The following is a 71,502-nucleotide window of genomic DNA, read 5'->3' as shown; positions in this document are numbered from 1 at the left end:
ACACCACCTTATTCTCCATCCCCCTCCACCTTTTTATCCATCCATTTCAACAGCCTTATTGCTCAGTTCATCTTGACCTCCTTTCTCTCTCTCTCTCTCTCTCTCTCTCTCTCTCTCTCTCTCTCTCTCGCTCCATGTCTCTTCACTGCTCCCTCCCTCTTTGTTTCGACTGCCTGCTCAATCACTTCAGCTCTCCTCAATTCCTCCATCCATTTACCTCTTTGCCCTCCCTGTCATTTCTATGTCTCAACTTTATTGCTGTTCCCCTCTGTTGAATGCTGTTGATAGTGTCTGTCTCTCTCTCTCACTGTCTCTTTCCCTCTCTCACACTGTCTCTCTCTCTGTTTCTATGTGTTTCAATCTGGGATCGGTCTATATTATGAGCAGCATTTGTAGGTTGATTCTATTACACGTCTCCTAACTGGTGGATAATTCAATAAGCCACACTGAGATGACACACAGTTATAATCCACTTAATGAACTCAGTGCACTGATGAATTGTGTTTTTTTTCTCTTCCTTCTCTTCTTCCCTCGTTCGCTCCTTCTTTCCTCTTTCTACTGCCTATCTGCTCCTGTTTTCTCTGCCTCCACTGCTACTACTCTTTTCCATTCTCCCTCTCTCTCTCTCTCTCTCTCTCTCTCCCTCTCTCGCTGTCTGCAGGGTGTTGATGGAGAGGCATTCGAATGACAGCCGGGACAGTGGTCATCACAGGTGGAATTCTTGCTACAGTTATCTTACTCTGTATCATCGCAGTACTGTGCTACTGCAGGCTGCAGGTAAGGCCACGCCTGCTTTTCAGTCTGTTACATTCTGCTATTTCTAGTGAAAGTTTCCATATTTACTGTAAAACTGCAGATAAGGACTGTCACCGACTAAAGGAATTAGTCGATAGTCATAGGATTATCAGATTAATCAAATATTGTTGCTTTAATCACAAACCTGTAAAATTGTGTTACCCACTTTTCGCTCTAGATCAGGTGTTCATTGAGGCCTCAAATTCATATTTGTGAAAAAAAAAGTTGTATAACAACTCTAGCAACTCAAAAACAGGCAGTGCTTTTCCAAAGTAGGATTCAAGAAGCCTGTTTTTGTTTTTAGAAAAACACACATTAACACAGGGAGTTCAAGTATTTTTCGTTATGAATTCACATCGAACTACTTTGTCTTCCAGCTGTGCATCATGTTTGCACTGTGTAGGTCAGTGGTGGCCCAGCCATCTAAGCAGGAACTGATTTACACCTGGGACACCAGGTGATTAATGGTAGAATAGAAAACCAGCAGCGCTCTGGGTCCCAAGGAGCAGGATTGAGATCCACTGGTGCAGCTTCAGGTACGGTCATGGCTGCTACAGCACTGTGAGGAATAAAAGCAATGTCTGCACTCACAAAAATAAGTTTCAATACTTTTTAATTCACAGCAGTAAGCAAAAAAATGAACATGTGTTAGCACTTGGCTTTCATCAGCATTTCCTCCTGAGTATGTCTCGACTCCGCACCCAGTCTCCTCTAAAAAGTCTCAAAGTTGAGAGAACCGTTCCTTTGATCCTTTTTGCTGAACACTGTTACATTAGTTGTGTTACAGATTTCTATATCATCCCCTACCAAGGGTCAGGTCACGTTATGGAAATTACTTGGTGAAAAAGTTATCCTACTGTCCGTCTTGGCTGAATGCAGGCTGCTGACGGGGCTGTGCTGTGACAGACGGATTAGAAGGATCTGTGCACGTCTTGGCCAGGTGCTGCATACTGTCATACTAATAAAACCACAGGGGAGCATTATTTATTCCAGTGTGTTGTTATCTACTCCAGTGTGTGAGTTTGTTTCTATTTTATACCAGTTCTGTTGCAACAAACTGATCCCCTGGGCATTTTGGTTTAGCAACAGGGGCGCATTAAAAATGTATACGGTCCATGGAATATGGTAATATGGAACCATTTGGGTGAGGATTCTGCTTTATTTTATTTTCAGTCCAGTTCAAGAGAGGGTTGTGTCGTTTTTTTTTTTAATTGATGGGATTCCAATAGTTTTCATTTTCTGAATTCTGTGCCTCTTTGCTCAGCAGAGTTAAACTCTCCCCTAAAGCCACTCCATGTTGTGCAGCTGTACCATCTACTTAACACTATTAATCAACACCTATATACAAAAATATATAATATAACCAGACACCATGGATTTCAGCTGAAAAAAAAATGATATTACATTTTTGTCGATGACAAACATGACCAATCTACATTTGTTAGATGGCTAAAAGGCATACAATTTGATAAAAGAGCATAAAAACATATTCATCACGTTTTATTATGTCCTTTGCCTCCCTTCAGCCCATCTTCCATAGAAGCATTTTGATAACTGTTTGGAAACTTTTAGCAGGTTTATTGCAGCCAATATAGATGTCATAGGAGAGAAATAGAATTCAATTTTGACTGAAATCTATGTGACAAGAAGCAGACTAAAATGTAAAAATACTATTCTGACTTCAAATAAACAGAGTCAGAGTTACTAATGCTGCCTCACTCATGACATGTAATAAATATGATGAAATTAATCTTCAGCATTCATACAGTACAGATGCATAATTTCCTGACATTTTTGACTCAGTAGCTGAATCAGTAGTTTCTCAAGGCAAACTATTTCCAACCCACAACCACGCACTTGCATGGAGGCAGAGCATTTCTGTGCAAAGAGACAAGTGCAATGCTTTTAGGACAAAATTGTGTAATCATTTTTTCATCAAAAATGAACCTACTTGTAGCTTGTAGCTATCACACAGATTTCAATTGCTGAATGGCATTTCCACACCTATAGGGATTGAGCTGGATGTGGTTTGTAGAAAGAAGAGAAATGGATTTCTGCATGGAAACTCGTCCTTGGTATCAAGGTTCAGAAAATAGATCCGACTGCAACTTTATCTTGTCCTTAGCATGTGCTTTCTCATTTGAACATTTGGGAAATATTGAGCACGCTTTATTTGCTTTGCTGAAATGTTTACCAATACACAGGATGTAACGTACCATAATCCAGGTGAGCATCCATACAGAAGCCCAATTCAGATGTTAAAAAATGATGCACTAACCCACAAGTGGTGACTAGAGGACATCAGGCTACGGCATCATGAATCTACAGGACCATCTGCACCTTTCACTAGCTACCTCATCAAAATGTTACAGGGTTGAGTGTGTGAGTGTGGGCATGTTACTGGGGTTATCAAGTGGGCTCCTCCCATCACAGATGTTTTGTTGAATTTGGGCCCTGACACCACCAGAGGTCCCAGAAACACCCCCCTCCACACACACTCTTAACAATAAATATACTCACCTACATTACCATGTACTTTTATGCAGACTTAAACCTAATAATTTCCTAACACGCTATTGGTCTCAACGACTAGCCAATTGTTTGTCACAGATAAAATCATATCAATTTCTGTTAGTCCAGGGCTATGAAAAATATATTTTTTCCTTGAGGGAGCATAATAAATTGATCATAGAGGTTCCTTCTGATACCACTCGCAATGAAAAAAAAAAATCCTTTCAGTATTGGTTTTTAAACTTTTGTTCCAGATACCCAGATACTGATTTTATAAGACATCAAACAAAACCTTCCATATTTTTTAAATGGTTAATCTATCTTCCAAGAATATTTAAATATTTTATCTAAATTACAGGGACCTAATGCTGTAGCAGCTGGCAGTTTCATGTAAAATTTCCAGTTTTAGTCAAAAACCAGTCAGTTGTTTCTTTTTTCTCTTGATTTTCAGATTACCCAATTTAAGGTACCAGTTACTTAAAAAATTGTTCCCTAAGTGATAATCTGCAACATTCTTGTTTTTTTGATTTTGGCGACATCTTTGGGCTGTGAGAGATCACCTGTCAATCAAAGTGTTTCCAGTAGTGTGATATATATAAGTCTGATGTTTCTATAGGTCTTTTTTGTTTTTTTCAGTTCAGCCATGTTGGTTATCGCTGCTCATGCTAACTACCAAGTTCTTCTCCTATTTGTTCCAAACAAACCGCTGCTGTGCACCAGAGGATTTTTCCTGCCCAACCTACCCAATACCCGGTGTTTAGAACAGCAGTGTGAAAGCTTTCATCAACTGGATATAGGTTGAAGCACTATTGTGTTATATCAGTCGCCCATAAGAGAGTATCAAGACGGGAATTAAAACTTTTAAAAGATGTTGTTATCAGTACTGACTGTGAATCATCACAACATGATGCAGGCTGCAGGGACAGTAAGAAACAAACCAACCATGTCAACGCTTAAGTCCTTTTCCTAAGACATAAACCAAACAGGCTGCCCACTGATTTGGGTAATAGGTCCTATACCTCCAGAACATGTAGAAAATCAACAACATCTTTTCAAATATTTGATTGTGACTGATGAACTAACAGCCTTCTTAGAAAGGTAGATGTAGCTGTATGAAATAGTTATTGAGGCTGAACAGACAGGTTTTGATAAATATAAGAAACATTACAAGCAAGGCATTCTCCTTGCCTGACAGGGAATTTTCCCTTATTATTTCCCCTAACACTTCTGCAGTTATATGAGCACAAGCAGAAGATTTCTGTGTATTCGTATTTGCTTGAGTTTGCTTTGAAAGGTACCATGGCAGCCGTCTTCAAGCCAGTATGGAGCTGTGGAGAGTGTAGGATGAATTAAAGTAGGTTACACAGTTCTGACATTTAGCTAATTACCCGCCATCTAGTCTCTTGAGAACCTGTGTGCCTCTAGACAGATTCTTAATAGCTTAATAATTACAGCACATTCATAATAACTGTCTTTGTATAGCACTTTTACAAAGTTACCAAATGCAATAAAATAAAAAAGAACAAAACATTAACATTAAAAATCAGCTATGATAAAGGGAAGACTTGGACTGACAATCTAATATACAATATTTAACATATATGATAACACAAAAAGGCTTGAAAGTCTGCTCACCAGTTCAGCAACCAATAGATACACCATCAAACTGAAGACAAAAGGACAGCTGATACTTCAGGCTCTTTAAGGCCCACTTAACAAAATCCAGAAACCATGTGGACACTCCTCACTAACAAATTAACAATACCACTATACGATAATGGGAGCAAAGGCACATGCAAGTTAAACATAGTCAGTTAAATGCAAGTTCATAACAATGAGTTTTCGGATACAGAGCCTGCTACACATATTTCGTCAGGCTGGTTAGCCACATAAAAAACAATGGGGAAGGCTCTTCCAAGGTAGCCCATGTATAAATAAAAAAATAAACAGAATGGAAGTTCCTTGAATGCAAAATGTTAGTTTATAAAAGTTTATAAATGCTCTATATAAGCACACAAATAATTAAGCAAGGGAGGTGGACCTCCCTTGTGGAGGAGGACCCGAGAAATAGGAAAAGGGGAGATCACGTGAGATTACCTGAGACAGCACATTACCAATAGCCACAGTATAAAAATAGTTAGAGGTAAGAACAGGACATCAAGAAGCTTTATCTGTAGATCTAAAACTGAACTTGTGCAAACAGAGATTCAAAAGCTCCAACTAAGCTGGGTCCAAGCCATTTACCACCTTAAAAATAATAACATAATAATAAAAAACATCTCAAAATTGACTCCAAAATCAGCTGGAAGCTGGAAGCGAAGGTAACATAGCTATAATTGAAGTTATATGATCTCTCCTCTCAGTTCTAGTTAGAAGCCTTGCTGCTATATTCTGAACTTGCAGACAGGAGTTACAGTAGTCAGTACAAGAGGTATTAAAGGCCTGAATAACTTTCTCCAAGTCAGATAAGGATAGAAATGACCTAATTCTAGAGATATTTCTCAATTGGTAGAAACAAAACCCAACAGCTCCTGGGACTTGATTCTCATACAGTATTTCAGTGCAGAATCAAATGTGAGGCCCAAAGATGGTTTGATATTAGCTGGCAGGATGCCAAGATTTTCAAGAATTTGAAAGTTACATTTTGTGGGCCAAATATAGCTTTCATAGATTCACATCCTTGTTAAATTGGAAAACGCTTTGCGAAATGCAGAATCTACTTTTGCCTTAAAAAATATCAAGTTTATTTGCTGTGATAGTTGGTCTGTATTTACTGTAATGAGATTAAGATTCATACAGAGAAAAGCAAGGAATGATAAAAAACAACACAAAAATAATCACAGACAAACCGTTTTATATCTTCAGAGTACAACACTCATTTGCCTTCAACTTCTGCAGTCTCACTGAGAGGAGTCACATGGACCTCTATAGGGACAGGTGGGTTGGAGAACACCTCCATTTGATGAAATATTGTTGAGTCCACATCTAGGATATACAGCCAAGTGAGCCTCAGGAACATGGGGAAATGGAGTAAAGTGGGGTTAGGTACAGGGAGATGTCCTCTCTAAAGAGAGTGTGTTGAGTGAGCGAGTGAGTGCTTACACAAAATAGAGAGGTCGTGTAAGGGACCTGGCATCTTTTTAAGCTCTGAATAAGAAAGGAAGTTGTTGATGGATGTTGTTGTTGGAAGATGTTGGGCAACTCTGGATCTGGAATGGAGGGACTTGGAAACTTTGGAAACCGGTCTGAGGGAGACACATGAAGTTTCTGTATCCGGAGGCAGTGGAGGAGGGACCCGATATCTCTGGAATTTGGATGATGTGGGGAGGAGGGATGTGGCATTTCTGCAGAAAATTAAGAGGGGATCCCTGACGTCCCCCTGAGGGATGTGAAAAATGCTGCTGATTTCCCTTGGAGAGGTCTGTCAAGGGGTCCTGGCTTGTCTGTTCTGGCATTACTAAAATAGAGGGATCAATGCTTCTCATGGTTGTGGGTGGAAAAGCCTTCTGATCTCTATGAGAGGACATTAGTGATTTGTGACTTTCTTGACCAGCACAATTCCTAATGTTGTGTTATATAGCAGACTTACTTTTAAGCTTTGGGTCTCTCAGTACCTTGACAAAGGGTTTAGCACCCTCCTCATTCATATTTAAGATAATTGCAAGATGCAAGATAATTTTAAATTCACTCTGATTGTGAGACACATTATTTTCTTGATTTGCACATAAGCAATCCTAAGCAGTTCAGGCAAACTCGTCATGTCTGTTGATGGCATTCATTAGAGGTTAATGAGATTCGTAAGAGCGGCTGTTTGAAATAGGAGTGAGACTGAGAGCATCTCAACAAGTGGACCTGATGGACAGGGCTTATCAAGGGTAAGAAGAGGAGTGGAAGGACATTGTCACTGCTGGGAAGAAAATTGGCAAGAAAAGAGTGAGGCTCTGTGACTTTCAAAAGGAGGGAGAGGGTCAGTTAATGCTTGTCACGCAACTGTTCAAAATTCACAGACTAACTCTGGCTATCTGGCTGCAAACATTGTAAAATAGTCCTACTACATGCTGTTATTGTTGTGATAATAATATGGAAGCTGACCTAGAGTGTACTGACTAGATAGCACAGGTAAACCAATTTGCCAAATGGTTTCTTTTGCTTTTCTTTTGCTTTATTATTACTGAGACCATGACCATGCAGATTTTGACATTTCAATATAATGAATGTCCTTCCCTCTCTCTTATCTCTCCCCTTCCTCTTTGTCTTTATTGCTCTTTCTCTTTCTCTTGTGCTTCCTTTTAACTCCCTGTCTCCCTCCCTCATCCTCTTTCCCTCATCTCATCTCTCTTACATTTCCCCCACTCTCCCTCCCTCCTGCACCTTCCATTCCTTCTCCCTCCTATCCTCCCTGCCTCTCTCTACCCTCTCCTCTTCCTCTCTCATCTCTGCTCCCCATCATCTTTCAACATCCCCCCCCCGCACTCCCCCTTCCCTTCCATCCAGTATTATTGCTGTAAGAAGGAAGAGTCCGAGTCGGAGGAGGAGGAGCCAGACTTTGCCGTTACATCCCGCCTCCCGCCGGTCCACTCCAATCACAACATTGTGGCGGCCACGGCCGCCGCCTCGTCCGTCCCAAATGGCCCGGCCCTTTTCTCCACCCCTCCGCTGGCCAGGAAACTGACACGTTCACAGACCTTCTGCCCATCCTGTACACACTATGAGCTGCCGTTCTACCTCCAGCCCCCTCAGCCTCAGCTCCACCACCAGCCAGATGGGTTGAGGAACGGAGGCGACCGGATCAGCTACCGCAGCGTCCAGCAGCAGGATCTGGACCTGCCAGTGCCTGTAAACATATCGAACTACCGCAAACACAACCTCTCCCGGTCGGTCACCATGAGGGACATGTTCACACGCAGCTGTAGCATCAGCACTGACGTTTAGCTGGGGGAGGTTGGAACTTGGGGCAGGTTTGTGCTGAAGTGGACTGGGATGGGCTAGGCTGGGCTGGGATAGAGTCGGCCAGTGCTTTTGCCAACTTCACCAGTTTAGTCCAGTCTAGTATGGTCTGGTCTAGTCTGGCCTGGTTCTGCCGGTCACCTCTTGCAGGAATAGAAGACTCAGATGGCACTCAGGAAAGGCTTCTCAAAAGGTACTATGCTGTTCTTAAAATAATTTAGGTCCGGCCAGGACCTTACAGTTGGGCCAAAATACAGTACAAAGTAGAAAACAAAAAAAAACTGTTAAATTACTAACAACATGAACTTCTCAATTTGTTTTATGTTGAATAGTTGTTTTTTTTACCAATAGGAAATGAATTTGTTTTAAAAATTTGATTAAAAATTTCTGTATCCCTCTGGTTTCTACCTATGGCCTGAAAGATAGATTCCCACCATGTCAAAATTACATAATCGGCAAGGATTTTCTCTCTGCCATAGCTGCTAAAAACAAAATATGTGGAGAACAAGGAGAAGCCCATTGGTTCTCTCTCCTGTGATTGGAGGATCTGTCTGTTCCTCTATCCACAGATTATACAGATTATGGAATATCGTTCAACAAGAATGGGAAAACGAGAGGAGGATGGGGCTCAGAATGGGGGACTTCACATTGTAGCTGCCACCCAGAGACATTTTAGACAAACTTAACTTAATATCCATAATATCTTAAAACACAAAGGGCTCACCGAAGATGGAAATCCCTGATCCTTTTCCACATCCTTTTATAGAGATGCCCAAATTTGCCACGAGGCTGCTTTCTCTAAGGTGAAAAGACAAAGTGTATACTACTGTACAACAGAGAAAGACCTCTCTGTTCTTACAGGTAGGGTGGACTAGGTGCCAAAGGGGACTGAATTATTGCATTTGCATGTGTGTGTGTGTGTGTGTGTGTGTGTGTGTGTGTGCGTGTGTGTGCGTGCGTGCGTGTGTAACTGGAATAATTGTTATACCAGAGTTCTGACTCCGTACAAAGAAAAACATTCTGTTACCCCTATATATACTGAACCCAATCCTGGGTTGCAATAACATTTTAAATATATATTGTAAAGGGTGGGGGGATTTTATTGTTACAAATGTGCCAATTTACCCTAAATGAGTTAATGCAAAGAGCTGGCCTAACCAGATGGTATGAAAAAGCCTAAGTGGGTTTGCAGTTGTTTTGTAAATGTTTATTTTACTCCTCTGAGATATTAGTATTACTGATTATTGCTAAAACACAGGCTCATGTAGAACAGGCATCGACACAGGTGTAGGTGGCAGACAGAACAGCAAAAAGTTTCTACAGAAACACTTTATCTTTACTATGTGATCTTCATTATAGTTCTTCACTGAAGTTTCAGTTTGTGGACTCTTCACCCCATTCCTTGTGTTGTCTCTGATTTATTGAAATATGGATTCATGGGCTAAAGATTAATTCACTTTTAAAGGCACATCTATAAATATTTAACAGGCCATAGCATACACTGCTCTCTCTCTTCTCTCAACTCGCTGGACTGGGAAATATTTGCTCTTGCTCTGTGGTACTCAGACAGTTCCTTCTTGGGATTGTTTGTATCTTCTGCGCTTGGCTAACATGCCTGGAGGGATGTTATTCTGACAGGAGGAGCAGTGGCTGAATTTTATAGCCACAGGACACACATTTAATGAGTGAAATTATTTATTGCTTAGATTTCAACAGAGGGAAGGTTGGTGGTTGGGTGAGGGCCTTGAAGCTGATTGGATCTCTTGTGGGTTATTGTCCTTCTTGGATCCCCCTCCTCCCCCCATACGGGTGGTGAAAGCTGCCCCCCCCCCCCCCCCTCTCTCACTCTCTCTCTCTCTGTTGATTTGATCAACAATCGTGCTCATTTATTTTCCCAGAGGATGAAACAGTGAGTGATTTTTTTTCAATAGTTTTTCCTCTTGTGACATGTGCTGTCATGCAAACACACTATGACACACACACACACACACACACACACACACACACACACACACACACATACAGACACACACACACACACACACAGAGTTCTCAATGCTATGTTTTCTTTCTTTTTGAAAATCAAACTATATGACAGTTGCACAGGAAATTTAGTGCCATAAATAATTATGAGAGAAATATATTAAATACTATATTATTATTATTATTATGATTATTATGATTATTATTATTACTGGTGTATTCAAATGCAGTGTTGCTTTTATCTTGAAGTATTTGAATTATTTGCATTGTTTTATGATCCAGCTGGTTTTCCAGACTCAGTACAGTACAGCAGAAATGTTTCTGTCCTTGTTTCTAATGTATAACTAACAAACACATTGTTGCTAATAAAATGGTGTGGAAAATCCTTCCGGTCTGGATACTTGATGCCATTCATGTCATCCATCATTAGAAATCCTAACAAATGCTGGGAGGACCTTTCTCGTAGTTCAAATTTATATTAAATTGTGACTTGTGATGAACTGGGGAAGTGAAACAATTGATCCAAGTGTTTTATACATTTAAATAGATTTTTGGATAAATGTGATCTCATGTTTGGATATTGCTCAGTGAGGCCTCTTGATATAAAAGTTCACCAGTGGACATCCAGGACAGGACACTAGCCCTCTCTCTGCTTTAATATTGTACAGTGGATTCAACTAAAAGCATGGTACATCATCCTGGATTATGTTATTCAGTGAGCTGATAAACACAGGGTAAATATCATTTAGCTGATATTTCTGTGCTTGGCTGCATAAATAGATGTGCACAGGGCAGCCAGCACCAGGGCACAAAGAGCAAAGCCATAGACAGACAGAGTCTGGCCATTTGTCGCCAGCTGTCTTTTAGAAAATAACTTAAATGAACACTTTCTGTTTTGTCTAGACAACAGGATAAGGATGAGGAAGAAGGCATTTACCAATATCAGGTTGTAAAAAAAAGATGAATTTGTCTCCAGATAGATTGAAAACCACACTCTACTTCTGCTTTGTTTGGTGCATATGTCCATTTGTTGCTGAGGAAGCTAATAGGCTCAGAGGATGAAATTTGATATGGCCAGCAGTGGCCAAAAGTAGAAGCAGCTTCTACTGGAGAGCTCACAGGTGTGTCTGAGACAGAGATAATAATTTAAGTGAAACTACTCTGGGAAGACAAAATAGGTCTTTTCTTTTTTTCAAAGTCAAAGATCAGAATTTTCAGACAAAACTGTAACATCAGAGTACTGTAAAGCCTGTAACCACGACGACAGCTATAAAATCTATTTGCCCACAGTTCCAGTCAGCCCTTAGGCAAGGAGGTGATAGTCGTGACAGCAAACATGTTTGGACGGGAAGGGTAAGAAACAAGAATGGGAAGCTTAAGCGTGACGATAAACCAACCTGACAGTTAGAGGCGAGGAGGTGATAGTCACAATGAAAAGGCGTCTGAACAGGAAGGCTAAGAGATGAGAATGGGAAGCTTTAGTCTGACGATAAACACAGCGAGTGAGTCAGCGAAGCAAGCAGACTATTCATACAATAAAAACAACTGAAAACTATTTCAGAGAGGAAATAGAGGCCGTTATTAACAGGATGAGTCAGACCTAATGAATGAGAAATAGCACATACCACAGCATACGGGGAGAGATGGAGGCGTAGTGGAGCCGATATAAAACCAAGGCCTCCCTGGCAGAGACATGAATAGCCATTTTGTGATGGCATTAATACAATAGCACTGCTTGAGACATGAAAAACCTTTGAGATTATGATGGATTCCCTTTGATGTCGCTATCTTCAAACTCAGATTTATTTCTACGTGGATTGCAAATAGCAGCGAATCACTGTTACGCTATTGTTCCACCCCCAGGAAGAATTGTTTGGGAATTTATTTTCAACTATTCTCTTTACAGTCATTAGAATTTGCATGTAATGATCCCCAGAACGAGCTCATTGAACAACACAAGCTTTTTCTACTGCTATTTTCAAATTCAGTTCTACTTAACAAAAAGCATAGGTTTATTAGTGGAGTATTAGTGGAAGATAGATGCAACACAGCTAAATAACGAGGGGCTTCTGCATTGGCTGCTGGAATTGCTTGATGATAGCTTTTTTAGACTGAGGTTCAAACCCTGTCTGGCAGGTTCGCTGTGGACTAGCAGAGTAGTTGTATCTACTTCCTCTCAAGTTCAAATCCCAACCTCTCATGGCCTTTCTCTGTCCATTGTCTACTGTATAATATCTCCCACTTCATCATCACCAGACAACATACCTAAATTGAATGAAGAATAGAAAAGATTACAGTGTCATAGAAATTACAAGTGGTAGAGAAATAGACAATAGAATTGATTATCACTAAAACACTGCAAGTGATACAGCCTATTACACAGAACAAAGAACAATCAGGACACTGCTCACAACTATAGACAAGCACAACACACCGGTATCTGAGGCAGTCAATGACGACCAGTACCTTCGCTCCTGGGAAACAGCACTAAAAGAATGGGTCAGGTACAACTCAATTATGTTGATCCCAAAACTTCAACGCGTTAGGAACAGTAAAGTGACTTTATTTCCACAGTGGCTATTTTGAACACCTGCAGTAGGAAACTGTGTCCGGCAGATTGGCATATAAATAAAACTAGTCTTACTTCACATAAATGAGGACTTCAGATAAATAATATTTATCAAATTAGCTAGCAGTCTCAGGAAGATCAACTAGGCTACAATGACAGTTTCAGTCTAGTAGAGAAGTTAGCTAACTTACTAGCTAGTTAGCTACTAGCTAGTAAGCTACTAGCTAGCTACTTAGGCTAGATTCCAGTAGCTAGCAATAGTGGGTCGTATTACCTTAAAATGTGAATCTACATCCCTCCAGATTCTTGAGATCCATTCATTTTCAATACATTTGTCAGTGGGAAATCCAAGAAATTATAAATGTTTGTCCGATTCTTGACGTTTGTATGATGTGCACTTGGTACACAACAGTAGGACACTGTGGACTGTAGCCTAGGCTACTTGCTCTGTAGAGTGACGTAAAAATGGCCACCGTGGGAGTAAGGTCCACACAACACAATAGCCTACATTACAATACAATACAATATAAGATAATGAGTTGGGATACTGTAACAATATGATGGGTGAGGTTGATTTTTTTTAGGTGGTGTCCAACGGAATTGGACAGGGATGTTTGTCAGTTAGCAAGATAAGTTTGGTCATGACCATGGGGCAAGGGATTCACTTTTCACATCGATTGGCAGAAGGGGGGTGTGGCCAGTGGCCGTGGCTTCTCATAAAAAGGCATATTACTTCTGAACAGATTCATGTAACTCCATCAAACAACATGGGCACTGGAGAGCTCATTTCCAGTTTAGACATAACCGCCCTGCACATTTTACCAAAACGTGGTCCAGTGGTAGAAGGGCAGCCCTATTGGCCCTATTGAGAGCTGATTGGCACATGGTGTTGGCTAAAATGCTTAAAAGTGGCTAGAATTTGAACAGGCATATCTCATGTCCAATTTCAGGTCCAGTCATGAAAATGTGCCCATCTCCTGATGTGAAACAAGTTATATAGTATATATTATAGTAAATATATAGTATTGTATAAGTATAGTAGCTACACGCTGGTGACTGGCCAATTGCAGGGTAAAAGCGTATGGCCCAAAAGTCTATTGTACTCAAGACTAAACAACCTACTTTTTAAAGAAAAATGTTAGAAACTGGGGAAGATCATCATCCTCCCTATCCTCTATGGACCAACACATTTGTATACACTTTTTTGGTTCTGGCGTTGTGTTGAAAGTGAACGTTAAAACCTGAGGTTGGAGATGATTGATGGTATCTGCCCATAGAGACCAAGATCATTGTCCACCTCAACAGTCCTGACCAGCATTTCCCTCCACTTCATAACTAAAAGGTCACAAGTTCGATCCCTGCAACAGCCAAACTGTCCAGCTGTGTTTCCTGTTGAACTATCCTTGAAGGCAGCACACCTCTGCCTGACCACTCAGTGTAAGCTGCTCTAGATAGCAGTGTCAGCTAAATGCCTAAGTATGACTGCAAAGCTAACAAATCTAGCAGATGTTTCCTGCCGACAGCTGTCACCCTACTTAACCAGCCCTCCTAAGTCTTACTCTCCTCAAACCTCTACAATCTCTGGGTGCTTTCTCACTATCTACAGTCAGAATTTTTATACCATGCTATTTATTATCACCAAAGAGGTTTTATAATCTTGCACATTTTATGTATCACATTAGATTTAGTATAACTTCCCTGTGGCACAGTGCATCAACAGAATAATTTCCTCTGCAGCTCCAACCATATAGCTACTGTATATTACACTGCTTACAGGAAATATATATATATATATATATATATCCATAGTCCCTGTCCATAGCATGTCTTACATTCACTGTACTTTTTTGTGTGAGGTCCTGTGTGTCAGTACTGTGTATATTCTGTTTCGGTATGTCTCCACACCAATGTCACCAAATTCCTGTGTATTTACTGTGCTTGGCAATTTGGATTCTGATTTTGTTTGGTTCTGATCTATTTTGTTTCATTCCATTCACTTCAGTTTTGTTCTGTTCCGCTCCATTACATCCTACATCATTTTTACTCTGTACCGTTTTGGTGTGATAAATATTTCCGGACGGTGAATATACCCCAACTTTGCTCAACTGTGTCATTCGCTGTGTCAAACCGTTATCTTGAACTTCTGAAATGTAGAAGCTTGCACCTCCTCGTATGTGAGCAAGGTTTTTGTTTCCATTGGGCCAAACTGACTGAATCAATCACTGATTTACAATGTACGCATGCATGTGCGAGTGAGTATGTGTGTGTGTGTCTGTGTGTGTGTTTATGTGTGTGTGTGTACTTGTGTGTACACCAGTAAATTACACAGTTTTGTGTCTATTTATGTCTAAATACACATTGGTTACTTGGTTTGATAGTATGCGTGTGTGCCTGACTGCAGAGTATACAATTTTGTATGTGTGTGTGTGCACGTGTTTGTGCATAGGTGTGTGTGTATTTTTGTATGTATTTGTGTGCGTAAGCGCTTGCACAGGCTGTGTGAATTATTTAGAGGCATAATCGGCTCCAGTGCAAGCAGCCCTGGTAGCATGGCCTGTAGTGCTGTATCGATGTTTTATGACATGCTTTGAATCATCCTTCTCGTCTACGAGCCCCACACACTCACCCTCCAGCAGTGTGCTCTCTCTCTCTCTCTCTCTCTCTCTCTCTCTCTCTCTCTCTGCCCATCTCTCACTCTATCTTTCTACTGCATCTCTTGTTTCTCCTCTGACTCCCTGTCTCCCTCTCTCTTCCATACTCATTTTCTACTTTCTTAGTTCTCTCTTTTTCGCTTATTCTCTGCCTTTATGTCTATTGTGTGTGTGTGTGTGTGTGTGTGTGTGTGTTTGTGTGTGTGTGTGTGTGTGTGTGTGTGTGTGTGTGTTTGTGTGTGTGTCATGCGTGCGTCTCTGTTTTATGGTCTCTGGCTATAATTCCCCAGCAGCAGCAGCAGAGTTTAGATGCAGTACAGAGCAGTGGCTGAGATTCCATGAATTATAAACATGATAGATGGGAGGCTTTGCAACTAACAGTGTTAACTAACGCCTCTTCTTCTGCTTCTTCTCCTCCTCTTCCTTTCCTGTCATTGCCCCACCCTTTCCCTTCCTTCTCTTCCTCCTCCGCCCTTCTCCATTCTCTCATTCTCTTCTTCTTCCTCCTCTCATTCCCATTTTCCTTGTCCTCCTCCTCCTCCTTCTCTCACTCTGTCTTTAACTTCTGCTCCTCCACATATCCCTAATGTCTGTGCCTCCCATTCGGCATTTTTTTTTTTTAGATGGTTGATAGTGAAGGATGCAGGAATGAGAGGAGAGGAAATTGCATCAGTATGGGTGAGAGCCAACCGTTTAATATCAGTGCAGTGTCACCTAGCAAGCTGAGCCTCCCTTACAAGGTCTGGGAAGAAAGGGTTTCATCTGTCATTTGGCCCAATCATAATTTGTTCCAAGTTGGAGCGGCATGACTAATCGGTTGGCAAATAAATTGAATTCAGACAGTGGCTGTAGGTGATATTTCAACCAGGGAGGATAGTGCAACAAATGAGTGATATCAAAAAACTTATGTGATTCAAAAAAGGGAATGTTTCAGTCAATTAAATTACTAAATTACTTTATTTTACTGGACTTAATAACTTTTTCACATACAATTCTCTAGTTAGGACCAAAGTTATAAGTGTGACAAGCCCCTGTGTGTCCAGTGTTAAGAAAGGAAGGCAAGTACGCATAGATGGAAAATTATATTAGGAGTTTAATAGAGGTAGCTTTACTTTACTTGAACTGATAGCATCATTTAAATGTTTTTATTTTATTTTCAGATAGCTTAAGAGACAGCAATTACAGCTTAGTACACTTAGTCATACACTCCAGATTTTATTTTATTTCTAACATTTTTTTACTAACATGTTTTTTTTTCCTTCTCAGTTTTAGTTTTAGTTTTAGTGAACTATAATAACCTTGATTTGGACAGGGTAGTTGCACTGTATGAATACTGTGTGAATATACTGAATACTGTATGTATGTTCCAGCAGATAAGGTCATTTCTTCTGATACTGTTCCTTCTCTCTTCTCTCTGTCCTCACCTAGTCTTTCTCTTCTTTCACCATTGAGTCAATACAAGCACTAGTAGAAAATGCATTGTGTTCTTTCACTGAAAAAGTTAAAGGTGTGTGGGTTTTAAAAGCACAGAAGTTATCCATGTTGTGACAACCTTCATTAGACAGTGCTAAAAGTTTCTCCATGTTTGATGCTCCGTGTTTGATGTACAGTATGTCGTGCTTGAGCGAGACGCCGAATCCCTACAGTGGCGCTTCTCTTCGACTGACCCCGCTTTCTGAGCATCCTGTGAAGGGGAACAGGCAAAAAGACAAATCTCCCCCTCAGGTATCGACAGAGTATCACCAGCAGAGACATTTCTTTAACCGATTACAAGAATTATTCATTGGAAGTATTCATTGGTTGAACAATCTTCTATTAAAGTTGTGTTTTTGTAAGTATTTAAAATGTTTTATGATAATAGTCGATGAAAAACAAGGTCTAATGATTAGAATTTAATTAGAGGGATGCAAATAAATGTCCTGAAGTGTAGTCAGTTTGTTACACTGGTAAGTATAAGGCCACTGGCAATATTGAAGACAACAGAGATGGGGAGAGTGTTGCTGTTCAGCAGGGATAAAGGTTGCCAATTATGTTAGTAATTAAAACATAATTGGCAACATAGTTGGTAAAAACATAGTAGATAACTTTAGCGGGCTGTACCTATTTGCATTAGCACAAAGTGTATTACAGCCAGAGACTTTCTCTAGCTTTTATTTGACCTTCACCTGACAGAAAAAAAAGAATAATCACAATAACTGTCAATTTGGACAAAGTTGGAGAACTGCATGAAGAAGGCAGCAGGGTTGTGTCAAGACCAACGTTTGAGTCCAAGCCATGACCAAAACCAGGTCTAGACGAGTCTGAGTCAAGATCAAATAACCAAAGGGGGTTGAAACCAAATGAAGGTGATATATAATCAATATTGTGTGATTGCAGTAATACACTGGATGGAGAAAATATGGTTAAGTTATTATTTTTAAGTATATGTATAGGTAACATATGGTCAGTATAGTATACAGCATAATATAGTATTCTACCAGACCATAGAGAGTAGCAACCTGCCTCTTAAGCTTCAACTGAATACACACACACACACACACACACACACACACATTCCCCTCTCACATAGTTATTGCTGTGTCAGAGATGGGGAGAAATAGCCATCCTCCACGACACTTACTCTCTCTCTGTCTCTCTCTCTCTCTCACACACACACACACACACACACACACACACACACACACACACACACAAACACACACAGGACTGCATGCAGGGGCCATTACCACCCAGTGTGTGTAATCTTGTGATTTCTAAAAGGAGAAAAGGCCATGCCTCCTGCCTGAATTTTTCATTCCCCACCCTCTCTGTCTCTGTATAACAACTGATAAATAAGGGATGACTCCAGAGGACATAAAGCAGAATGGACCCGATTTTATGTCCTCCAACCCCACCCCCATCCCCACCCGCACCCCAACCCCCATCTCCCCCAGATACACACTTTGTCTGTCTCTCTCTCTCGCCCTCTCCTTGTCTCTATCAAACCCCACTGTCTCTTCCCCACTCGTTCTCTGTCTCTCTCGATCCCTCTCTCTCTCTCTCTGTTATTTTTTAAGAGCTGAATCTTTCTCACTATTCCTCTTCCTTTGGTATTTGCCCAGTGAACCGCACTCTGAAGGCTATAGCCACGCTATGTGGTGGAATAGACAGCTAGCAGTGTGTGTGTGTGTGTGTGTGTGTGTGTGTGTGGGTGTGCCTGCGTATGCCTGTGTGTTTCTGTGGATTGAACGCGTGACCTTTTGCTTTGTTAATCCACCACCGATTTAGAGCACTGGTGGCTTTGAATCAGTCTGAGAGAGGCAGCTTGGTTAGCAGTCAAGAGCGGCCTTAGTTCAGACTGACATTAGCACATGAATACGCTACAGCATCATTCTCTGATTATGTAATATTCTTCTCAGTCAAGAAATGTGTGGGTTGTAGCAGAGAGAGAGAAAAGAGAGGAGGGGGGTAGGTTGTACATGTGTGGGTTAATCATATGAGGAGAGAACAGAGAGAGAGAGAGAGAGTCTGTGCTGTGTTGAGAGAAGAGACAGAAACAAGAGATGGAGACAGAAAAATTTCAGAGCCCAAAGCCAAATTAACTGGTACATTGTCGCCATCTGGTGGTCAAATACAGATAGTGGCTTTGTTCATAAACCTAATTAGTGCTATGAACGATCAAGAGTAAGCAGGTTTTTATTCCAACCAAACACTAAACCAGATCACCACATCCTCCACCAGACAGGGGGGGGGGGGGGGGGGGGGCTAACTTGTGAAATCAGCTGGTTTAGTGTTTGGTTGGACTGAGACCTTGCATATTCTTGGTCCTTCATGGTATATGATTGGATACCACTGCAATAAATCATCTTCAGTGACCAGTAGAGTAGTTAATTTAAAAAATATGGGGGATAAAAACGCTCACAAGTTCCATCATCTTAACTTAAATTAGTTTGCCTTTCTTGTTATGAATACTGATTTCTCAATAAAAAAAAAAAAGAAGAAAAAAAATATAGCTTCATTTCCTGTTGTTATCACCAAGGTTACCGAGCTGAACAAAGTCCCGCCTCATCGTGACAAGAACCAATCACGATGCAGAGCGACCCTGTTTACTCAGCCCGCGAGCTGCTTGAACACTTCCTACTATTCAGCGTTCAAATGCTGCTGTGAGTCTTTTGCTACGGTCTGACGGTTTCTGTGTTATATCATCACTTTACAATTGAGGCAATATGGATACAGAGCAGCACGCTGAAACCCACTGCAGTGCAAACAAGTGTTCAGTTTCGACGCCGGAGGGGAAAGACTTGAAGAAAGGAGTTCAGACAAGGTAACGCTAGCTTAATTTACCTGATGTTTTGGTTGCTAACATTAAATATCCATGTCCCAGGAAACTGTTTCCCGACTTCTAAAAAACACCTTAAAGCATCTCTTTTGATGTACATCAGAGGTTAGCACTCCACATTAGACCGCCGCCGTCCCCGGTCGATCATTGTAAGTAGTATCAAACTGTTGTGTAATAGGAGCATAGGGTATTTTAAGGAAAAAGGCATAAATTAATACTTTTATGAAAATATCATTGATTTTTGTTGAATTTGGTAGTCGTTTGCCTCTGATGATCTCCGGCTGGAGGCATAGGCCCCTTAGTGGGAGAGAAACTAAATTCTAACAATTACAAAGGAATTACAAGGTGCAAACACATATTATTCTAGGGCTAAAAAACATATTTTAAAGTGCAAAATGCCTCTGATTGCCCACTGACTTGGTATGAGTCAGTGGGTCCTATTCTGACAGATCAGTCAATGCAGAGTGGAAAACAACATTTTGGGGTCTTCGTAAACCATGACTTTACATTTCGAGGCCTATGGACAATAATGCAGAGCTTTATTGCTAAAGCGCTATATAAAATGAGGGGAACACTCACTGTGACAGCGCCATGTCGACACCTTGAAACAAATGTTTAGGATATTATGGGGGAATTTTGGGGCTTTGGTAAATAAATAAATGACAAAGCCCTTCGACTGTGGGGCAATAAATGTAATTGTCAGTGACAGCATCATCATCTATCAGGCTCTGGCTCAGGGGCCCCTGGGCCTGTGCCCTGGTTGGCCCGTTCAGTAATCCATCCATGGCTGGAGGTCATAGTTTACCCACCTTTTAATTTGCCATGACAGCAGCAAAGATATAACAGAACAATAGGGGTGGACAAAATAAAGGAAACACCTAGCAATGTATGAATATCAAGAAACTAAAAAGGAGCAGGGCCACCTTTTGCCATCAGAACCGCTTCAGACCTCCTTGGATTTTTGTCATACAACTCCTAAACTGTATGTAGTTGGATATTTGACCAGTGTTCAAGAAGGAAAGCCTCCAGACATCATCTTGGTGTCTATGAAACCACTCTTGCATTTGTTTAGCAGCAGTGTGTATGGGGGCATTGCCATCTTGCAATGAGGGAACAGTGTCTGCACCAAAGGATGCACATGGTCCTATAACCTCATGTTCCTGTTGTACCGCCCCGCAGAGCAACCATCAAACCTAATGACTCCCACTAGGTGGCTGCCCATAACTTTACAGACATTGTAGGTCGAAGACATCCTTTGGTTTTCTCTAAACATAATCTTGTCTGGATGTAGGAAAAAGGCTGAAAGACACTCATCAGACAACATTACTTTTTCCATTGCTCATTGGTCCCGATTTAGTGCTCCTTACACCAGGAGCACTGCATTTTTGTGTGTTGACCTTGGATGCAAGCAGTTTCCGAGTGGCAGTCCTGTTGTAAATACCAGAGTTGTGAAGCTCATGATGTACGGTTTCCATTGAGACTCTCTCACAGAGGTGGTGATTCGATTCTGTGGCCATTTCTGAGGCTTCAGTTTTGTCGTGTTCAGCAACTATCCTGTTAAGTGTCTGTCTGTCCCTGTCAGGGAGCTTCGACTTGCAACCACTGTCTCTCTTTGCTGATGCAGCTAACACATTTTTGACATATTTTGTTATGATTTTTAAGACTCTGCTCCTTGCCACATTAATTAATTTTGCAGCTTTATTGACCAATGCATCTGTAAATCAAGCACTGACTATGTGGCCTTTTTGGAAATCTGTCAGTTGCCTAATGTGACTAATGTTTGAAAACTCAAATATAAAAGTGGTGATTGTCAGACCTGTTTAAAAGCTGACACATATTGCTTTTTGGCTGACACATACTGCTAATTGGCATTCAACCTCGTATGTGTAGCACCTTTTACGATTTCCCACAATGCCTGAAATCCTCAGATAAACAAGAACTCCAGCTACATGTGACTGTGTAGTGCAGCAAAGATCCGCTGAGCTTTTTCCATTTTTGTATGTGTAGCTGCCCCTGTAATTGTGATTTAGTTATTTCAATGTTAAAGACCTTTTTGTCCACCCTTTTCATACAACTGTCACTAATACTGGTGAGAAAGTAACAACGGTAACAGTGGAGAGAGGGCAACCTATCATTAATACAGTCATCCTTATACATTATTTCATTGTGCTAACTTCTATTAAGTGAGATGATTAAGATAGGGGATCCCTGGAACTCTATTTTGGCCCCAACCAACACTTCATGGTGATCTGGTGTTATACCTCATATTGTTCACAAGAGGGCACTAGATCGCTGCTTTGAAGCATGGGGGTGTTCAGCAAATTGTAATGTTGGTGGTTAAAAATGCATTCTAATTTAGTTGTAGGACATACAGTCTTGTTATAGAACACTTTGTGTGGAAAATAAATTGATTTATGTGATTAATATTTATGACCAAAAAGCAAAAACACATCACCATTTTAGTAGCACATCTAAATACACCCTCATCACCTTACCATGCATGGACTTCCATGAAATGTGGTGGACAGATAGGCCTTGGACCAAGGAACAATTTGTTCGATTTTGGTGGTGATCCAGTTCTGGGATTTCCACCATTAGACGATAATTGTTTTTTTAGCCATAACTACAAAACTAACAGAGGTATAGACTTGATTCCAAATATTAAGGGTGTTTTGCAGGGTCAAGAAATCAATTTAACTTAAAATTGAAATGATAGGGATGATGTCTTTGGGTATAACAACAAGTTGAAGAATTGTTCAGCATTGGCAGAGGTTTGAGCTCTCCGAATGCCTCCTAGATGTCTGAGTGATGCTGTTTTGCTTGTAAGCCTGTTATTGTTTGCTTTGCACCTATAAAGGGACTACCAATTAAAAGTAGGAACTAACCTTTGAGAGTTATTGAAAACTGAGTAGACATAGGCCTACACTCACCGAGCACTTTAATAGGAACACCTTACTAATACTGAGTAGGTATCAGCTTTCAGCTCAGTGTCAACCGGCTACCAAAGTGACATCGGCCTCAAGGTTCGACGTGTTGCTTTCTGAGATGCTTTTCTGCTCACCACAGTTGTAGAGAGGTTATCTGTGTTACTGAAGCCTTTCTGTCAGCTCCAACCAGTCTGGCCATTCTCCTCTGACCTCTCTCATCAACAAGGCGTTTCCGTCCACAGAACTGCCGCTCACTGGATGTTTTTATTTTTTGCACCATTCTGTATAACCTCTAGAGACTGTTGTGCGTGAAAATCCCAGGAGATCAGCAGTTTCAGAAATACTCAAAGCAGCCTGTCTGGCACCAACAACCATGCCACAGTCAAAGTCACTGAGATCAAATGTTTTCCCCATTCTGATGCTTGATGTGAACGTTAACTAAAGCTGCTGATCTGTATCTGCATGATCTTATGCATTGCACTGCTGCCACATGATTGTCTGAATGGATAATTGCATGAATAAGCAGGTGTACAGGTGTACTAATAAAGTGCTCAGTGAGTGTATAACCAGCCACTTCCAAGACACTTGTGTCAGTAAATACATCATCAAGTGAACAATATCCTGTCTTAGGCAATAGTTTCTTTGGCCCTGATTCCATGAATTCTTTGTTTTCTCATTCCATTCCCTCCGCTCTTTCCGCAGGACTCCATTCTCAAGGTTTAAGAAAGTAAACTCCAGCTTCAAATCGCCTGTAAGTTCACAACATTTACCAATTACCCCCTTCTTTCTCACTCTCACATACACACAAGTCCTGTATAAATACCACAGCTGCTTACCCTTTCCATGACAACAAATAGTGCCATAGACACACACAAACAAACAGATACATATGATGGTTGTCTGAATTGTCCCTGTCAGCTCCAGTCCTGTGCAGCCCAGAGCGCTAAAGCTAATCCTGAGGAGGAGGTGGAGGAGCTAAAGAGGAGACGAGATGAGCTGGACACAGAGATAGCACTGCTGGAGACTGAGTGAGTACAGCTGTGTGTGTGTGTGTGTGTGTGTGTGTGTGCGTGCGTGCGTGTGCCTGGATATGTTTCATTCACGTCTTCCTATAACCTTTGACCAATGTCAGCTGTCTGTTATAGTCTGTAAGTGTGTATGCACTTAAGATGTTTGTGTCAGTAAGCGCATGAGCGTGTCTCCACATACTTGCCTTTGTATGAGATCAATTGTGTGTGTGTGTGTGTGTGTTTCTCCAGGGGATACAGAGTGGAGGAGCTGGAGCAGCACATTGACCTGCTGCACGAGTACAATGACATCAAAGACATTGGACAGACGCTGCTGGGCCGTCTAGGTAAGAGGATTGTTCATATAAAGAGGGAATTATTCAGTATTTTTAAGTGAGATTTAAAAGTGGGATAGCACAAAGGTAGACTTTAACATTTCCAAGGCCCTTGGTTATGACAACAAATATATTTCCTCTTGTTAATAATAAAAATGCTGTGGATTGGACACAGTGAAGGGCATTATACTGGGCATTATACTCCCAGACAAACTCCTATAGAGGAGAATGTTCAGGACTACCTTTTCTACCCTAGACAGTAGAAAATAATGGACAAAGTGAGTGTGACGTCACCCTTTGACTTCCTGCAGGCCCAACCAGTGGAATTTCTGTGGGCCGTCATGTTGTAGTTTTGGAGCTGGAGTTTGCGGAGTACAGTAAAAGGATGTGGCAGGTGGAGCCTGGGTAAAGCCCACAGCTGGAGGGACAGTCAGCCCATATCGCCTTATATGGTCATAAAGCACGCCCACGTGTAGGCCTGGGCCGTTGTCACAGAGCTAAAACATGCCCGTCCCCCTTTTAATCAGGCCTAGTTCTGCAAGTAAATTTCCCATTCATTTTCTACATAGACATTTCAGAAAACACTGATATGAAGATTTTAACCACCAACCAGCCATGATATGAATAACAAGTTCATAACAATAGATTCAGAAACAAATACATATGAAAAGGGTACAAGAAGACTGTCTGACTGTGTACATAATGTTTTTAAGAGGGACTGAACTGCTCATGTAGCACTGAGAGTGACATCATCTATAACCTATAGCCCTCATTTTCAACAGTGATACTAAATAGTATAATAATCGTTATTACTGATTATTAAAGATTTTCACCCCCTGTGCACACTCTTCTTCTCAACCCTAAAAAAAGACATGTCTGCAAAACCACAGTGGAGCAGCACCAGTCATCAATACAGGTTGCCAGCTGACAAATATTATTTTACTCTGGTCCAGATCCCAAACATGTGTAGCTTTAGAGTGGGTAAGGTTTTTATGGTAACAGCAACATCTCTGATTAGTGGGAACTACAGCCTGTGGGTATCACAAGAAACTCAGGAATAAAACTCAGCTTCTTTAAAACAAAGTTGAAATCAGTTTTACTGATGGCTTCTACAGGATCATATATGACAGCTCATGGTAAGTGGACCTTACACCGTTAAAACATTATGGCTAGTAATGCTCTTTATAGGAAAAATTAATGGTAAATGTACTTCTAAAACCCGGAGTTTCAGCTTTATAATCAAGAATATTATTATGCAGCCACACCCCCTTACATGCACTGAAATTCACACAAATATCTTCCTTACGGCACAGTTACTTAAAAAATTATTATTTCGGGAGACATTGGCGAAATTAACTATTAGCTAATTGCCTATTGCAACTATAACTTCTTGTGGAAAACAATTTGTCTTTTTATTTCTACATAGAAGATGGGCCTTGGTCTCATTGCCTCATATTGAGTGGGTTGAGTTTTAACTTGTTCTGCAGCCTGCCAGTAGAGGGCAATAGAGTGACGTCTCTCCCAGGACTTCTGCATCGGCTTCACAAATGAAGGCCAGTCTTGGTTTCTACCAGGCTTCTACCCACCGCTCTACCATTAGATAGAGTATTTAATCTTGCATCACTGATTATGTTTACATCCAGATTGCAATGGCCTACCTAAAAGCATTCAGTCACATTTTTTGGTTGAAGTTTCTGTCTGATCTGGCCAGCTGGGTTATACTTGTTTATACTCGGGAAACCAGAGAAATGTCGGCCAATATGGGCCACCATTGTCCTGATGCATCATTTGATGACACAGAAATATTGTCTGTAGCTGAACTTTTTGTTGACATTGTCAGTCTGCAGGCAATCGTGCTAATTTTGGTATATGTTCTGCCTTTAACTGCAACACTTTTGGTGCTACACCTAGTAATCAGCTGGCTCGTGTCAGTGATCAGACAATAGCCTGACAATGTGGTCGCTTGCAGTGTGAACCCATTTCTACCAGTTGCGTTTTGATGTCAGTTTATTTGGAATAACAGCAAAATACTGCCGTCAACAAATTATTAGACTGCATAATGGAAACTATGCCACGATATCACGTTACCTCCTCTCTGTTAATCACTTTCCTGTCTCAATAAGATCAAAAAGATATATTAAGACATATCACCTTCCCCCTCCAAAATGTTGCAACTTTTAACATAACTCCTGTTTGTTTGTTTGTTTGTTTGTTTATTTAAGAAGGGACAATGCACATTAATTAACATGAGTACTTAAGTACATCATGTAAAAGTGACACTGCATAGTAATTGTGTAAATCTATTGAGTAGTAATAATGGTATTTAGGGCGCACCAGGATGAGGAAATAGGCTCACATGAGTGAACAAGTGTTGTAAGTGTGTGTCTCTGTGTGTCTCTGTGCACGTGTGCTGAAACTGAGGTTGAGGAAGTGTGGAAGAGTTCACACCAGTGGGAGAGATTTGGTGAATCGCAGCCAAGTCCGATTATAGTCTGTACATGTGTCATAACAAACATGCCTTTTTACCTACTTTTACGCAGGACTGTGTGTGTGTGTGTGTGTGTGTGTGTGTGTTATTCATCCAAAGTAGTAGAGTATCCTTGGACTGAGTCTACTAATCTTGGTTTAATATGTATAATTTGAGTTGCACTGTTATGTTGGTTAAGTTCTTTTTTTCACCCCTGTGGTGTTTTCAACCGATAATTCTTTATTTAAACATTTAGGAACAGTCACAACTCAATCAGATATTTATACTTTCCTGAAATGCTCTCGTGTCACTGCTTTATCAGCGCTGCTGCTCTAGTCAGTTTAGAAAGTTGAGTGGTCTCTCTCTTTAAATCCATATTGCTAGTTAAAAGCTAGCTGCTATCTCTCTGAGACTTCTCTCTCAGTACAGTGGAGAGACAGGATGATAATGACCTCTTAGTTGGATGGAGGTGGCGTTTCCCCCTCGTCACAATGGCAGTCTTTCACATCACTTATACACACAATCAAAATCTCTGTCTGTGAAAGTCTGATGTGCACGCACACACACACACACACACACACCCACACACACTGTCAAATACAAACACCCACAATCATCCTCCCCCTTTCTCTCTCTCTCTCTCTCTCTCACACTCACATACACACACACACATACATTCACAAACAGTCTACACTTAAACACTGAGATGCTGTTATTCTGTTCTTTCAGTGAGGGAGGAGATGGGTGGGCAGGCCTTGGAGTTAGAGAGGAGACAAGAGGAGAGGGCCTGCAGTACCCTCTAAACACAACCCTCTCTTTGTCTCTCTCCATGTCGGTCTGTCTGTCCGTCAGCCGGGGTTAAGGTCATTCTCAGCTCTCCTAGGAAATATTTTTTTCTATACAATCTATAAAATATTCAAATTTTAACCAGTTTAGAGCTTTTTATTCTACCTGTGATTTTCTTTAATGGGGAAAGTCCACCCTGGAACAGAATTCGCATGTTATGTTCCAGTTAGGGTCTTGATGTGTGAACAGTCCCCCCTGATGATAGAAACAAGAGAGCCAAGCCACTTATCTTATTGATGACATCAAGAAACCAATATTAGACCTACTCTATTAACAGTGGATAACAAAAAGGATGATTTTGTACACACAGTGATATATCTTAGAGTGATTTTATGTTAGTTATTGACACATTTTTCTGGTTTATAGTGAAAACAAACATCATTTGGATGTAAAAGTATATTAGAGCTTTGGCTGTCTGATTTCTAGCTTTGGCACTAGAAAGTTGTTCATTAGTGTAAATAGCCTACAGATTGTACTGTCTGTGATGAAAAGTTTTACCCTTGACTTGTTTCACATTTTCCTCTTGCACACGATTATTTCAGAATTCATTTATTTGGGATTTTTGATGTGAAAGTTATGCAGAGTTCTCAGTTCCTTTCTACACCGAAATCTCATGAAATGACAATAAAGCAAGACAGACAGGATAAGAACAACTTTGAGAGGAAACTGCTATTCAAATCCCAGCACTGCAACGTAAAGAAGTCATAGGTATCAAGATATAAAATGTTGAGTCAGTTGTGGCCACAGGGCATTTTAACCCAAATTAAAGGTATAGTATGTAAACTACTCTCCCGCCCCGCAGGCGCAAAGATGAATGATGAATCTGTGTCAAAAAAGACAGAGCCTGTCTCTCCTCTGCACCTCCAAGTCCTCACCCCCTCCTTCCAAACAGCGCTGCACACACACACTCATGAAGCGAATCGAGAGTTTTATCTTGCATAACCTAATACAACATCTGACCCTAAAACACTAGCATCGCTCTAGGCCTTGTGAGCTATATCTTATTATCATCAAGGCTAATAATTTTGCTATGGCATATCAAAACAGAAAACCGCGTTGATCAATTATTGATGCCCATTAGCACGGCTTTTGCCAAAAGAGCAGATGATCATCATAAATAGAGCTGAGTTTGTTATGATAGTTGACGCCATTGTGCTGTGTTTGGTTACTCTGCTCTCTGTACTTAATTGTATTTACAGAGGAGTATGCAGTGGACTACATAAAACTACACCAAGTCCTTGATTAATAATTTCTCAGCAACTCTGTCTGCTTCATTTAGCCACAATTAGCATAAAAAAACAGGTTATAAAATTAGTAGCATCCTGCCAGTACAGTGGCGCAGCATAGCAACAAACGTAATGTTAGCATATTAGCTCTGTATATAAAGGAAACACATTACGAAACAACTGGGTTTTGCCTTTGTCAGGCTCAGCTCAGCTCAGCACGGCCTAGTTCTGAATGATGGACGTGAGGTATTGGATGTAGTTAGTAGGACTAGACTAGTTTGCCAGATAGTAGTACTCTAGCTAATAAACTTTAAATCACACTTACCTGTCTAGGCGGAAAACGCACAACTCAGCATCAAGTTTTTATTACTTTGGCCTGTCTCAGGTTCCTCCATCTTTCAGTAGCAATAGGCCTTTTTCACATTGTCATGGTAACACCTAAACCGGTGCGTTACAACTTCCTGTGGCAAGTTTCTTTTTGCGACTTATTGACAAACCAATCCAACAAAAACAACAAAATTGTAATGGTTACTAGCACTAGATACATAATGTAACAAATAAAAAATTTTGGGCAGGTTGTGGAACGATTTAGTCAAGGCCATAGCTGGCAACAGGAAGTTGTAATGCACCGGTCTCTCAATGCAGGTGCACTGAGAAACGGAATGTGAAAAGGGCCTGTACCATGTTTGTTTTTATAATGTGCAAAAAAGACATCGTGTAAATTCTTGATTCCTGTAAAAGCCCTAAGAAGCCGATTTTGCCCATGCGCTGCATGGTGAAAATAAAGATGGTGACACAGATGGGCCGAGATTTCAAAAGCTTCATGTTTAAAGTAATTGCTCAGTTTGGTGCTGAGTTCTTGTTCAGTTTAGTACTTTGTGAATTGTTTGAATAGAGCATAGGGCTGGGCGATATGGACCTAAAAACATATCTCGGTATTTTTAGGCTGAATGGTGATACACGATATATATCTCGGTATTTTCTACGAAGTTAAATGCTAAATGTTCAGTTGTAAGTAGGGCTGGGCGATATGGACAAAATCAAATATCACAACATTTTTGACCAAATACCTTGATATCGATATTGCGACAATATTGTAGGGATGACTATTGGTGCTTTCACAAAATATTTACACAATGAGATTTTTGATAATCATCAGTAATGTGGATATAATGACTAAGTGGGTAAAGGCAAATAATAGAACAGCTGGTAAGTTCAGAAAATTACATCACTTTACTGTAATGCAGCCTTTAAAACCAGGAAAAGACAACAATTATGCCATATCACGATATTAGGATATCCAAAATCTAAGACGATATCTAGTCTCATATCACAATATTGATATAATATCGATATATTGCCCAGCCCTAATAGAGCAGCAGCAGGACTGGACCCTGTCACCTGCTGAAGGGGCCTTAACCTCACTTTGTTGTGTCTTTGTTGCAGCTGCTCTGAGAGGAACCACCACACGAGATCTCTACGGACACTTTGGTCTGGAACTGGATGACTGATAGATGTTGGAAAAATAATGGATGAAGATAATACAGGGGAGTGAAGTATTCCTCAGACCAAAGAGAGGCGGGGATAAAGAGTAAAAGAAAACAATGAAGAACTAAAAGGACTTGGGATTTGGACTAAAGATGTGACTACTGGTCTACTTGCTCACTTGCTCCCTCGAGGATTATGGTTTTGCCCATTTTCTTGGTGATATTTTCGTGGATTACCTCTATACAGAGAAAGAGTAAAGAAGAGCAGCGGTGAGCACAATATAAGGAGAAAGATGTCAGCGCAGCAGGCAGGCCTGATATTTAAAAGGGGCCGTCTACACAAACCATTAACTTAAGGCTGTACCGGAAAAGGAATGGAAGGAATGTTTGGACCATTCCTCTCCAACCCACCACCTACCTTGGTGGTACAAGAATGTAAATGATATTGAGACACTAAGCACCTTTCATAGGACTTGTTTTGCATTTGAATGTATCTAAATGGAGGCTGGATGAGAACATGCATGATGTCTGTTAAATGTCCATTATTTCTCTGACTTTGAAATTTTATTTACAGAAAAGAAGAAATGCTGGAATCTCAACTCGGATGTAACGGCACCTGTGAAATGGCATTTTCTATCTCTGTTCTTATTTACTTTGTACACAGACAATAACATGCAATAAATGTGTTTGTATTTGTAAATTGTCAGCCAACTATGGAAACTTGTAGTGGATTATATAGATACATACATAGTCAATGTATTAATGTATTAATGAAACAGTTCAGCTGAAGTCATCAGATGTCAAGATACTCTGTCCATTTTTTTTCAAAATAATGTACACTCACCAATTATAACTGCGCTTTTATCCAGGCTATGGTATAATTTAGCTGAGTTTTAACTGGCTACACTTCAGGCATATCTGCTTAATTCAGCCAAACTATGCCGTTAGATTTTGTGTGGATACAGCCCCCTGAATGTCTTGTTAGTCCCACCCACTTTTTTCATATTTCTAGTGGAGGGAAAGGATATTAGGCAACTGTCACACTCCTCTCCTGTTTCCTGCCAGTCTCCATTGGGCCATCTGAAATTCAGACTAGCTAGTAGAGGTTAGTAGGTGTTGGGGGGGCATATTCTTTTTTCTTTTTTTCTTTTCTTAAAGACACATGCTCCTCTCTCTTTCTGAAAGGTTCAGTATATGTTTTAAGGGGAGAATGACGACAAGAAGTGACATAATGCACTGGGTGTGTCCTTATCTGTCTGACAAATGCTGATAGCGTTTTGTCTTGAGCTGATAGCGGCAGAAGAGCTTCACTGCCCTGGCGATGCTTTCTGTGAGTTGGTGTGTTTATGACCGTCTGTACCTGCATGTTTAACTGAATGAGTGTGTATGATGAAATGGAGAGGTGTGTTATCTCCCTCCCATATGCAGGTCAAAGATCATCCTGTTTCCTTATCCTAACCTTTACATCAGATATTCATGCACCAACACATATTATCATCTTATTCTAAATGTTGATGCTGTAGATAGCTTTTAGGATAGAAATATGTTTTATAAAATAGAACAGACAAGAGCTGAACTGTGCAGCCAAACACTGAGTTCAGTGTCAAAAATATCAGTGAATCATGAATCACCCAGCAGTTTAAAACAGCTGATAATGTGCTAATTTACAATGGAAAGACACCAGATAGTACATGCTGATCAAGATGCTCACAGAGGTTCAACTTAAAGCTTTAACTTGTCCATGGTTCGTCGTTGCAGTGAACGATTTAAAAATTTAATAGGGGTGAGCAGGTTTCATGTTACCCCACAATTTGTCCAAAAACAATAAGGGTAGCGGTAACGATTTGAGCTCGCAACCGCTTTGGGGAAATAACTTCTGTGCCGTTTTGTGATTGACCTACACCACAGTTTGTTTCACTAGACCTTTTGTAATCTGCCCTTATTATGCAATATATTTCATGACATGTCACATTGTTGTAATGAACACTGTGTGAAATGTCAGATTGTGCTGTCCAAAAATAGGCCTAGCTTATCCTCTGCCTAGTATATTGCGGGCAGCCAGGTTTCTCCAGCTCTAGGCTGGAAGTTGCTGCAATCAGTAGACTAATAATTCTGTGAGTTATGAGTAAAGAGGAGCCAAAATGTGGCGTGGCATGGACCTGGGCACAGGTTTTACAGCCTTAGGATAGGCTTATTGCTCGGCACAGTCAATTGCGTAATAACTACCTTGGTAAAAGTTCAACCAACATCCGTCCTATTGTTAACTTGTGTATAAATGAGTAAGTATTAATCAGCTATATTTTCAGGCACAAGTTCATTGGTCTCCAATCATGTGCCACTGAGTGCCAAGAAAATGCAGGTTTTCATTTGAATAATTTCTTTAACAAACTGGCACACTTCCAACCAAATAGGGGGGTAACTAAATAGTGAAATCAGCTGATGTAGTGTTTGGTTGAAGACCTGCAGGCTCATGACCAAGGATGGTTTATGCAGGCACATGATGGGAGACCACTGCTCTAGTTTAGTGTAGTCTAGCCTGCTACTCTTCACTGATCCCTCTCAGTTGACAGATGCGTGTTTTAAACACATCTGCCGGCTGAGCGCAGGCCCATGAATGGACGTGGTGCGACTCCACGCAGATCCCCCACCCAGCCGCACCGTACCGGAGGGCTCCTTTTTTTTTTTTTACGCCACACGGTTCCGCAGCAGGGCCTTGTCACTACCGGGTGGAAACCGCCGTGCTCGCCTCACTGTCGGTCGTCAGCAGGGCCGCATTTGCCTCACAGTGCCGCAAACCCCGCCCCTATCGGATACGATGTGTAATATACAGGAATGTGATTGGGCCTCGCACCCGTCCATCAGCGCTTATTTCTGACACACTGGTCGGATGCTAACGGGGTGGGCGGGCGCAGCTAAGAAAATTATAAGGTCATTTGAATTACGCTGGCGAGCGAGCTTATCGGCTACAATGAAGCAAAAAACGATATCGGCAGTAACAATGAACGGATGATGTTCACGGGGGCAAAGTCGAAGCGCGGGGCCAGGTGATTTTGACTCCAATCCCACAGGAGGAAGGGCTGCTCGTTCTTCTATTCCAGGAGATCCCGGGGTGTGTGTGTGTGTGTGTGCGTCTGTGTGCGTTTCTGTGAGCCTCTGTCAAGCCAAGCGAGCGGCGGCGAGGAGCGGGGGACCGGGCTAGCTTATAAGCCGATCAGGGTGGAATCGCACACAACGAGGTTCACGTCTGGAGAGTTTCTGCGCACAAACGTAGTGTGACTGCTGGGACGCAATACAAGGTATGTGGAGCGACTGTCCGGTCACAACCCGTGCCGACTGTGCGCGTCCCCCACACTGTTTAGTTTACGGATGGGTCCGCTATTATTTAGCCAGCTAGGGAAGAGAGAGAAAGAGCCGACGCTGGCTCTCTTGTCCTCTGTCAACCTTGTCAGCGATCAGCCTATTGGACGGACTGGGAAATCAGCTCCGCGCAGGGCAAGTATACCAGAATAATAGGCAGCTCTTGGTCAAAAGGGCTATGAAAGGTCATTTGTGAACGTGGACAGCACATTCAGCATGCCACCTCATCTAAAAGAGGCTGCTGCTGTCAGACTGTCCATCCGCTCCCCGCTAAGCCGATGCGCGCAATAGGCTGCGCACCCAGCTTCCCAAGCGGTCCCTGTCACCATAACCGACATCAGGGAGCCCGCTGTGATGGCAATTGTTTAACCGAGTTATGTCTAAAGGCCCCGTCCGAAAGCGCACATGGCGTTGCTAGTGAGGTGTAGCCCAACCAGCAGTGGGTTGAGCCTCTCTCTGATTTCCCCGTCCCAGGCACTCTCCACTACCGCAATATGATGCTACGCGCCTTTTAAATTTCCGGGTGTAGCGGCAGCGAATGATGGAGCTATTTTTTCTATGAAGTGGCGTGATCTACCCTCTAAATCCATTTCTTTCACCTGGCCTGTGACGTGTGTCGGTCCGTTGGCTATTTACAGTAACTGAAACGTCTACAACATTGTCCTGCTGTAATTCAGAGCGGCGGTCTGCATTTTACATGAGTTGTTGAATTGCCGTGATATAGGCTAGCCTATCCGTCATTAAGCATGGACGCAGAGCGATAACATACTGTGTGAGCATCTTGACGGTTATAATAACGGGCTGTAATCATAAAACAACCAAAAATGTACAGTCGATTGTTCCTAATAGGCTACACCCTGGAAATAAGAAGTGTGCGGGTTTATTTTACGACGTAATGAATAGATAATAGTGAAGCAGCTATCTAAACCTATCGTTTACTGGTTATAGGCTCATCTTCCTAGCTATCAGGTAGCACTGAACACCAATGTCAACACATGCTGTCCTCTATGCTGTCAGCTGGGCCCATAGACTGCTGGCATTGGGTCAGGATTTCCTCAAGGTTTCTTGGCTGCAAGGGCTTTATTCCATTGTAACTGAACAAAAAAAAGATCAAGGATGGGCTCAGTTTTATTAGTTTTAAACCCTGCTGTCCTGCCCTGGCCCGGTAATAGTAAACAGTCTATTGTAAAGAAGGCTAGTGAGCTGAGTCAGTGGATTGGGACAGGATGTGTTGACAAAATCATAACAGATAACATTCTTCTGTTAAGTGGCTGTCTGTGAATACCAGTGTGAAGATGCTGATTCATGACCTGTTTCGCTGACTTAAACTACACTTAACCTTTCTCCTGATGAACTGATGTTTGGTTGTAAACATGTGAAACCGGTAGTTACATTCTGCAGCTTACATTCTATTTCCTACATGTGTGTGTGTGTTCTTTCAGGATGATGCGTCTAGCGTGTTGCACAGCTCTCCTGTTTGTGCTGAGGCTGCTGGTGGGTTTGCCCTGGTTCCAGGTTCTCCCGGCCATCCTGATCTTCTACCTGGGATCCGGAGGATGGAGCTTCCTGCAGATCTTCGCGAAAACAGTCGGCAGAGACCTGCAGTAAGCATGGGGATGTGATTTTGTGTGTGTTTGTGGGGGGGGGGGGGGGGGGGTGAGTAGGGGTTCATATGTGGGTGTGTGTCACGAAAAACCTGGATAAGTCATGGAATTTGAATATTGTAGGAATAGGAATCGAATATAGCAATGTGTGCAGGTAAAGTAGGAGTTATGTGTGTATATGGTGTCATCTTTGAAAGCAACTTTGAAGAACTCAGTGGCCAAGACCTGAGTCTCCTCCTCAACAGGTTTAGTTTGAAATACCTACAGCCAGCAACTAGAGTTGAGTGTGATTGTCAGCAACCAGACAAGCTGCATATTCCTGCAAAACACGCTTCACCCCTTTGTGAGGGCAGGTAGGCCTAGGTAATGCATTTTAGACAAAGGACAAAAGGAGGGATGGGGGGAGGATGGGGGCCGTCTACCTAAAGCTAATATTTACAGTTGGGGGTTACCATGGTAATTGTTTTGTGGCCGACTTCCTTTTTTTCCTCAACAGCGTTGCTAATGATAAAACAGGAAATAGTAAAAGGCAGCCTCGTTTGACCTCTCCATGGGAAATGAGCTGCAGTGACCTGACCGACAGAAATGAGCTCAAAAAATGGGTGCTTTTTTTTTTTTTCTTTTTTATCACCCATGGAATTTTTCAAAAAGGCCTCCTCTGTCTTGATTCCCAAGTTTCCACTTACCAAGTTCATATTTGAAAGAACTGTCATATAATGAAAGTTATGCAAAATTTGCAAAAAGATGTATTCTCTGTTCTTTAGACCTACAATTACTACTGTGCATCAGCTACCTTGTTGGGTGCACCTGCTCAGAAACTCTGCTGCAGATGGGAATACCCCAAACCATACATACAGCACATACTGGACAGTTCTGATGATGTAGAAATGAACCTTTCACACAGGGACAGTGTTTGGCACAACTGACTGTGGAATATTCAGTGGAAGCATACCTTTTCCACAGTAACTCATAGGCTCTTTCACTGTAATGCATTGTAACAATGCTTATGTATTTTAATTACAGAAAGTATTATGGTGGTCATCGTAACCCCTTTGCACACTGAGCCAACCTTCCAACATAAACCAGTCAGTGCCTACAAATGCCAGCTGTCATTACTGGTGGTTCAACAATTGTAATTGTGTGGAGTTTAGAAAAGTTGGATATTTCCTTAATGATGCAGGGCAGTTTGTTGCCAATATAAAGCGGCACTCAAGCAGGTAAATAAAGAAAAGCAATTTTTAACGTATGTATGAATGTATGTATTAAATGTTCATAGTATATAATCATAGCCATTATATATTTTATAATGGGTCTTCCTGAAGAACAGTAGGCTAATAATAGGTCAAACTAATAATAGGTCTGATGAATAGCTAAATAAAAGAACTGAATACCGTAGTTAAATCCATTTCATCCAGCTTCCCCATTGTAACAACAAAATAAGCTCAAAATAAACATCTTTGTTGGAGCATGTCGGCACAGTGTACAAAGCCTTTTAATTGTAGCAGCCAAATGTCTTTGAGACAACTGCACAATAATAAATTATCTGTTGATCCTGGACCAGCACAAGACTAATCTCTTGTGTAATGTGTAAATATCATCATAAGATATATCACAAAGATATTTCTGATCTTTCAGTAATAATTTAAAGCCCTGGAAATTGCCTGCTATCTTTACACATGCATCATAAATGTGCTGTGTCTAGTGAGAGATTTGTGTGAAAGGCAGACTTTGCCCACTGGACCGACCCAGCCCTCTCTGTTGTAACGTTTTACAACCCCTCACTGCGCCTCCTGCCATAATGTTTTGCACAGTATAGGTCTATGTAATAGCTGACCAACTGGAGCTGATATGCTTCTGGCACAGCTTTGTAGCAGCCTTCTCCAAAACAACTGGAATGAATGGTGACCATTTCTTTGGAGTTCCAAAAAGGGGAAAATGACCATAAAATTACTCCAAACAGCATAATCCAAGTGTTCTGAAGCCAAATGATTGCACTCTGGGTCATTATCTCCTAGATTTTCCACACTTGTTCTGCAAAGCGCCAACCGTCACTAAGTAGCAAGCAGATGCTGCTTTCAAACGCTGTTGGGAATATTGTAATTACGGGTAGAGTGTGCTTGAACGACCTGATAAAGAGGTCGAATTTTACATGATACCCAAGATGCCAAGATGGGTATCACTCTGTTTAACTTTTAGGTGGCATGCATAACAACCTTTAGTCAATAAACGTATTAAAATATCAATTACTAACTAATAACTAATTTATTAAAAACTGATGCAAATATTCTCTTCATCCTGCTGTTGCAGCACAAAGTAACTCTGTACCACTTGGTTTCTAAAATAGTCACCAAAAACCTATGTTTGTTTCAGGATTCATTTTTGTTATTTCTGACTAAAAAGTACTTGAATACGTTGTATAATTAGTGCTCCAGCTCACCCCAGAATTACTTTTTTATTGATCGGCTTCATAATGATAGGTCATAAACGATGAAGCAACGGCATGGTGTGTGCTGGAGCGCTAATTAATTGATTATTTTGAATTATTTGCTAATTAGGAGTTTCCTCCTACACTGGTCGGCACCCAGGGGAACAGCACCACTGTGTACAGGGTAACTTATACATTTATACTATGTGACAAGTTGTATATATGACTGTAAAACTCAGAAGTACAAGCTGACGAGGAGCACATGAAGACTCTTCCGCCAGATCGCTGTAGGGAAACCAGAGCTCCATGAGTGGGGAAAATCTAGGCGATAATGAGGTAAATATTGGACTTTGGACCCACAGTGCAAACGTTTGGCTTCAGAACACTTGGATGCTGTTGGAGTCATTTTATGGTCATTTTTGCCCATTTTGGATCTCTAAAGAAACGGTCTCCACTCGAAGCTGTGTCAGCTAACTCGCTGTGTGTGATATTTAAATACAAACGTCAACAGTGTTTCAACTGACATGATGGTGAGTAGATAATGCAAAATGTCCATCTTTGCGTGAACTATTCCTTTGAATGAATATTTTTTCCTAAAAACAGGCTCTACAAGTTTGCAGTTCTCTTAGGCCATTTACTTTTGCATTGACTGTGTCTCCCCATTAGCTGTGATGATCACACCCATCAGTGGTTTAGTGGTGATCACTGAGGTCGGTATACTGCTAATGGGAGGCGGGTATCAATGTTTACACCAGGATGTTTGACTCAATAAACATAATCATGTTTATTTCAATGATAATTACATTGGTAGGTGGGTATACTCTGTGTACTCGCCTGCACCCTTGACCACACATACTGATGACAGTGATGGTGATACATTGTGCTACTGATATGTGGTTATTACTGGTGTTTTTTAATTGTCTTTCTGGTTCTTCTTTCTATTGCCCTCAGTACAAATTGACAATAACTGTCTGCTCTTTTTCCATTCATTTTGTTCCCTCTGACATTTCTCCTTGGTTCTCTTTCTTTCCCCTCAGTGCGGCAGGCGTTCTACTGCAGGTGAAGATGAACGTCAGGCGCCACCTCAGAGAGAAGAACACCATCCCCAAGATATTTGCAGAGACAGTGCGCCGCTTTGGGGACAAAACAGCGCTGATCTTCGAGGGGACTGGGGAGAAGTGGACCTTCCGGCAGTTAGACGAATACTCCAACAGAGTGGCTAACCTGCTGCTGGAACGGGGTTTCAAGGTAGGGCTACAAAACAAAATAGAAAAATAGATGTTTGGCTGTAATCATGGTGGAACCATTTTGGTGCCAATAGAATCTGCTTTAGCTACTTTTTTTGTCACCTCTTTGGTCCAGTAACCCTTTGTACATAAAAAGCTTCTTTACTGCGTAAAAAATGACCAAAACACTTTATGAATAAAGCACCACAAGGGCAGCAAAAGAATTTCCAAAGAATCATCTTTTTTAGGGGTGTAGCTGATTAAAACTGCAATGTGGTGAAAGCCTATTATGAACAGGCTCCATATCAATAAGCTCTTTGGATAAAAGCAGCCACAGAATGTGGCATGTATTATTTATTTTAAAAGCTTCCCCAGTATTGGAACGAATCTGAAATTGAATTAACTTTGATCAGCCTTTTCTCCCTGTGTTCTGTTCTTTCAAGTGTATGTGGGGAGTATGTGATTTGACAGAATACAAAATCAAGTAGTGTGTGTCCATCCTGAAATACTCGTTTTCAGTGTTGTACTCTTGCCAGAGAGGAAAATGGTGCTCCTGTTCATTAAAAACTACACTTTCCAAGCGATGTCAAAACTGAACTGATTAGACTCTTTCTTGTCAAGACCTTCTTACATGTTGTTTCCATCCAGGTGAGAAAAGAAAAGTTGAAAGATTAAAATCGAGAGAGTTAGGCAGCAGCCACACTGATCCTTTGTGTCTGTCTGTGCAGGTTAATTTGAATTCATTTTCAATGACAGCTGTCCATTGTCCGGACAGAGCTGACGACACGTCCGTCTCCATGAGATTTCCATCCGTTTTGACGAACAGAAAGTTCAACCCAGTTGAACTTTTTCTGGACGGATAGATTAGTCACCATCTGTTTAGCCAGTTAGAGGTGGTTAGAGGCAGTCCTACGTTTGTTTTGGAAAAAATAGCGGCGAACACAGAGACAACGGTACGACCAACACAATGATAAAACAGGGAAAGCCAGGTATAACATTGGGATCAGTTTCTTATTTAATTTATACTGTATAGTCTGTTTCTTCTATTTTCTATGAAATAGCGCTGTCATGAGCAAAGCTTTAGGCTTCTGTATTTCTGCCTCACCCACCATGTTGACGTTCCAAAACAGCCCAACAGACAGAAATCTATACGTCAATAATTCTATCCGTTTTCTGATGGATCAGTGTGGCCGCCGCCTTAGAAAGAAATTGATAGTTATGACATTCAAATTGACAAGATACTCCCTGTTGTTTCCCTCCAGGATGGGGATGTGGTGGCCCTGTTCATGGAGAACAGGTCCCAGTATGTGGGCCTCTGGCTGGGCATGGCCAAGATCGGAGTGGAGGCCGCTCTCATCAACTTCAATCTGAGACTAGAGGCCTTGGTCCACTGTGTCACCATCTCCAACGCCAAGGCTGTGGTGTTCGGGTCGGAGCTGACTGACGGTGAGAGAGGAGAGCATGGAGGAGATGGAGAGGGAGGGGCAGAGGTGTAGATTGGAGAGGCATCATAAGGATATGTGCTAGGGTCGTCTATGTTACCGTTTCAAAAGTCAAGGCTTTGACTAATAGTGATGAGTGTCAGGTTCAACTGTGTCCCCCTGTGAAGAGGGAGGTGAGTGCAATAGGGTTTGGAGGAAGGATCTCTCTTCAACACCAAGGCCATGGTGCTTAAAACAGAGCTGATGAATTGAAGAAAGAGGAGGGTAAAAAGGGGGAAGTTAGAGAAATGTTTGCATCTTCAAACTGCAGTGTTCAGTTTTGAGCTGGTCAGAGGAGATAATTGATTTAGAATTGATAAACTGAAAGAGATATGAGGTATCAGAAACACTCTAGTCACAAGATAAAACCATTTTATAGCAACAAATGGTAATACACTGATATTTGGCATTTATGAGGCCATCGTTTAAATAGACCGCCTTGTTATGAGAATGGATTGTGATTGGTGTGTGTAGCGATCAGCTGATGACTAGCAACACGTAACTTCCGTATCCTGTCTGAACTAAAGCAATGCTCCATTTATACTGTAAACTGATTTTCAAACTTGGAGGGTCATTAAACAAAATTTAAGCAACGTTGAAGCAGACTTAAAATCACTGTAAAGCACTGCATCGGGTCGCTTACTGCTTTTATAAAACGGCGGTAACAAATCATTGTACTAAAAAAAGATTATAAATAGATAATAATTCAATAATTCAATAACTAAATGTTGTTTTTCTCCCAAGCAATATAGTTCCTGACCAAAAGATAAACAAAGTGGTTGCTAAGCAACAGTTAAGTCCCATAGTGAGTGGTGGTTTTTGGTCAGCACACTGATGAACTGTTACATGATCACAGTTGTGCGTTTATTGGGTATTTTACAACAGCTTTGAGCGTGCCAATCAGAACTGAGGACCGGAACTATCTGTTTTATAATGAATGCATAATCTACTAACTAAGTGTGTTGTTTAGACTACCTTACATTGCTTGGGCTTGGGAGGCATTGATAACATGAAATAGGCAGCAGTTTAGCAAAATTGTCCCACATAAATTAGGGCCCAATTTCAATCTTCTCACGACTCTCATTTGGCTCCCCGCCCAATCTGAAAAGCACTGATCTAAACAGCTATAAAGACAGAATGAGTTTTGAGCTGTCCGTCCTGGGATTGATGCAACAGACTTTGTATTGGACCCTATACGTGTCACGTGGTTTATGTCTTTAAGTAATTGGAAACCCAGCTGCCTTGGTACTGAGCAGGAGTCAAGTCAGTAGCATTAGTACTGAGCCAGCAAAACATAAGGCTTTTAAATTAAGCTGCACTGTCTGTTTGTAGGGGAAAATATGAGCTTTCTCTCCCCCTCTCTCTCCCCCTCTCTCTCTCTCTCTCTCTCTCCCCCTCTGTGTCTCTCTTTCTCTGTCTTTCACTCTCTCTGTCTTTCTCTCTCTTTCTCTCTCTTTCTCTTTCAATTTCAAACAGTGTCCAGGTTACGTTTTTATTCTCTTGTGTTTGCACTGTCCTCAATTTGCTCTTTGATCAAATGTGGGTTTTATCTAAATTTTTCCTCTCCCTTCTCCTTCTAAAGGGTGATTTATACTTCTGTGTCGAAGCTAAGCTGTAGCTACACTTTGGGTCTTTGCGTTGCAGGTGTAGCCTGCAGAGGCTGCCGCTGTATCTTACATGCACCTCTCCAAAAATGTAACTGTGTGTAGCACAACGTAAGAACTGTGATTGGCCCGCTTCGTATTTCCTCCTACCTGTATTTGGTTGATGTCATTATTTTTATTGAGTCCTTTTACTTTGCGACATTGTACATTTTGTATCCTTTTATATGACTGTAAATCGTGTGCCAAGGACTGTATTGTATTGTAGCCTGAGCTACACTGCACTATTTTCCAATAAGCTTTTGCTGAAATGGCAGTGAAGTATTGAATGTCCGCCGATAGTGAAGACAACATGGGGCAGATGGAAGAGAGACTAACTGAGGAGGTTCACAAATATGTAGGACACCTCATCTCCAAATTGTAAAGATTACTAGATGTCATTTATGAATTTGACAATTTGTGGTGAGAAATATCCCAGGAAATGAGTTTCAGAGAATGTAAACGCTACTTCTTCTATTATTACCTCCATATTAAAAAAGCACGCCACTGTCATCTAGTGTTTCATTGGTAGAACCATAAATGCTCTCACTGCCGTAGCTACAGTATAGCTTCAACGCAGATGTATAATTTGCCCTTAACTGTCCACCTATCTCTCATTCAAAGGCTGTACCTCTCTCTCCTTTCTTGTTTGCTCCACTCCCTCTCTTTCACCAGGTTTTGCTCTCCCACCCCCTCCACCTGACACCCCAAACCATCTTCCCACCCTGTCCCATACCTCATTCCCTTTCTCTTGCCCGCCATTACCCCATCTCTCCTTCATCTCCCTCTCCATTTCTCCCTCTCCCTCTGTGTATTATCAAGTGAATCGCACAATATGCTGCAGCGTTGTGAAGCATGAATGATGCTCTGCATCTCAGCAGCACTCTTGCTGTGTGGGATATTGAAGTTCATTTAATTTAATATGATTTGACATCTCTCCCTCCCTCTCGTAGCGGTCTGTGAGGTCCACAGTTCTATGGGGAAGACAGTTCAGATGTTCTGCTCTGGAGAATGGGACCCCAAACGGGTTCCACAGGGAACCGAGTGCCTAGAACCCCTGCTGGCTGGAGCCCAGACTCACCTGCCCAGCCGGCCGGACCGCTGCTTCACAGGTAAGAACGCCTGTCCATCAAATCACTCATAACCAATCAAACTGTTAGACAAAGATGAGGATTCCCACACTCCCAGAAAACCTGGAAACAGATTATTTTCTTGAATATGGTCAGATGTCACAAAAAGCTGTGGCTGGCTCTGAAACAGTCCAGATCTGTTGGAGGAAAATATTGCTGGTTGCTGACTGATTTATGTTGACAGTGTTAAAATAATATTATAATCCTTGATTTTAAAGTGAAAAACAAACAAATTCTGAAATGTAGTGTAGTTGATCGTTCAGATTTTAGCTTTCCAGAATGCTTTAGTTTGTTATTTTGTAGTACACATTCATAATTTATCAATTAAAAATCTAAACATGTAGACTGTTCCTGTGAAAGTAATGAAGTAAACATTTTGTTTAAGTAATCATGTCGTGTAGGTAAGATGCAGCATACAAGATACTGTCCAACTGACTAAAATTAGAAATCAAATTTGAGGTCATAATGGACTAATCTTCTCTCTACTCTTACTGTTATTGTTATTGGGAGTTGCTGATGACTCATCACCCAAGGTTTTATGGGCCACTTGTTTCCAAGGCAACCATATATACATGGGACAAAGGGAGAAACTGGTGAATATTCTAGTAATTTTCAGTCAACAGCCAATGTAACGTAACTGTTACTGTATAGCAAGGGATGGTTAGCTCTCTACAGCGACAATCATATCGGATAACTGTTTCCATTTCTCTTTGCCATCCTGTCAAACACTTCTTTTTGTTTCCATTGAGCATTTTGGTAAGCATGTCGCAAAGCCCCTCCACGCCTTAACATGCGGCATTAACATGCGTCTCATAATCAGAATGTTCCTTGATATCGTTTAGCTGGAGAACATTTACACCTGACACTGAAATTCGTCTCCGGTATACACATTGAAAACAGAATTCTTTCTATTGCCAAAACACTGATTGTCACACACTTCACTTGTTCTCATAATACTGACATCCTTTAAAATTGCCAGTAAACATCTTATTTCACTTGTTCTCCCATTATGCTGATAATCCATTTGTATTGGAGAGTATCTTGCTCTTGTGTTTGATCTGCACGCAAAAGTTTCTTTTTATTTAAGTACATGTTCTATGTGGATTGGAGATGCTTTTATTAATTTACACTATGTTGTTAATGTGGCCAAATGCTTTTGGATGGATGGATCCTCAGTGCGTCTTGGGTGCATTTACAGTGGATTTTGTGCATTTTGTCTTTACACAAACACAATCCGATCATGCAGGAGGCACGTTAATGAGAGGTGTCAAGGGGTTCCAGATTGCTGTGAATCCTCTGTTCTCTATTTAATTTTATCCAGAGCAAGTAGCAGCCAGTTTCTTCCTCAAGGACACTTTGACAGGACATGTGACTGTTGATAGACACACTGACTGCAGCGATCAAACCTGTGACCTTTCAGTTACCGGACAGTCTCTCTAACTAGGTCTCACTAGGCCACGCTGCCACCCTCTGCTTACATATTCCACTGTACTCCTGAGAGCACTGGGACTTCGATGAGAATTTGTAATTTTCATGGTCTTTAGAAAGTGTCTCCGCCTCTGGCAATCATTTAATGCTGTAACGTAGTCAAAATGAGCCTGCTATCAAAACAGTGGATGGGCTCTGTAATTAAAGATCAAAGCCAAGCATTTACACTCTTGAACAGCAAAGCCCAGCCAATCAGAAATGAGCATTCGACAAAATGTTTATAAGAAGAAGAAAAAAAGAAAAGTGAATTGAAAATGCAAATTTGCAAATGACAGAGCATTCATCCTCAATCACTCAAATATACACTGGAGATTTAAAACCCATAATAGCAAAAGTTTTTTTCAATTTCAATTTTAAAAATTTCCCCAAATGCTGCCACATGTTGATTCTTAGAAATATATTGTCTCTCCCTCCTGTGTTTCAGATCGCCTGTTCTACATCTACACGTCAGGAACCACTGGGATGCCTAAAGCTGCCATTGTTGTGCACAGCAGGTAGGAAGGAACCATGCAGCTAGCTGCCTGACACACAGGGACTACAATTGCTTTTCTTTGTTGATCCCTTTAGCTTTCATGTTGAATGTGAATGCTGTTAGAAGACAATGGAAGAGAAATTCATGAAAACTCTTTTTTCTCCTGCCCTTTCTTCTCCTGCCCCCCCCCCCCCTTCTTTCTCAGGTACTACCGCATGGCAGCCTTGGTATATTATGGCTTTAGGATGACCTCAGATGACGTGTTGTACGATTGCCTTCCTCTCTACCACTCTGCAGGTATAACTGTAACTGCTAGGTGTGTGTGTCTGTGTGTGTGCCTGTGCCTGTGTGCATGCATGGGAAGCCTTAAGTCAAACACTGACCACCAGTTAAAGCTACAATATGCAACCTTTCACCTGAGGCAGGAAGTGTATTGTTAGTCCCGCCCCCCTTCCCCCTCAGTTCCCCCTCAAGTTCCTGTCCCAACACTTGTCACTCATCTTGATGAGTTGTCTACCTTGAAAAGGCATCCAGCCTGAGTTTGAGGTGACCAGTATGCATAAAGTCCACAACAGACATTGAAGAAGCAGACAGTGAACGCAGGCAATCAGCAATAAAAAACAAAGCAATGCCAATATCCACCCGTGTTTTTGAACGGGTCTTGCCTGGCGCACGTTTAGCTTCACTGTTCCTTCATTCCTTACTGCTGTCTGCCTTTTTCTTGTTGCTATCACCTGCACTTGATCGCCCCACCCAGCTCACCACGTGCCCACAGCAAAAGGTATAAACCCCAAAATGTCCCAAACATCTTTGAAAAGCCAATTTCAGGCAAACAGGAGGATTTAGGCATGTTCACACAAGGTCACAGGCAGACTGATAATGTATAATATTTTCTGTTTATTTTAATATAAAAAGTTGCATATTGTAGCTTTAAATATACATGTTATTTCTGTGTATATTTCCATGTTAAGGCTAGTACTGTTTGACCCTAACACCTCATACTTCTTTGTCTGCAGGTAACATAGTGGGAGTGGGCCAGTGTTTAATACATGGCATGACTGTAGTCATCAAAAAGAAGTTCTCTGCTTCGCGTTTCTGGGACGACTGTGTCAAGTACAACTGCACTGTGAGCTGATTCCCATGCATAATGTAGATCACAAGTCCCTGCCTCAGATTTATTGGGCAAAGTAGCATACCACAAACTCATAGTGTTGCTGGAAGCACATCTTAACTGTCACTCTCCATAGAATACAAACTATAAAAATTATAAAAACATTCATTTCATTGTTGTAGGCTTGGCTTAACTAACTTGGTAGATACTTCTGTCCATTAAATCAATATATCAGTAATCAGTTTTTCCTCTTATCTCTGTCTTCTCTCATCGCTAATCTATTCTGTTTCGCTCCCCCTCCCATCCTCCTCCAGATTGTGCAGTACATTGGAGAGATCTGCCGGTACCTGCTGAACCAGCCGGTTCGGGACACGGAGCGGCAACATCGGGTGCGCATGGCACTGGGCAACGGTCTGCGCCAGTCCATATGGGAGGAGTTCACCAACCGCTTCAACGTCCACCAGATTGCCGAGTTCTACGGAGCCACAGAGTGCAACTGTAGCCTGGGCAACTTTGATAACAAGGTGGGGATCGTTTTAGTCATCTAGTGTATCAAGTAAATATATCATGATATTTCATATCATTATAAGATGAATACTTTGGGGTTTTGTTTTGTTTTGGCTGCTGGTCAGACTAAGTAAGCATTAAGTAAGCAAACATTTAAAAACATCACTTTGGGCTGGTAAATTGTGATGGGCATTTGTCATTATTTTTGACATTTTCTAGACTAAATGATGAATCAATTAATTGGAAAAATAATCAAGAGAATGTTAGCTGCAGCCCTAGTTTGGGAGACTAACTGAGTGGTTGACTGTGGCCTTGACCAGAAGAGAAGTTGAATACATGATTTTTGCACACATGAAAAGTCCAACTGATTGATCATATCCTGTAATTAAGTGGTGTTGATGCACTAAACGACCTTGATGATGGTTGTCGAGGGAGGGGTGAGTGATAAGCTTTCACTTTCTCTGCCTAGGTTTTCCCAGAAAGCCCAAGTGTTTGAATCAGCAACCTTCTGGTCAAATAACCCACTTTTGAAACACTCAGGCTGCCACCGCCCCCTCAACAGTTCAGTCATTTCACATGAGACAACTTCACACTATCCATATGCCAGATCTGTGTTTGTCCCCTTCATTCAAGTATCATTCTCAAAAAAATTGTGTTATTTTCTCAGATTTGGGAGTTAAAGATCATTTATGTCAGCAAAGGGAAGCATAGATCCTCAAGCCTGGAGAGAGAAAAAATCTCCCAGCAAGTTGTATGTACATTTGGACAGAGCTTGATAATCAATCTAAGACATACAGCAAGGTGAGAGAAAGACGATTAATCAGTGGAGTGTAACATGGGGACATTTGTTTGCTGCTCTGATTGGTTGGAAATCCTGCTTTTCATCTACCGCGTCAGACTGACAGCTTTGTGGTTGTTGTTCTTGTGTGTCTCTACTCTAGACCGGAGCGTGTGGCTTCAACAGTCAGATCCTACCCTTCATCTACCCCATCAGACTGGTGAAGGTTGATGAGGAGACCATGGAGCTCATTAGAGGGCCTGATGGAGTCTGCATCCCCTGCAAACCTGGTAGGCCACATGTTAACACATAAAACTACACCGTCTACATCACCTTCACACCCGGTCAACTTACAGTATTGATATACACAGAGAGGCACGGCTAAGTGGGAAAAACACCTTAGAAGGATACACACTCATTCCCTGCTCAGAGATTCCCATCCAAAACAGATTATTATCAGATTAGATTATCAGTGAACCTAATCTGAATTTGTAGTTTGTAGTAAATGCTAAAACATCTCTAATCCTCATATAGCAAATACTTAAATAAAAATGAACGTTTGCATGCAGATCAAACAAATAGAAGACAGTTTGGATAGGAAGATACTTGTCAAAAATGGATTGTCAGGATAATACGGGAACAAGCAAAATGAGATTTCTTTGTTTACTGGGAAACATGTAGTTTTGTAGCCTGCCCCGATGTTAGGCACGTCCTGTTTTACACATTTGTTTGTCAACATACTGGTAAGAATTAATAACCTTATATGTAGACAAGCATAAAGAGAGACTGAAGAGTTATCTCTACCCCATAACTACCTAGATGGTGTGTCTCTATAAATCTAGCTACCATAACTAACCAAGCTCCTGAAACGTAAGGTGGGTTGAACATTGTCAACTCGTAGGTTAATAGGCTAACAACAGGGCATATTTTATTTGGTTAGACAATAAAATAGCCACTAAAACCAACAGAATCCATTTGGTGTCGTGACAAAAGCTCTTTAAAAATGTGGGAGAGAAATAGCCTGAAAACCACAGCTTTACTGTTGTTAACCTCATCAGAAAGCCAGAGAGCCTGCACCCCTTCCAAACCTATATTCATATATTACATATTATATTGCAGCCTATACAAGCGCTCATACTGGGTCCTCTCTGAATCACCCGAGGGAGCTCAAATACTATCCACTTATTTGTTATGGAAATAGATAATTAAATATCACATGAATGTCAGTTGTAAATTTGTTCATAAATTTCTCTGCCTCATACTTTTTCTCTCTTTCTCTCTCTCTCTCTCTCTCTCTCTCTCTCTCTCTCTCACTAGGCGAGCCTGGCCAGCTGGTAGGCAGAATTATTCAGAATGACCCTCTGCGGAGGTTCGATGGCTACGTCAACCAGTCAGCAACCACCAAGAAGATCGCCCAGAGCGTCTTCAAGAAGGGGGACAGTGCCTATCTCTCTGGTTAGAGTCCAAGTCTCCACACACACACACACACACGCACACACACACATTGAGATATTCCATGCCACCTGAACCTTTTGATTGAATATGATCTCTCGCCCCCCCTCACCAGGCGATGTGCTGATCATGGATGACTGTGGCTACATGTACTTCAAGGATCGCACAGGAGACACTTTCCGCTGGAAAGGAGAGAATGTCTCGACCACCGAGGTGGAAGGAACTCTGAGCAGACTGCTGGACATGAAAGATGTGGTCGTCTATGGAGTGGAAGTGCCAGGTAAAATCGTCTGACATAACAGACAAGACTATTTGTTTTTGTTTGAAAGTAAAGATTAACTTTGAGGGAAAAGATGTTTCAAAGCACAGGCAGTTCATGAAAGCAGCATCTAACCATTTATTTAAAATCATAAAACTAAATCAGAACAATATACAGAATATACAAGTCAGTTAAAGAGGTTTCTGCGGTGTATAGAGAAATCAAGGGAATACTGAGCAGATGCTTGACAAGAAACACATTGCGGTCAATACAATAGAGGCATTATTACTGTAGTGTGTTGACTGAATGTGACAGGCAATTAATTATCTGATTTTGAAATGTCATAACACATAGTGTTGAAGTGTAGGTGAGATTGTGCAGACTGGTGGACATGAAAGACAAAGCACAGATGCCACTTGCCATCTGTACATAAGCCAATAGTGTATGGGGGTGCAAGGTAAGATGCTGTATAATAGAGAGGCATGACCATATACAGTACAGTATTGCCAAAGCACATTCCTAAGGTCAATAACAGAGTAACATGTAAGAATAAGAATGATTATGCCCATTAAGATTAAAATAACAATCACAAACAATGGGAAGTAACAGCTATAAAACATGGAACATTAAAGGTGACTCCCTCCTCTCCTTCGAGCGGGACACACAAACACATGCATGCAAGTTTGCGTGTGCCTGCGTGTCTCTGACCTTAAAGTGGATACAGACAACTTTTCAACTTTCCCCCCGTTGTCCCCCCCTAGCGTTTCCAAGTGGTATTGTTGTTTGCGCCGCTGACGCAAAGACAACCGGATCATTTTCCATTAGAGCCTAGCTCCGTGCAATAGAACAAACCATCTGTCTGCTTATCAACTCCTTGATCATAACATATAGTAACTTTCACCACTGCTCATTTTAGAAAGGCCACTGCAAGAAAACGTGTTCTTTGTTTAGATTATCAAACGGACAATGGATCATTTGTTTGTTTCTGGCTGCTAGCGTTAGCGTTAGCTAGCGTTAGCAACATGGCTAACGCTACCGCTAGCAGCCAGAAACGTTAGCAACTTGGCTAACGCCACCACCAGCAGCCTGGCTACTGTCCAAACTACTACTGTCCAAAGCATGAAACAATCCCAATTTGAGCTAGAAACCCCGATCTCAGTGCTATGATAGAGGGTAGAGTTTCCACTGTCACTTTGGTTGTTCCACCGTCCGCCATTTCCGCTACTGGGGATACCTACCTTTTTTTTTTTTACTGGGGATAGCTACCGGACCTCTTTTGGTTGCGCAGTGGATGACGCACTTCCTTTGTGCCATAAGTCGAGCCTTCATTCTCCCGGGAGATCGTACCCGGTGGCAGACAGAATTGCATAGTGAAAGCGAGGCTTATAGGGAACCAATCTAAACGCCGATGGTGTCATTATTCTATAGCCATTACACTGTGCAATCAACATTTACTTCATAATTATAAGTTAAAGCAAAAAAGTTGTCTATAGGGTCTTTAAACTCGAGTTGGTCCACAAAATGAATTCCCTTGTCTTGGTCGTTTCTGTGTGCGCAGGAGCCGAGGGTAAGGCCGGAATGGCGGCCATCGCCGATCCCTCTCATTCCACCGACCTGGAGAAGTTTGGGAAGGACATGGAGAAGGCTCTTCCTCCGTACGCCAGACCTGTCTTCCTCCGTTTCCTGCCGGAGGTCAACAAGACAGGTGGGTGGAGAGGCTAAAATGCTCTTTTTCGCTGCTGTCTGTGTCAAACCTCACACCTCCAAGAAGTCAGCTTTTCACTTTTTTTTATCAGTTGCTGTGCATTTTTAAAATTGTACAGTTGGTTTTGCATGGTTTTCATGGGCTCTAGGGAAATCGAACCAACCCAGCTGGCCTCTGATTGCTCTCAATTTAAGTAAAAAAATGGAATTAAGAAATAGTTTTGAGACAATTATGACAGCCATGATTTGGAAATCTTTATCAAATGATTTAAAGCTGTTTCATGCCAATGCAGTGTCAATGTACAATGTGTAAGCTTTTAATTTTTTTGCAAGCATAAGTTCTATACAAAGATATAAGGAACTGAACAACAGGCTTACATCAGTCCCTTAACCTTTGTTTCCTCTTCCTCCTCCACTTCTGGGGGGAAAGGTTCGGGCTTTATACAAGTTCCAGAAAAATGAGGAAAGGAGCATAGTGTGGAATTACATCTCTCTTTCCTCTTATTTTCTTGTCCTCTCCCTTCATCCTGCCCTCATCATTAAGCCGTCTTTATACAGCTGACCCGGCTAAAAATGCCACAGCAGAGCTGGATAGAATTAATTATGCTCAATTTCCACAAGCACCTTTTACCCGGTGTGATCATCTTTACACTGCGGTAGGGGGATCCAGAGGAACCAGTTGTGCAATGATAAACTTTATCTCATGGATAACTGTTGTGTTAAAACGAGGCCATTTATACGTCCGGTAGATTCAAGATGTTACGGTTAATATTTCTAGTTCAGCTAGTTAAACTGCTTTAATCAAAACCAAAAGCTGATGAACTGCGTATACATTTTAAAAAATTACATTTATTTTTAGTTATTTAGTTTTAGTTATTTAGTTTTGAGTCTCTCACAGTCCCATCGACTTGTTTTTTTTAAATTTCCCTTTCATTTCTAATAACCAATAACTCGTCTCATTGTCTTTGTCAAACATCAATCTTCCAAGAAGTCAGCTTTTCACATTTTTTTTATCAATTTCTGTGCTTTTTAAATTTATAGAGTTAATTTTGCATGGTTTTCATCGCTCTAGGGTAATCGAACCAACTCAGCTGGCCTCTGATTGCTCTCAATTTAACTAAAAAATTGAGAGCAATTTCGCTCTCTATTAAGCTACCGCTGATATTTTTGCGGTTCTCCCTCACCTCAAGTAGAAGGCAAGTGACTGTTTGCCATAGTTTCCCACTGATAAGCCCAGCTTTCACGCCACCTTATGCACAGGTGATGGAATGCTTGTTGTGGCGTGAGATGGTTACCATGGTTACCATGGTATTTGCACAGGCATTTCTCTGGCTTTACTTTACACAGAACAGGTCTGGCTTTTCTCCTTCCTTCCTCCCAGGTTGTGAGGTTGGTCAGAGCCGGGTCATTTCAACCCCCTTTACTCCGGCCTAATATTTACACAGAAATCAGCCCCGGGTCAGATCCACCAGTAACCCGGTGTAAATGCTCTGTGTAAAGATTGTTCCATGAATGGAACAGAAATAGAACTACATTGCTGTGCAGACGAGTAACATTTAAATATTATTATTATTTAATTATTATTCATGAAAAATAAAAGTTTATTTTTTTTGTTTGTTCCTGCAGTTTTATGAAAGCAATAAGCCACTCAAGGCTGTGATTTAAGTAACCTCTCTCTCTCTCTCTCTCTCTCTCTCTCTCTCTATTCCTCCCTCCCTCTCTCCCTCCCTCTCTCAGGCACATACAAGTTTCAGAAGACGGAGATGCGTCGGGAGGGCTTTGACCCCAGCATGGTGTCAGACAGACTATACTTCCTGGATCCCAGCAGAGGGCGCTTTGTGGAGCTGGACGAGGAGCTGCACCGCTCCATCGTCTCAGGGAAACAGAAATTGTGATGACCAGGCTGGCCACCACATCTACACACATGTATACAATAACGCGCAAACACATACACAGAGACACACACACACACAGACACAGGAAAGAAGAAAAAACTATGAGGCCAGGATAGCAGAGTGCAGATCCGATCCGTGTCCCCACATACACAAACAAAGAAATACCTATAAAGTTATAGCCATACACACTCATACACCCCTGCACCCATGCAAACACACTGGCAGTCTCACATGCCAACACATGTACACACACACACACACACATACACATGTACACATGCTATTCCCAAAACTAACTTGCTCCTCAATCCCTAAACGCAAACTTGAACACCCCCCGCCTCACACACACACACACACACACACACACACACACACACACCGCTCCATCCCTTCTGAAATCTCCCAGGCCACGCCTCTCGCTACCTCAGCAAACACAGAGAGAGGCAGCAACCCAGTAACCAGGTCTCACTGGGTCTCACACCAGTCCAACACCTTTAAACTTGAAACAACCCTCCATTGCCACACAATCCCTCTCCACACAGACCTCCACTGAAATCCTCAAACACAACCACACACACCACACACACACCCCTCCCTCCCCATCCACACCTCTCCCCCCCATCATGTTATAGTCCAACCTGGACCCCCAAACCGGATGCTTTGCCGGGGGGGGGGGGGGGGGGGGGAGACACCACTGGCAGAGAAGAGGAGTAACAGGGTGCCTGGCATCCAGAATGCAAAAACTAGGAACTACAGATAAACCACAAACCTAATGGATGTTGAGGAGGAACATGGATACAGTACATACAGTATGTGGCACAATGGAGGGACCTTTGAGGACCTACACTGTCTTTCTGTTTGTCGTTCTGTCGGTGAGATTGTTTTGTGAAGAGACTGGAGGTTACACCGTAGACTTAACCTGCACAATTACCATGTCGGTATCAAACTGCATCTTCCCTCTACCTGAGGTTAAGTTTCAAAAGTGTTTCCTTGTTTTCCTTCCCCCTTCTCCTCATTTCCCACCCCCTCCTGCTCTTTGCCCCATACCTGTGACTTTAAGCCTGCTTTTTGAGTTCGAGAAGGAAATGAGGACAAGGACAGCAAGGTGTTTTGAAAAGGGAACAATGTGAGGATGTGAAGGATTTTGGAAAGACTTTTCACATCTAACCCACGGTCAGAGAAGTTAAACTAGACCAGTGGTTGAGGCTGAAAGATTTTATGAAGTGCAATAGGGCTCCAGTGTTCGCAGTGCAATAATCAGCCACACCGAGAGCTGATATAAAACAAAGCTTTCTATTTAAATATGTCTGCATTACACCAAATATATTTAAGTTGTAGTAGTTTTTTTTACATATTTAAGAAAAAAGAAAGTGTGAGTGATTTATGTTATTGTTGTTGTAAACATCAAAGCTTTCTCTTATGTTGTAGTGCAAATGTATCAGGTTATGTTTCTGCCACAACGTTTCTGCTTGGCATATAACTCAACCACATACTCTGGAAGCACTTGGAGTCCTCAACAATGAAGCTGCAATATGCATTCGATATCAGCCGTTTCAACCCTGGGTTAAATATGTGGAGCTGCTTCCATAAACAGGGCTTGAGCCTAGACTAATAGACGTTATTTAAATTAAGATCTCGGCTAAAGGTATTTATTCTAGGAGTTAATCCTTGCTTATGGAGCTGATGTGCAGTGTTGGTTCTCTGGGTGTATTGTGCAGGTTTTGTCCCAACGGTTGACTTCACTTATTGTAAGGTTTGTATATTCTTCTAAACCACATGAAGAGGGCCTGACTGAAGAGAGAGAGAGAGAGAAGCACCAATCGCCTGATCTGCGAGGACTCTGTTTTTCAATGAATACGATATTCTGGTGCTATAACGAGGAATAGCCTGCCAGATTCAAGAGAGAGCCAAACGATCCAAAGATTTAAAAAAAAAAGGGAGGAGCGGGAGATCGGAGCGGCAGAGGGGGACGATGTGGAAATTGTGAGAAGAAGGGAAAAATATGCTTCGTCATCAATGTTTTATCTGTGGTTTGTGGTAGTTGTCATCAGAGGTTGTAGCAGCATGAATGAGCATCATCGACCACAAGCAGAGCACTGTGCCTTACTGTGAGTTCACCTCCCAGATTCACAGGCCCTGGCCCACACATAGTATCCCAAGTGGCCCCCCTTCGTTTGGCCCCTATTTAGTCTCACTTATACCCTTACTCTGTTCATTTAGCTCCTAGCTACAGTACCATATTTCATTTGTTTGTCTCCAAGTGCCCTCTCACAGCACTCCAAGTTACTCTGCTTCTTCGGCCCTTAACTGTCCTACACACAGAAAAATAAAGAAAATGGTCCTTCGAAGCGATGCCATAGAAGAACCATTTCTGGTTCCACAAAGAACCTTTCAGACCAAGGTTCTTTAAAGAACCATTTCTACACTCCTTTGCCTAGACGCCTGCATTGTGTTTTTGTTTATCTGCCCTTGTATAGCCTCATTTGCAATTGCATAATATATACTATGGAGGGGTTTGGTTATTTTCCACATTTACGCCATCACCCACCATCCAATAACTAAGAATTAAGAACCTTTTAATATTCCAAAGAACCTTGGTGTATTAAAAGGTTCTTAATTGGTTCTTTGTGAAGCCAGAAATGGTTCTTCTATGGCTTTATTTTTCTGTGTGTACTCCTATTACTTCCTTGGTTTGTCCCCTATTTGCTTGGGCCTTATCTTCCTCACTTCCTTGGTTTGTCCCCTGATGCCTTCCCCACCTCTGTCCCTAGAGTCGCTTGTTCCCCAGTAACTGTAACCTTAATTGTTCTTACCCCTCATACCTTGCTTGTGTTGTCTCATAGATTTTTGCCCAAGCCTCCTTAAGCTCAGCACCTTACTCCAATAGAGTCATGACTAGCGACCTTTTAACCTTCATCATCATTCTGCCAACCTTCTCATTCCCTTCCCTTTCTCTCTCTCCACCTATCTACAACCAACATCTTTCCCCATGTTTCCCTCTTTCCTCTCTTTTTCTGATCCTGGCCCTCCATCCCTTCGACCAGGCACCTCTGTTTGATCCTTGCTGTCTCTGTCAGGTACCATGCCTCACTCTCTGCCATGTCTGCTTCATCTTGCTATGTTAACGTTGATCCAGACATTGATAAAAAAAAAGAAAGAAAAAGAAAAAATAGTAGTGGAATACATTTCAAATTTTTCCCAATTAATGAAGTTTGTCGAGTGTTTGATTTAGGTTTGATCTGGGAGGTTTTGTGTCCGCTTTTGAGATTGTTCAGGTGGTCTGGTGACATAAATCAAGCGCACCTCAAACTACACACTCAAAACTGTTTTGAAATATCGTTTTGCTGATGTCTGTTGTGTGTACTCTACCATCACCCCTTGACTTTTACCTTACCTTTTAAGACTACTAGGCCACAGCCCAAGTCGCCTACACTGCAGCCATAATCAACGACTTACCCAAGCATTGAGATCTGACAGCTGGCTGCAGTGAAGACAACTTGTTATTCCACACAGTTGTACTGTGGCAATGCTGAGGCTCATGGTAGTTTGTTTTCTGCAGGCTGAATCTCAATAAGCTAAAAATGGCTTCATTCCCCTTGAGTTCACGCTTTGGACTGACTGACACAGTTGACCTCGACAGGTGCAATCTGATGCCTGACAGTGATCGTCCACATTGCTGTCCCCTATCCTTTTTCCCTTCAGAGCAGTGTCTGTTTGGTAAAAGCATATTATTTAAAGAAGAACAACAAAGCCTTTTTTACAGAAATTGAGATTCACTCCTGCTTCCTCTGTACGCACACCTGACAAGCAGGTGGTCTTAGTTCAAAGAGTCTGTCTCTGTCACTGTATTTATTCTTAATGATGAGTGTGAAATGTTCTCACGAATGTTTGAAAAACAAATGAGTGACCAATGATGATGTTGTAAACTAAAGAGTGATTTACGTATCTAGGGGAACACAGTTTGGCTGTTATGACGCTTCTGACTCTGAGGGTTGCACTTGTCAACCCTGACCACCAGGGGGCGCGTGACTAAACAGCCCTACAGCAGAGCAATCTGAATATGATGTTTCCATTTTCACTTTTTTTAAAATAACTTTAAATTATTTTTAAAGAACTGTTAATTATAGTTTGATTGTTTCACTGCTATATGTGTTTGTTGTTGTTTTCTCTGTGTGAAATCATAGCTTTGTGATATTGGTATGAAGGGGATTCATGCATGAATGGAGGACAATCGAGAGCAGCCATTATAATCAAGTTTGGATTGTAATGAAAAGGCAATTGGTTTTCTCTACCTTCATAAAAGTCACTAGGAGCCAGCAAAGGTCTTCCTTTTCTGGGTGATATTGCCTGTAGATGCTGATCTGGAGCCAATTTGCCGTTTCCCCACTGATAAATATTGTTTTGGAAAGGAGATGGGAAGCTGGATTCATGTCAGCACTAAAAAGCTAGAATAGCTGAGGGCCTCCAGGGAGTGAATGGGCGTTGAGGTTTTGAGTCACCTGTTTGACCAGAGGGGGGCGCTGTGTCCTCACCAATCATTGTAATGTGTTGGACTTCCTTGGGCAAAGGGGTGTCTGACATATTCATATACACATTGACATACCATTGCTTTACCATGATCTGTGATAATGAAACAGTCAAGTCCTTGAAGAATGCATGATGATGACTAAATAAACAGCAGTGCAACATCAAAGCTTTAATCACTGCAGATACAAATTTAATGCTAGACATGAAATGTTTGCTCATGCCATGAGAACCTCTACTTTATGTTTCAAAATGCAGAATGTTTTTTTTTTTTCCTTTTAAGTAAAACTAAAATGATTTAAATGTCATGTGCTTGTTTCACCGGCCTTTAGACATGACAATGGGTTAAAATCACTGGACCCAATTTATTTTAAAACTTTTCAGCCAAGGCATGCTGACCAAAATATCAATCAAGGCATTTTTTACATTGTAATCTGACAGATTAAACTGATTTAAGGTCAGCCCTCACTACATTCAGACCATGGTTGATGATGTGATTGGGGATAAGTTTATTCTAATTCTATTATAGTAGAAAATTACTGTCATTCAAAGATACCAACATGTTTTCTGATTGTCTCATATCAGTTGTATGGTATCCTGAAAGCTTAACAGCTCCAAAGGGAACAATTTTGTAAAAATTGAGAAAGCTATTTAGTCTTCTTATTATCCTTTATTCAGAAAAACGGTAAAACCATCAGCTTCAACCTGTGACAAGTCTTAGATCATAATGAGATCAGATCATGATTATGTGATTCAAGATCATTACCCATCAGTAGATCACCAACCCATAGATCAGTGGTCTCATGGCTCATGAAGACAGACTGAGGACTTGTGTATTTAAACTCATGTGTGTGTCTCTCTCTGGTCTTACTGCCCCTCATGCCTATGATCCCCATTTCTCACCCAGCTGTTCACATATTGCACTTTTTGTTTGTCTTTTTTCCCTGTTGTGGTACTCAGGAACATCACCATCAAGCAGCGCTAGAGACGGAAATGAGTTTGTTTATGTCTGCCTGTATGTGTGCACGTGTGAAAGGGATAACGTTTTTTTGTTTTGTTTTGTTTAATTTTTTGTTATTGTTTTCTTTCGTTGCGCAGGCGGCAGCTCTAAGCATGTGCAGAGTGTGTAGGGGAGGTCTGTGAGGTGTGCTGTGTGTGTGACACACACACTGATGTCCTCTTGTCCACTGATGGCTAGCTGTATACATCATGCTTTTCAAGAAAACTGAAATAAAAGCAATGCTGCAAATGGCAAATCATTATTAATAAAAAATATTTCAATTGTTGACTTTGGGTCTAGGTTGAAGTGCTTTTTTCATCTTATGATCAATCCGATTTCATTCTATGATTATATTTTGATTGGCATAAGACTGCTGTGCTTGGCTGAGTCAGTTTGATTTTGATAGTGTTACTATTTAAAAATTGAAAAAGATGCTGGCAATATCCCAGCTGTATGCTGATGCCAAGGCCAGTTACTCTAAAAAAGGCTGTGTCATTTCGTACCAAATATTAGGTTAAGCAGTTCATTTTGGGTCATTTTGTTTGGCTGGCTCCATGGTGCTCTGCAGTTTATGTAAGAAAACAGCCGGGTCAAAACCCGAGGGACAAAATCAGAATAACTTTACTCACATTCAATAAAGATACAACAATTTGTCTTGATGACATTTGGTGCGGAGACATAGTGAGAGTGGAGAGTTTTTCACAGTGAATTCTGACGATACATGGAACGCAGGTCGTAACATACAGTGTAAAAACGCCTTTATTTTCAACAGAACAAATAACAGATTCATAGCAATGCTTTAATTAAAACAACACCTACAACATTAAGTTCTTGCGTCCTGCGAACACCAAACCCACTCTCAACCTTTAACGCACCTGTACTCACTCTACTCCTACACTGCAGTGATACTGTGCCTGCAATTAACATCACACGCAGCCCACAACATCCATTCCCACCTCACCCTCAATTTCAACAATAAAGGCTAATGGGCTGACTGACACTGATGGCTTGAAGTGGAAGGCTCAGCAGTTGAGATTATAAACATGTTTGTTTTTTATCCTCACACAATATTTACCTTATATTGTTTAACTTAATGTTAATATGTGAACCTGTTAGTGAACGATATTTTGAGTCATTTGTTTTTACTCTTCAGTCCCCTTTGAGACAACAAAGTGCAGAGTGACAGTAAACTAAGAGCATGGTGGCTGTTAGATGGGAAGAAAACAGACAAGAAAAAGGATTTATTATGATACTGAGGAAAATAGCACTGGAACTTTAAAAGTAGTTTGAAAATGAATAACTGAAACTCTTCTTTTACAGAAAGGTGTGACTAGTTTCTCTTCAGTCACTATATGAAGCTTGGCGTAAGTTCAATCAGGAAGACTGCTTCACTCAAATCCATTCCCTTTGCCCTTTCATTCACCTTTTCCCACCCAATCAGTTAAGGCTACACCTCTTTGGTTCTACTTCATTCAAATTATCCCTCCACCCTTCCATTCACTACTCTGCAATCAGTTTAAATCTTAAGAAGGCAGCACCTCTTCGGTCTGCATCATTCATCAATCAGCTTCGCTTAAGTGTTTCCTCACCTTGTTTCTATTTTCTTGTTTTCTTCTCCTTCAACCAATCACCAATCGATGCACTCTTTATTACCTCAATCATTCCAGTTGCTGCTGCTGATCTGCGCCCCACCACCACCAGCATCAAGTCTCCATCTGGATTCCCAGAGTGAAGACACATCTACAGCCCCTGGGGGTGGGAAGGGGGTTCATTATTTTTGGCCATTTTTTTTAATTTTTAACCCATTATGGGGTTCCTCTCCCTGTAATAGGGCAATATCGAGTGTACGCCAAAGTTTTGATCAAAGTTTGATTCGTCAACCTAGTTTCCCCTGATTGAAACATATTGGAATGATGTGATGATAAGAAGTTCACAGTTGTGCAACTTGTCCTGTGTTTTATGTAAAGATTATGATAGTCTTTAGTCCAAGCCAGCCGTGAAGTCAGTATTTCCCCTTAATGATACTGAAGGCCAGCATCATGATGGCCCTTAATAATGTCCTCAAATGTCTCACTCAGTCTCTCACTGAAAGAAAGTGGGCACCAAGGTCAGACCTGTGATGCACAACTTACTGACCCTTCTAGGCTTGTTCCCCTTGGTGTTTATTCCAGTATGGGACAAAATGGCCAAAGTCTTGGTTTGGGAATTAGATGTGTATGTGGATGTAAGAATAGCAGCTGATGCTAATAAACATGCCATCTTCACAGACTGTAGCAAGCTTAATATAATCACACAGGTGGGCCTTCCTCGGTTTACGAGATCTATTCCAGTACCGATGGTAAGTTAAAGCTAAGTCTGGGTTGTTTTGGAAGCAGTTTGTCACACGTCTTAACTCTACCTTCAACAGTTGACTACTGTCCTCCGATCCTTAGCCATGATTGGCTAACAACTAGGTGGGTGGGTCAGGAGAAAAACAAACATTGCCACAGACCTTGCCAGTCTGTACCTGTCTGTTCCCTGCTTACACTTCAGTTTAGGCTTGGGACAGATACCCTCTCTCTATCTTCCATTCCATCCATCTCTTCCTCCTTTTCTCTACACAGCCATGAGGATCACTGTGGTCACAGTTGTCATGGTGATATTGTGTGTGATGATGGTGCACGCAGACATCCAGCCGCAGAGAGATTTCAACCTGCAGAGGGTAAGATGCAGACATACACACACATTCAGTTGTCCACAAAGCTGGTACCATAAGTGTATTTAAATAGAGCAGTTGAAAAAAAATCGAATTATTAAGTTAAGGAGGTTTTAGAATTACTAGAAGGTGACATCGTGAAGTGTAATGTTTCTTTCTACTGTAGGTGAGTCAGGGTGCATCGCTTGTTTGAGTTGTCAGACAGTCATGCTGCTTCTCTGCTCCTCCCCTGACCTCATTATCTGATGTTTAACAGGTGACTTGTTCTCAGAGGGAACGCTGTGTTCTGATGTAGTGTGTGTGTGTATGTGTGAGTGTGTGCGTGTGTGTGTGTGTGTGTGTGTGTGTGTGTGTCTGTGTGTGTCTGTGTGTGTGTGTGAGAAAGAAAGAGAGCAAGACAGAGAATCTGTGTGTGAGTGTTTGTGTTTTTGAGACAGAGAATGTGTGTATATGTGTGAGAAAATGTGGAAGTATGTGAATGTGTGTCTGAGTAAAGACTGTGTTTGTCGGATCCTGTTTGTGTGTCTGTGTGTGTGTGTGTGTGTGTGTGTAGTCAGAGTTTGAGAAAACAGTTGTTTAGTTGGCTGCAGTAGCTGATGGAACAAAAACAAACTATTATGGGTTGAAGTCTTGTCTCAACACTGACACTTAAGAGCCAAGCCTTAAACCGTTATGCTTAATAAATTAGTAAATCCTTAATTTCTTGGTAACATTTCCTGAACCGCATCTGCAAAATCTGTCATTTTTTTGCCACTTAGCAAACCTGATGTGATGTAAATTGGATAGTTGGGAAAGCAAAATATAGGATGTCAGTAGAGAGAACCAGTCAGAAACTAAAGATACAATTGTCTTAAATCTTTATTTTCCCTTTTAATTTTCTTTTTGCCATTGTTGCCTTTATTAGATAGTTCAAATTTTAGAGAGACAAGAAAAATTGGGAGAGAGAGGGGAGGACAAGCAACAAAGGTCCTGAACCAGATTCAAACCCAGGACGTGGCATTTACATGGTACCAGAATGCCCCAACCTTATAATGTACTTATCTTTTATTATCTATCCTTAAATGTCTTCTACAAAAGGCTGAGGCAGCTCAAAGAAACTGCAAAGGATGTTAAGAAGTTGTTTTGTTTTTTAGACATTAAGAAGCATATTGTCCCCAGGAAAATGTCTTATGTTATTTCCCTTGTCTCTGCACTTTGCCAACACTGATCTGTGGATACACAGACTGGTGAAGGCAGGATGGAGGACGTCCCATCAGAAATCAAAATCCCTCCATCCAGTCTGTGTCTTAGAGGATCTAGGAACGGATATGAGGAAATGCTGTAGCTCAGCGGTTAAAACATGGCACTAACACTGCCCACTTGTTTTCCCACGGGGGCCATTCATGCTAAAAATATACTCTAAAGTGCTGTGGATAAAAACAAATTGCATATGTTACATAAATGAAGAGAGGAAATCACTTTTTTTCTGAGCATAATATGCTGGTAGACAGATGGCTGATTTAAGCCTCCTATTATGTTAAAATTAACCAACGTCTTTTACGTTTGGGGTCAGATTGACCGCAGCAATTTAAACCTACAAAAATGTATTGTTATTGAAAGTGTTGCCCAAGTTTAGGTCTCAGCTGCTTTGTATCTACTGACCATCTTAATGGCTTTGTATTACTAAGTAGTGATTAATGATTAGAAAAAAGGTTATTTAAGGTGTTTTTCAGTCAGTCAGAGTTGCAGTAAGTCACACTGAATTGGTGACTAGGTGTTTGCATTTCCATGGATTCATTTATGTGTGTCTGTCTGTGTGTACATCGTGTGTCTGGTGTATGTGCTGCATGTGTGTGCGCTTGTGTGTTTTGGACCGGTTGAGCCGGTAATATTTGAATCCTGATTATAATTTTATTCAGTGGATCCAAATAAAACATTTAAAGTGTGTGTGTGCAGTTGCATGTGTGCATGCATGTGTAGTTCATGTATTTATGTGTGTGTGTGTGTGTTTGTGTGTGTGTGTGTGTGTGTGTGTGTGCGTGTAGTTTGCAGGGAAGTGGTACCGTGTGGGCCTGGCCTACGATTCTCCAGGCTTTGTCCCCTACAGAGACAAACTGAGGATCTCCATGGGCATGATCACACCGCAGACAAATGGCAACGTTAACCTCACCATGTGGGAGCTCCGGTGAGTGTGTGTATGTGTGTGTGTGTGTATGCGCACAAGTATATGCATGGGCATATATGCCTATGTGTGAGTGGGAGGGTCACAAAAGTGTGTGTACTAGTCAAAGAAGAGCAAGGAAAGAATGTAGAGGAAAGAGAGGAATGGTGCTTGGTTTAGAAAGACAAGAATTCCAATGCATTTTTATGTAAAGGTAAAATAAACTTGAAACTTGAAACTAAAGAGACACTGTATCTCCTCTGTGTGCTCCAGACCTACAGGTTGTCACAGCAAGCTGTACCAATATGAGAAGACTACCGTACCTGGCCAGTTCACCTACTTCAGCACACGTAAGTCTCTGTTTATTCCTGTTTGCTCTATAACCAAACCAGTTATCACCTTCACAAGATATTACCTCTTTTCTGGTCTGCACCTCGGAAAAAAAAAAAAAAAACGAAGAGAGGGGGGTTGATGCATGAAAGTGAAAAGACACAAAATCTTATATCTGCTGTGTGATGTTACAATACAAACAAAAAGAATATAGGCATTTGGCTGACATGCAATGAATGGAGCAGTAAAGTAAGCTTAAATTCCTGGTTCAGCAACATTACAAGTAACCAACAATAAGGAGTAAGGATGAAAGCTACATAGAAGTGCAAGGTGTAAGGAAATATATGCACTTGTTTTGTATTCTAGCTGAATGAAAATTGTCATGGATTTATGTCACTATGTGATTTACAGCATTTGTTTTGATGTTGTTGTATTTAACTTTTTATTGTCCAGTTTTTAAGCCGTCTTGTCCAGGACACCCTGGAATCGAGATTTTGAATCTCAATGGGATTATTTCCCGGTGAAATTGAGGTTAAATAAAATAAAAATTTTAAAACACAAACAGATATTTTTTACAAAAGAGGACTATGATCATAGCATGTTGTTTAAGGTGTTGATTCTGTTACAACTTATGTGATGATTTTTTATACATATGTATGATCTGACATCATAGCGAGCCAATGACTTACATTTTTCACATTTATGCTGTGAATTCACTAATTTTATGCTCACATAGTTATATATTGCACATATCTATATATCTTTATTTATTTCCATACTGCAAGTATTTGCATATTTCTCATATACTTAAATGTGGTACATATTTTTCATATTTTCCAGAATGGGATCATTAAAGTTTAATATAATATAATATAATATAATATAATATAATGTAATATAGTCTTAATTTTTTTTTTTTTTTATTTAAGTCTGCAAATGGTAATGTCCATCACTGATCAAATTTTACACACAGAATTTAAATGGACAAAAAGTCTGTTCTCATTCATTCCCAGACAAACAATTCAAGACTGCTCATTTGAATCTTTTCTATCCTTCTCAGTTCTGTGTTTTTTTTTCCCCACAGGCCATAACAAGATAAAGGACATCACAGTGGTGGAGACAAACTACACTGAATATGCTTTGGTCCTCAAACACAAGAAGTTTGAGAGAGAGTACACACAGGTGGCTCTTTATGGTGAGACACACACATACACACATACAACTTTACATTCTACTTAAAAGAGTGAGCGCCACTTCTAAAACTGTGCATGTTTCTTCAGCAGGTCACTATTCATCCAAACCAATATAAATATGTCAGTGTCTGTCTATATCTGCCTGTCTGTCTGTATTTCTATATCTCTCTGTGTGTTTGTTTGCAGGTCGTTCTCAAAGGGTCAAACCTGAGATCATTCAGAAGTTTAAAACCTTTGCCACATCCCGCGGTTTCCCCAGAGAGTCCATTCTGACACCGCCTCCTGCAGGTAGGCAGGGGGAACACACTATTGTCACTTCCACTTATCGGTGCCACATCTGCATGTACACACACACATACACACACACACACACACACACACACACACACACACACACACACACACAGATAATGTCTAAAATCATCATACACTGAACCTTCATAATTCTTGCTGGTTTCTCTTTGTGTATAAAACAGAGAATTGTCCACCATCAGCATCTGGACGCTAGGTGAGTCTGTTTCTATTATATTCAATATTTTCAACGCTTATCTGAAAGCCAGGGGGTTGTGTGTGGAAACAGACTTCTGTCCAACATATCATCAGTTTAACTTTATTTCTTTTGTTCCCTCTAGATTCCCTGATGTACCTGTAGATGTTTATGGCACCAAAGTCTGCCATGCTGCCCCAGCTCCAAGCACTTCAGTCCACTGTTTTCCAAGACTATGAACTCATATACAGCATATTCACTCAGCCAACATTTAATCAGCTTTCCGGCTATACAACAAGACTGGATAAAGACAATCAATTACAAACATTGTTGATGGAATTTATACCTTAATTGCACCATTATTTTCATAATCCTACTATTTCAAAGTGCTGGCATAGCTGAATAAACAGTGTGCACTTCCAGGCTGATCATGTGTGTATGTGTGTGTGTGTGTGTGTGTGTGTGTGTGTGTGTGTGTGTGTGTGTGTGTGTGATGGTGGTGTCAGATTCAGATTCATTCTTTATCAACATCTAAAATGATATTTTCTGCCATTTGGAGGTGACTTCCAGGATCCCAAAGGTTCACATCAGGTCCTACAAGGTCCCACAAGATCCTAGTTTTTTGACATATGACATATTTCAGCAGTTATTGCTGTGGTTTTTCTGCACTGCACTTCCCAAAGATCACTTTGCAATCAAACAGTTTTTCTTGTCTGTAAGTTCTTCTTCTATGTATTCCAAACTGCTGTTGCTGCTGCCAGAAAGATAAAACGCATCACTTGCTGCACCCCAGAGGATTTTTCCCAGGAAAGCCCTACCTGAGACTGGGTGGGGGGGGGGGGGGGGTCACGAGGCTGCATTCGAACCAAGGACGTCACGGTTACATTATCTCCGCCTTAGACCACCGATCCACCAGGACGGCCAAAATAGCTGTGAGCTTGGAATAAAAAGGTACTATCTAGTTTTTACTAACTAGATTTTTTTTTTTTAATCAATATTTAGTTATCCACAAATTAAAGGAATAGTTCATCCAAAAATGAAAATTCTGTCATTATCTACTCATCTATCTACTTTTTTTTTTAATAATGATGATGGCCTTTAACTAGCTAGATTAGCTTGATATCATCCATCTTCTTCACAGATTATCTTGTGTATCAAAGATCTCTCTCTCTCTCTCTCTCTCTCTGTCAATGTAAAACAACACAAAATAGGCCTACATAAAACATTTCTTTCTGTTTGCACATGGTTCTCTATTGGAACACGACTAATTACACCAATGAGAAGCTATGGAAGTCAGTACTATCTAGGTGGCCTACCCCAAATATTTACTAAAAATCTAATCTTATTTATTTCAATGGAAATTCAGTATAAGACCAGATGTTCAGTTGACGTGATATTTCAAAAGTAGATAAGATGTTCATCGTCCCACAGTGATGACTGTGTTCCTTTTAAAAAGTACAGATGTTCAAATCAAATATGTGTTTCTGCGGTGATATGATGCAATACTGGGTGTTTCTGTGAAATCCACACACTGTGTGTAGAGGTGAACACACTGTGCCAGTGTGTTATTATGGGCACCAAAAGGAAGCGGGCTAGTGTAAACTAGCTAAGTCTAGCTACATAGCCTAACATCAGCTGGCTTAGAACAATCACTGTTGTCTCCTAACAGGTTATTTTTCTTTCCCTATTCATGAATCTATAGTATGTAGATGTCATCAACTAACTCCAGTACAGTCGTTACCATCTTAGTGTATGTACCTCCAAATATTGGTTGTTGCTTATATATTGATTGAGTATTTTTGATCTCAGATTGAAAGCAGCAGAAACACACAACAGCAGAAAGGAAAGGAGTGAGACTGAACAGAGGAGAGCAGCAGAGAGAAAGAGAGAGACAGACTGACAGAGGGGAACAGCAGCCACATCAGTAGAAAAAGGGGAACAAAGGGAGAAATAGAGACAGGTTGGGGATCAAGGGAGGGGGAAAAAAGTCCAGGAAGAGGCTGTCCAATCCATCCTCATGGAATTCTGGAAGATGACAGCAGTAGAGAAGGAGAACTACAAAAATATGTGCAAAATTAGATCTAAGTAAATTGAGCCTTGTGCAATTTCTATAACTTTTTTTTGCCTACTAATTATCAGCCTCTCAGCTTGTGACATGTATTGATTGGTTGTTTGTTTTAGCCTCAAATTCTGAAGTCCAGTGCTTCTCTGATGATTGGCTGGGCAGTTAGATCATTAGATCAACAAACACACATCATATGTACACACACTTTCGTACACACACACACACACACACACACACACACACACACAAGAAGAGATTGAGAGATAATCAGAACTTTGCTCTCTTTTAGTGTGTGGGGTTTTTTCTAGAGCTGTGGGAGGGAATTTATCGAGGGTCATTCAAAGCACATACATGGTGTGTCAGCTTGATCCAGAATGGCCGGGTCAGGGGTGAGAGACAGAGGGAGTGAGGGGCAGAACCTCAGTCCTCTTAGAGACGGGCGGACAAACAGGCTGATAGGATGCAGACAGAAGTGATTGTGGTTCCTCTTCTGGTCCTGGGGTGGGTCTGGACCCTCCAGGGGGTCCCCATGCTCCCAGAGCCTCTCTACCCCACACAGGAGAACTTTGATCTGGGCCGGGTGAGTGGCTGAGGTCTCCAGTTCTGCCCATGAACAATATAGGCTTTATTATTTTACTTTACATGTGTTACTCTTACTTAAAATCTCTGATATTATTATACATTTTTCTTCTTTCTTTCATCTTTTAGTCACATTATTCATCTCTATCTCTCTTTATGTGTGGTTGATTTCTGTTGAATGTTGTGATTTTTCTGTTTCCTTCCTACATTTAACTCCCCATTTTCTGTTTCCAATGGCCTATGTCACTGTAGTACCAGTCAATATTACAACAATATTAGGGTATCCACTTGTATGCATTGCCAGAGAATCCCTTTCCTTCAATTGATGTCAGCAGCTCCCTTCCGTGGCCATTTTACAGTGGCCATTTGGTGTCCCTCCCAATAAAGATTAAGCTCAATTCAACTGGGGATGCAAATTGGCGCGAAAGAATCCCATACTGAAATATGTAATAGGGATGCACTGATCAGGTTTTCTGAGGCCGATTGCAATTGCTGATTTTTTTTAACATTGTGATCGGCCGCTCTGCAAACCGATCATCAATTGAAATTATGCATTTTACCCAGACTTTCTAACAACAGCACATCATGTGAAAGTGCACAGCAAACAGAAATTGTATAATTCAAATAGAAGACTGTGTCTAACAGATTGCTCTTATGGCTATATGACTTAGCTGGTCTATCCATCTGTAAATAGGTTTTAACCAAACATTATATGTTAGTGTGTTTAATGACTTATGTGCTTACTCACCTATTGCCACTGGTAGCGCATGTGAAGCTTTTCTTTACAGCGGCACAGGCTCTGTCTTCTGTCCAATATATTAACCTGGTTCTAATTTCTCAGGGAGAAATCCATGTTTGAAGAGGCAGAGATACCTACCAATTTCTCTGCTGACATTGGCCTCAATAGACCATAATGCAATGCATTATGGTCATGACATGGTCAAGACATGTTGCATTTTGAATGAGGTGTGCAGCCATGATCATAGACACTCTCCAGTCTTCACAAACTAGTTGGCTGGCTAGTTATATTTATATGCTCATGTGCCTGCTTTTGATCAAAAGCAACAAGATCAAACCCCTTCGCTGGGGCTTGTCAAAAGTTATTCTGGGAAACGTAGGAAATCACTAACTGTCATAGTAGATGAGACAGGTTGAAGGACAGTAGGTACACAGAAAAAAGTAAATTCCAACACTACATCATGAAACAACTCTTGGAATGCATTGAATGTGGCAAATTTGTGATATCTAACAGTGTACCCAAGGGTTTTTCCTTTAACCATGCCTGAATTCCTCATACTTTATCTCTCTCTCTCTCACTCATAATTTTCACTTTCATCTCTTTGTTAATTTCTTCCCCACTTTCGTTTTGTCTTCTCCCTCCTCCCCACCCTCCAGTTCCTCTGTGCTTTATCTCTTCTCCTCTCTCCTCTTCTATTGAGATGTTGCACGATATAGCAGGGGCAACTGCATGTACACACACACACATACACAAAAACACACTTGTATAGATATATTTGTGTATAATAAATATATTTGTATGTTCCTTCCAGTTCCTGGGGAAGTGGTATGAAGTGGGCGTGGTTTCTACCTGTCCACATTACATGCAGCGTCAGAGAGGAGACCCGGCCATTGTTGCACTGGAACTGCAAGATGCTATTTCTGAGGGCAAGGTCAAAATGACAGCCACCGCACTCAGGTATGACTCATATGCACACACACACACACACACACATAAACACACACAAAAGGTTTATTGAAGTTGAGTGTAAAATCGTGTGTGTGTGTGTGTGTGTGTGTGTGTCTAGGCATGGCTCGTGCAAGCAGACATCCACAGATTATGGTTTGACTAACACTCCAGGACGATTCTTCTACCACGTTGCCAGTATGTTTCTTTCTTGACTAAAAGATCAGCATGTTTGTTAAATCTATCAGCAACATGTTTCTCTGTGAGTCTGATGTGCAGCATGTTTTTCTGGGTGCTTTCCTCCCTGCAGGGTTCGGAGTAGATGTTGATTCCTATGTGGTTCATACCAGCTATGATGAGTATGCAACAGTGATTATGTTGAGCACAGGGAAATCACCAGGGGACAACAGCACTATAGTCAAACTGTACAGTGAGTATCTATCTATCTATCTATCTATCTATCTATCTATCTATCTATCTATCTATCTGTTTGTCTGTCTGTCTGTCTGTCTGTCTGTCTCTCTGTCTCTCTCTCTGTCTCTCTCTCTCTCTCTCTCTCTCAATTCAATTCAATTCAATTCAATTCAATTCAATTCAATTCAAAGGGGCTTTATTGTCTCTCTGTCTCTCTCTCTCTCTTTCTATCTCTCTCTCTCTCTCTCTAATTTACTATAATATAATTCTGCCCCCTTTAGGTCGAACTATGGATGTGAGGGCTGCTGTGTTGGATGACTTCAAAACACTGGTCAGACAACAGGGAATGAGTAATGACACCATCATCATTAAACAGAACAAAGGTACACAGACACGCACACACACACACACACACACACACACACACACACACACACACACACACACACACATTCATAAACTAACACACACCTTCCTTCTCTCTCTTTCTCTCATATTCAAATTCAAATTTGCTTTATTGTATTCCTTTCTGATGTCATGGTATTTGTTGCAGCTGGTTAAGAAGTTCTCTCTCTCTCTCTCTCTCTCTGTCGCTCTCTCTCCCTCTCTCTCTCTCGCACTCTCGCTCTCTCTCTCTGTCTCTCTTTCTCCCTCTCTCTCTCTCCCTCTCTCTCTCTCTCTCTCTCTCTCTCTCTCTCTCTCTCTCTCTACCCAGGTGAGTGTGTTCCAGGTGAGCAGCTGACAGAGCCAACTGCTCAGCCTCAGGTACTTACTTCACACTGTGATAACTACATTTATTAAAAGCGCATTTACATTTTACTGAAACTACACTAATCCACATTTAGACTCATATCATCCATCCACTGTGTGCACTGTGCACATGTCAATCATTTGCCAAAGCAAAAAACATCTTCCCAGATTTTCACTCTTCAAAATCATCTCGAATGACACAATAAATCATTTTCCCATTTTCAATGTGGTCCATAGTCATCTTTCTCAGTTTTGCTGCTCTGGTGTGTATTTTGGTTTCTGAAGTGTGTTTTGGTTGTGACCGTACCATGACTGTGATTGTGTTTTTGTTTGGCCAGAGGTCTAAAAGCAGTGTGATGCTTTCTCAGCCTCCTGAAGAAGTGATGTCATTCACAGGACCAGGTGAGAGACCCGCTGACTCATTATTCTTCACATTACAGAACCCTGACCCCTCTCTCTCTCTCTGTCTCTCTTCTCCCCTTCACCCTGTCCCTGTACTTCTCCTTTATACACATTGTCCATCTCTTGGCATTCTGTGTATTTCATTTTGATTCTAATGCCTTGGTTATTTTGGGAAAGAATATATTTCTGATATACTAAAATTTGGAGTATGAGGTGAGAAAATGTGTTTCACTCTCTACCTCATTTAGTGAACAATATTTACATATTCGCTCCTCTCTGGGGAGCCAGGTTTGTCTGTGACGGCATTTTTCAATAGTCAGGTTATGCTCTGTACATAGTCAGTGCTTTTCTCTGTTTTGTTTCAGACACAGTGGTCAGATTGTCTGCCACTGTGTATTTTCTGATCAGGTCAAACTAATATTCCAATTTGTGTTAGGTTGTAGTTGTCTTATTACCTCCGCCAAGGAGGCTATGTTTTCGGTGCCGTTTGTGTGTTTGCTTGTTTGTTTGTCTGTTTATCTATCTATCTAGCAGGATTACAGAAAAACTACTGGCCCGATTTTCATGAAACTTCATGGAAGAGTGTAGCACGGGCCAAGGAAGAACCCATTACATTTTGGAGCGGATCCAGATCCGACTCA

The 71,502-nt window shown here is 41.2% G+C and overlaps 5 protein-coding genes across 7 annotated transcripts in view; all 5 read left to right on the top strand.

The window, feature by feature from the left end:
- fam163ba (family with sequence similarity 163 member B, genome duplicate a) overlaps positions 1–8,238 on the top strand; it is a 32,943-nt gene extending 24,705 nt beyond the window's left edge. Inside the window, exons 2-3 of the mRNA XM_071533182.1 lie at positions 662–777; positions 7,801–8,238. Of these exons, the coding sequence (XP_071389283.1) occupies positions 685–777; positions 7,801–8,238 (531 nt within the window). The 5' untranslated portion in view covers positions 662–684. The remainder of the gene's footprint in view (positions 1–661; positions 778–7,800) is intronic.
- An 11,406-nt stretch (positions 8,239–19,644) lies between these two features.
- Positions 19,645–30,727, top strand: swi5 (SWI5 homologous recombination repair protein). 3 transcript variants are annotated; one of them, XR_011696082.1, is made up of 6 exons: positions 19,645–19,759; positions 23,404–23,452; positions 23,620–23,729; positions 23,961–24,055; positions 30,029–30,504; positions 30,644–30,683. XR_011696082.1 is itself a non-coding variant. In XM_071533183.1 (5 exons), the coding sequence occupies exons 1-5, from the start codon at positions 19,662–19,664 to the stop codon at positions 30,091–30,093; spliced, it is 417 nt and encodes a 138-aa protein (XP_071389284.1). In that variant the 5' UTR covers positions 19,645–19,661; the 3' UTR covers positions 30,094–30,727. The 3 variants fall into 3 exon arrangements, 1 of the variants encoding a protein (XP_071389284.1); XR_011696083.1 differs by having other exon boundaries at positions 30,029–30,339; positions 30,644–30,665; XM_071533183.1 differs by having other exon boundaries at positions 30,029–30,727.
- A 2,318-nt stretch (positions 30,728–33,045) lies between these two features.
- Positions 33,046–53,274, top strand: slc27a4 (solute carrier family 27 member 4). Its single transcript, XM_071533176.1, has 14 exons — positions 33,046–33,365; positions 34,869–35,030; positions 38,493–38,703; positions 39,944–40,127; positions 42,756–42,914; positions 44,845–44,914; positions 45,098–45,189; positions 45,909–46,018; positions 46,318–46,527; positions 47,452–47,578; positions 48,606–48,743; positions 48,856–49,020; positions 50,558–50,704; positions 52,441–53,274. The coding sequence occupies exons 2-14, from the start codon at positions 34,870–34,872 to the stop codon at positions 52,596–52,598; spliced, it is 1,932 nt and encodes a 643-aa protein (XP_071389277.1). The 5' UTR covers positions 33,046–33,365; position 34,869; the 3' UTR covers positions 52,599–53,274.
- A 7,359-nt stretch (positions 53,275–60,633) lies between these two features.
- Positions 60,634–65,378, top strand: ptgdsa (prostaglandin D2 synthase a). The gene is made up of 7 exons (XM_071533181.1): positions 60,634–60,823; positions 62,842–62,981; positions 63,231–63,307; positions 64,372–64,482; positions 64,667–64,768; positions 64,957–64,988; positions 65,113–65,378. Exons 1-6 carry the CDS (start codon positions 60,728–60,730, stop codon positions 64,986–64,988), a joined length of 558 nt encoding a protein of 185 aa, XP_071389282.1. The 5' UTR covers positions 60,634–60,727; the 3' UTR covers positions 65,113–65,378.
- A 2,114-nt stretch (positions 65,379–67,492) lies between these two features.
- The window catches only part of LOC139655816 (protein AMBP-like), a 4,142-nt gene continuing 132 nt past the window's right edge, over positions 67,493–71,502 (top strand). Inside the window, exons 1-7 of the mRNA XM_071533185.1 lie at positions 67,493–67,612; positions 69,162–69,307; positions 69,417–69,493; positions 69,606–69,725; positions 69,991–70,092; positions 70,425–70,474; positions 70,798–70,861. Of these exons, the coding sequence (XP_071389286.1) occupies positions 67,493–67,612; positions 69,162–69,307; positions 69,417–69,493; positions 69,606–69,725; positions 69,991–70,092; positions 70,425–70,474; positions 70,798–70,861 (679 nt within the window). The remainder of the gene's footprint in view (positions 67,613–69,161; positions 69,308–69,416; positions 69,494–69,605; positions 69,726–69,990; positions 70,093–70,424; positions 70,475–70,797; positions 70,862–71,502) is intronic.

Source organism: Centroberyx affinis, unplaced genomic scaffold (assembly GCF_046629955.1).
Source record: "Centroberyx affinis isolate AG114_WGS23_722 - 3 ecotype Tasmania unplaced genomic scaffold, CSIRO-AGI_Caff_v1 ptg002334l_1, whole genome shotgun sequence".
NCBI classification, from domain to species: Eukaryota; Metazoa; Chordata; class Actinopteri; order Beryciformes; family Berycidae; genus Centroberyx; species Centroberyx affinis.
This window is presented reverse-complemented; position numbering and strand designations above follow the sequence as displayed.

Excerpts from the sequence above, each read along its gene's own strand:
- ptgdsa (XM_071533181.1), top strand. The coding sequence starts at position 60,728 with ATGAGGATCACTGTGGTCACAGTTGTCATGGTGATATTGTGTGTGATG. Across the intron at positions 62,982-63,230 it reads CTCACCATGTGGGAGCTCCG|ACCTACAGGTTGTCACAGCA; the intron begins GTGAGTGTGTGT and ends TGTGTGCTCCAG. Across the intron at positions 63,308-64,371 it reads GTTCACCTACTTCAGCACAC|GCCATAACAAGATAAAGGAC; the intron begins GTAAGTCTCTGT and ends TTTTCCCCACAG.
- swi5 (XM_071533183.1), top strand. The coding sequence starts at position 19,662 with ATGGATACAGAGCAGCACGCTGAAACCCACTGCAGTGCAAACAAGTGT. Across the intron at positions 23,453-23,619 it reads ACTCCAGCTTCAAATCGCCT|CTCCAGTCCTGTGCAGCCCA; the intron begins GTAAGTTCACAA and ends TGTCCCTGTCAG. Across the intron at positions 24,056-30,028 it reads GACGCTGCTGGGCCGTCTAG|CTGCTCTGAGAGGAACCACC; the intron begins GTAAGAGGATTG and ends TCTTTGTTGCAG.
- slc27a4 (XM_071533176.1), top strand. The coding sequence starts at position 34,870 with ATGATGCGTCTAGCGTGTTGCACAGCTCTCCTGTTTGTGCTGAGGCTG. Across the intron at positions 42,915-44,844 it reads GCCGGACCGCTGCTTCACAG|ATCGCCTGTTCTACATCTAC; the intron begins GTAAGAACGCCT and ends CCTGTGTTTCAG. Across the intron at positions 46,528-47,451 it reads TGGGCAACTTTGATAACAAG|ACCGGAGCGTGTGGCTTCAA; the intron begins GTGGGGATCGTT and ends TCTCTACTCTAG.